We start from the raw sequence: 71,108 nt of genomic DNA, 5'->3' as shown, positions 1-71,108 counted from the left end.
AGAAGGCTGGTTATCTTATCTAATATTTTTTTCATATCGATAAGAACCACAGGAGTTTAGGAATAAGAACGACAAGAGTTTAGGATTCATTTCTTGCAAGCTGTTTAATATGATGATTCTACAAAAGTTTTGACTTCTTATCTGCTTTTTTTTTATTTGATGATTTAACTTGATGTCATTAGAGTCCTTTGACTAACAAGAACTGCTTCAAAAATGCTCGGATAGTTGGGCAATACATACTATTGTGATGTTTATGAAACTGAGACAGGCTGGAGGATCGGTTGGGCTTGTGCTACACCAAACATAGCATCTGCAATCAGAAACATTCACGTAAGGATTACAGATTCGGCTCCCTCACCTTTTCAGGAAGCTGCACTAACTGCCTTGACGAGCTCCCCATCCTACTTTACATCCTTACGAAGAGTGAGCATCTCAAATCAACTTTCTATCAATTGATACTCTTAATGGATATATACATATATATATATATATATATATAAAAGTAAAACCCATCATTAGGGATGCCTCTAGGTTTGAGATTGCAAATGCAGGACTGTCCACAGTAACCGTTAGATTAGTATCCAATGGTTACAATCCATTCTTGAACGTTGTTGAACAATTTAAAATAGTACCAAACAGTATTATACACTGCAATTCAGCACAGTATCTATATAAATAATAACCGTTAGATCATTATCGAGCAATGTCTATAAGTAAATAACTTTAGTAAACGGTGCATCTGCATACACATGGAGACGATTTAAACCCATATATATATTTTAATTGAGCAATGAACGGCTCAGCTTTGCATGTTGTTAAAGGAATATGAGGCAAGGAGAGATCACATTGTGGCCATATTGTCCAAGCTTGGCTTTGAAATTCAGTGCAAACCTCAGGGTTCAGTATTCGTGTTTGCAGTGATTCCCAAGAACTGGTTACACTCCGACGTATGCATTTCTTCGTTATTCAAATTATAATATTTAATGCTTCTGAAAATCAAATTGGTCGTGTGTGGTGGAAAAAAAAGTTGAATACTGTTATATCTTAATTGACATGAAGCTTTGCAGGTTGATTTTGTTAGAGCCTTGATTCAAAAAGCCGGTGTGGCAGCAGTGCCCGGCTGCGGGTTCTTCCATTTGGATTCTAATGGTGAGATCTATCGAAATAGATACATTAGGTTTGCTTTCTGCAAGAGCGAAGCGACGCTGGCTGCTGCTGCTCGAAAAATGCAAGATATTGCCAATAGTGATGGATCGCTGCAGCTCGATTAGAAGCAAAGTAAGATTTTACTGTTTCATTGTTATTTCCAAAGACTTGTTTTTTTTTCCGCTTAATTAATTAAGACTAAAATCTCGACAAATAAATTGCCATAGTTCAACACGCTATATATTTTGGAAGTAACAAGATTTGATGGAAAAAGTTATTGATCAAGTCGGGTATTTGATCGATGATTTTAATTTTTTATTTTCATTACCTGAAATTTTCTGCAATTTGCACTCTTGCAACTTCATTTGAATGCAATGCATTGTTTGTGTGGGAGCCTCACAACATGGATTATGAACATTATTAATGAATCAAAATGAATACCTCATTAATTAAAAAAAAAAAATCACTTGCCACCCATCTGTTTTAATATCATCACATTATTATTTTTAATTTGATTTTGTTTGCTATCTTTTAAATATAATTTAAATGATATGTTTTTACTCTTCTTCTTTTAAATAAAAGGCTATTTTTTTATATAAAAATATACCATCTTATATTAATACCCAACACATATACCAATCAAAACTTGTAACTCAAAAATTTTTTTAAAAAATCTCTCAATTAAATCTAAAATATCAATATAATTCACAACCCTTTACAAAATCAATTAAATCTCTCTACAAAAACCCTCCAAAATTTGAACAAAGTAAAACAAAAAACATAACAAAAGAATGTGAGGCAAGACACAATAGAAATAAGAAAATTAAAAATAAAATAAAGAAGAAAAAAAAAATATCAAGAGATGCTTCTAAGAAGCATCTCATTGTATTGAATGAAAGAGACTTGACGTTGGAACTTCATCTCTTGATAAATTTTATTAATAAACACTTCAGCCTGGTTATCTATCCCTTCTAATTCTTCTTCTTCTTCATTAACATCATCATCATCATCATTCTTATGATGATCATAAGAAATGGAATTAATAACATTATTATCATGTACTCCATAGAAGAAGAAGACAGCATCATCATCATCATCATCATGATGTTGATCATGAACATGATCAGGAAAACCAATGCATGGAAAGCGAGGCAGGTGAAGCTTGAAACGAAATGAAGGAGTTTCATCAAATGAGAACTCAAGTTCAAAGTAATTAATGAATGCTCTTCTTATGATGATTAGTAATATTAATGTTTTTGAAAGCAAGCTTGAGAGAAAGAAGAAGACTTTGTTTGAATGCACCACCTTTTCTAACCCATATTAATGCTATACGTATTATTAATCTCCATGCACGTCCTCTCATTGTTGTTGTCTTCTTCTTCTTCATCATCATCATCTTCATCTTCTCACCCATGACCCATCTCTTCTTAATCAAATCTATATATATAAAGAGAAAGAGAAATCTAATAAGCTAAAGAGAGTTGAAGGTTTTGATGAGGCTTAAGAGAAAGAGAAGAGTATTGTGTTGATGGTGAGAGTGGTGGCATTGTTATGTATATATATATATATAACTAAGAAAGAAAGAGTGAACTCGGATTGGTTGGAATTTGGAAAGGAAGAGGAGTGTGGGAGAAAAGAATGAGTTGGTGAACAAGCACGCTTTGTTTAATGACGCGTTGTTTGTTTTGTCTCTCTTTTTTTTTAAAAAAAAAAACTTGTTTGTATAGATTACCCAAAATGCCCTTGCTTTTTAGTTTCTCTCACTTGCCGGGTACAATAACGTAAATGAAATAAATTTTTTTTATGACAACAACAACAACAACTTAATATAATATAATATACAATATCTTCTCAAATTTCGAAATGACCAAACAACCCTTGATTGTTTTTCAACTCTCCTGTGAGTACTTTATTATTATTATTATTATTATTATTATTATAAATTATAATTCTACTTTATATTCTCTATTTTTTTTGTAGAGCTTGTCTCTATGGTTAAACTATTGAAGAGTATAATATTTATACCACATCATCAAACCATTACTTTTATCTATCAAAGAATCTTCCATAATAGTTATGTAATGGTACGTGATCTATAATCATTTTACTCATCATTTCAGTTATACACAATATGCATTTCATAGTAAATATCTAACAAAACTATTTTATTATTTAATGAAAACAATTAGTTAATATATTCAAAAATATATGTTTTAAATTTCATTATTAAAAAAATTATACAAATTTTTATAAAATAATATTTTGAGATTTTTGAAAATTATTTTAATTTGAAGTTTTTGAAGATGAGGAGGGTATTTTTATCCATTCCATTCCAGAGTAGAAAATCGAAAGAAGTGGAGAGTGGAGAACAATATACTGTAATTTGTTAGCAGCAATCCCTCTCAATGGTCTTGGAGCTCCCACCTTTCATACATTCAGTGAACCAAATTAAATACAGCTATTAAAGATGCTCTGATTACAAATATTATATACTTAATCTTAATTCTATCCCCCCAAAATTCACTGTTTTGAAAACTTCGTTCTGGGAAAGACATTTGACGATTTATAATTGGGTAAATAATGTTGAACATAAGTTAATTAATAACACTACCAACACCACCTAATCCTCCTTCTCACCGTCCCTTCGCCAAACCCTACCCTATCCCTAGCTGGTGCCGTGTTATGATCCTCGCGACAGAGTTAGTCTCACGACATCACATCAGAATCGGTATAAGAGCTATGAGTTAGCTCTATAATACCATTAACATAAACACAGATACATAGTTAAGCTAGGATCTCCCAAAACATGCAAGTGGGGAACCTTACAAGCTTACAATACACCACAGGAAATTACCCTACATGTACAGCTGAACTATCAACTGTTGTCCACCAAAACAAGATAAACCACAAAATTAAAGTGAGAAGCTAATTAACCCAGAGTCTTCCAGCCAAGGAACCACATACCCCAGTTGCTGCTCCCGTCAAACTGGTTCAGATTCCGCATGAACCCCTCCTTCTTGCCCTTCATCCCATTTATATATATACCCATGAGCCATATATGCCCCATTATGGAAATCCTTGTACCTCTGATTACTTTTCCTTTGTCTAGCACCCACGTGTTGATCTTTTATGCTTTCAGATTTATCTTCTCGTGATTGGTGCCCCACTTCCCACCAGAGTGATTTGTCTCCTAAATCTTGTTTTGACTTCTCTGGAGACATTTCATCTTCATTCCTCAGTGCTTGATTTCCTTGATCTTCTGTTAACTGGCCATTATTCTTAGACTTCGATCTCCCTCACCTTATATGGAAATATAACATGCCATTGCCGGCACGATCCTCTTTTCGAGATCTCCTCCTCTCAACCCCTCTACTTTCTCTCTTCAAACTCTTCCTCCTTGATCTTCTTTTCAATGATTTCAGACATAGCAACGGGGACGTTCTTTGAGATTCTGACTTTTCTGATGAGCCGATCAAAGATTGATGATATAATATTAGGAACATTATTTTGCATTAATTTGTCCCGCTAGACCATTTTAGGTTTTGCAAATAAAGTAAAACCAAACCATAACGATTATCCGTTCAATCACAACCGTCTATTTTACACTTTCATGATTAGCCTGTTGAAGTATCCAGCACCTATTTCTCTACTCCTGTGGATCAGTTTACCAACAATTCGAGAGGGCTTTATCAATGAAATTAATTTTTCTAACCCTACCCCTCAATAACGCTGCCGCCTCCACCCCTACTCTCTCAAATGTGCCACCGATCCCGCTGCTTGAATAATGTTCCCCTTTTGCTTCATATGTAGCTGTGTCTAGCTATCACTAGTTTTGTAACATAATTGACAAGAGATTTTTGCTTGGATTTTGTTTGGATTTTGTTTTCCTTTGCTACCGACAAAATCCAAATCATCATTTATATATTATGATAACATATTAATATCCTAGGGTTTTTTTTGGATATGGGCCGAGATTAAGCCACAATTATTGACCCTTATCTGCTAGAATCGTACATTTATGTTAAATTCATTAAACTTTACAACCTCAGAAAGTAGATTTTTGTGTGATTTATCTTTGACTTTTCACACCCTTTATACTAGGGGAAAAAAATTAAAAAAAGAAAAACATAAGATTTTTGTAAGACAAGTAATATAGAAATCTTTAATATCCTAGGTTTTTTGGATATGGGTTGAGATTAAGCCACAATTGTTGACCCTTATCTGCTAGAATCGTACATTTATGTAAAATTCATTAAACTTTACAACCTGTAAAGTAGATTTTGTGTGATTTATCTTTGACTTTTCACACCCTTATATAGGGGAAAAAAATTTAAAAAAACATAAGATTTCTGTAAGACAAGTAATATAGAAATCTTCTATGTAACATTATATTTAGAAATGTATAACATATTAAAGCATAAACAATAATTGATAAAAGAAAAAGTGTTTTCATTAATAGTTATTAAGAAATCTCCAATATATTTTTCTCACTTTGTCTGTTCCTAGCTATGTCTAGCTATCTCTAGCAGTATAAAATAATTGATAAAAGATCTTTGCTTAGATACATACATATATATATATGAGGATTCGTAATCTAAGTACGACCATCGATTTCAAACCTAAGGACATCCACCGTAGCTGTTGAATGGCAACCTAACAACACCTACATTACTCTAGAAAACCCTAATTCAATTTTTTCCCAAACTATATAGCTGTTTCTAGCAGTATGAAATAATTGACAAGAGATCTTTGCTTAGATACATATATATATATATATATATATATATGAGGATTCATAATCTAAGTACGACCATCGATTCCAAATTTAAGGACATCCACAGTAGTTATTGTATAGCAACCTAACAACACCTACATTACTCTAGAAAACCCTAATTCAATTGTTTTTCCAAACTATATATATATACATATATGATTGCATAAAACTATATATAGAGAGATAAGATTCAAAACAATCTTGCAACAATTAACATTGCATATCTATGGACATATCTGACTTACAATGCATCAACCTACCCCGTCACCAAAGAAGACGACCTAGAGGATCAACGGGCTACTTCGGAGTACGAAGGAGACCATCAAGGGACGTTATGCAGCAGAGATTATAAACCCTCATACTAGAAAGAGACATTGGTTAGGTACATTTGATACAACAGAGGAAGCAGCATTGGCTTATGACATGGCATCAATTACCTTTAGTGGTATCGATAGAGCTCAAACTAATTTTTCCTATGAGTTTCCTACTATGCCTTCTCCACCTCCTCCACTACCACCTCCGCCACCTCCTCCACTATCACCTCCGCCACCTCCTCCACTACCACCTCCGGTACCTCCTCCTTCGGAGGAGGAGAAGGAATATTATTCTGAGTATGACTTTGAGATTAATAATCATGACGATGATTGGATCAATATTACCACCATTTTACAGAGTTTTTGCCAATCAAATGCATTTTCTTCATCTTTTATACTATAACAAATATGATATTCATGACTTGCAATGTTGTATTGCAGAATAAAAATTATGTTCTTAAGAATAATAAGATAACTGAGATAAGTTTTGTTATGAATAAAATAGGCTTTTAATTTATATTTTTTTGTTAGAAGATGAATATAGATTAATCATTAAGACCTTTGTGAAAGTGATCAAAGACTTAGATATATATATATATATATGTATGTGTGTATGTGTGTAGTGTGTGTGTTAGCACAAGTTGCATTAATTCTCAAATAGATTATTAACTATCATATTCTTTCATATATACTCAATGAATATATGTAATTTAATCAATTAAGAAATTCAGATAGGAAAAATATAAGCACAATAATGTAACAATTAATGATTGTATACTATAATGTCTATTATAAAAAATATAAAATGCATTTCTACCATAAAAACATATTCATCAACCATATGATAGTAGTATAATATATTACCTTTTACACAGATGGATTCATCTATTATGTTTTTCGCCTTTGTTGATTCCAGGTAGTAATTTATCTAGCACCTATCATTTGCTATTGCATATTCTCATCTCTGCTTCAAGAACATTAGCTTAGCATATACACATCTATATATTGATTTTTTTCCTTTGTTATATTAATAGAAACTTCAACAAATTTCTACTTCAAGAATATATTACATATAACATTCATTAAAAAAGGTACATCTATTATACAAGATTACAAATACAGAAAACAATAACAGAAAAAAACTAAACAATATAAATATATTTTTTTGTTAGAATATGAATATAGATTAATCATTAAGACCTTTGTGAAAGTGATCAAAGACTTAGATATAATATATATATGTGTGTGTGTGTGTGTGTGTGTGTGTGTGTGTAAGCACAAGTTGCATTAATTCTCAAATGGGTTATTAACTATCATATCCTTTCATATATACTCAATGAATATATGTAATTTAATCAATAAAGAAATTCAGATAGGAAAAATATAAGCACAATAATGTAACAATTAATGATTGTATACTATAATGTCTATTAAAAAAATATAAAATGCATTTATACCATAAAAACATATTCATCAACCATATGATAGTAGTATAATATATTATATTTTACACAGATGGATTCATCTATTATGTTTTTCCCCTCTGTTGATTCTAGATAAGGATTTATCCAGCACCTATCATTTGCTATTGCATATTCCCATCGCTGCATGAAGAATATTAGCTTAACATATACACATCTATATATTGATTTTTTCCTTTGTTATATTAATAGAAACTTAAGGATTTATCCAGCACCTATCATTTGCTATTGCATATTCCCATCTCTTATTGAAGAACATTAGCTTAGCATATACACATCTATATATTGAATTTTTTCCTTTGTTATATTAATAGAAACTTCAACAAATTTCTACTTCAAGAATATATTACATATAACATTCATTAAAAAAAAGTACATCTATAATACAAGATTACAAATACAGAAAACTATAACAGAAAAAGAACTAAACAATATAAATATTACATAAGTTCAGAAAGCAAATTAAATTCATATTTCCATCTACAAGCTGAACTGCAAAACTCTCTCACTAATCCATTTTCACCTAACCATCCATTGCAAATAATATCATTGACATTTCGACCACAAAACTCTTTACCACACTCCCATACCTCTTTTTCCATCCATTTGCCTTCTACACTCCATACTATCTCTCTAAAAAACTCTGCTATAACATATCGACAACTATTGATTATAGGATTACCAGATCTTTTGCTATCTATTGCTTCTGAAACATTACCTATTTTTCCATAAGAAACTAAATTCAATATTGTTATATCAGAATTACGTGTTATATGATCTTTATACAAAAAAATCCCCGCTGCATATCCTGCAGGAAAATAACCTTTACACACTGCATTATGTAAATATTGCATGCCTGAATCCATTTTCAATTTTATAACTTCTACCTGCAAACCAATTTTAAAAATTAGTCCCTCATATTAATACTATAATTTATCTAACATTAATAAATATTGTAATAATAAATTTTACCATGCCAAGTTTCAAACAAGCTTCTAGATTTCCACTTGATGCACAATTCCGAAGAAAAGTAATATATTCTTCCATGCTAAGATACCATAAATTATCTATCCGCATCATCTGTCCAACTCTACGGCTTTTGGATGCTTGATAAAAACCCTTGCAACTAGGAAAAAAATTATGTTATTATTTAAACAAATAATTTTTATTTCTATTATATAAATGAATAAAATTACCAGCGACGCAAAAGTTTAAGATCATGAAGAGAATTAGAAGATGTTGAAACTATACATATGAGAATCTCTTCAACCATATCTCGAGGAAGTTTTCCCAAAATATCACTACAATAATGATCTGCCATGCTAAGCCAAACAAAAACATAATAATCACATAATCAGAACAGATAAAAAATAAGCAAAGGAAAAAACTAATGCAAGAAGTACAAGAAAATACATATAACAAAAGATGAACACCTATATGCTGAAAAGAAAACTTATTGCAACAAAATTATTACTGCTTAATCTTTCTTATGACGTTAGAAATAATAATGATAATGATGATAACGATAGTATTGATGATGAGTCTTACTGTACTGCTAGAGATGATGTTGATGATACTTAATCTTGCTACGCTGGAAGCCACAACACTACAGGCAAAAGAAAATTGCAAAACCGATGTCAAACTTGATAGAAAAAGAAGCCTTATGAAGTAGTGTTACCCTAAAATACGTTGCTTTCCATTAAGACCTCATCTAATCTCCCCCAATTCCTCAAATAAAGGACAATAATGAAATAGAGAAGAAGATGAAATAGAGAAAGTAATGTGTTAGGGTTAAGAGCATGATTATTGTTGGGAAAAAAATAATTATCCTATAAAAGATGGACAAATGTCCATCCCTAAAACAAGTTTAGAAGTTTCTCAATATATCATAATAATGATGAAATGGTCAAAGAGAACAACTAGGTCCTATGCCTTGGTCTTTATTTTTCCATATCAGTGCTATGATGATAACTCTAAAATCACCTCCCTGGTCATCATACAATCTACGAAGGAATAGACTACTTTGCTCCATTACCAATGTCTTAGAGTATGTTTCTTTATTTAGTCTATATATTTCTCTTTTTCCCTACATTTTGAAATATATATGCATATTAATATATATATATATATATTGCATGATGTAGATATACATAGATATGTGCATGTGATATACATCTCTCTCTCTCCATCTATATGTAGTATACATGGATAGATGCATGTATATATATGCATGTAGGTATACATAGATTTATATACACTGCATGTTGTAGGTATATATAGATATATGCATATACATACGTACATAAAGTATACATCTCCTTTTTCCATGCATATATGCATGCATGTCTATTGATTCTCATACACATGCAAATACTAACTTAATTTCATATATATACATTAAATACATGAATTTTTTAGATTTATGTTTATGGGAATAATATATGTTTTGAAAATATATGATAAGCATTTGTTACTAAAGCACTCACTCCCTTTCTCTCTCCATCTCTCTATATATAACCAATTTAAAAAAGAAAATAAATAAATAAACATAATTAGATCACCTTAAAACCCAACTACCACATTGTAAAAATCTCTATCTTACCTCTGCTTCACATGCTACTTTATTATTTTCTAACAAATTACTACCCAGGTTTTAAGATAATAAACTTTAACAAAACATATGAAAAATTCATTATTTGATTTATTAACATTTAACACATTACTTAAAAAATATATATGTTATTATAATCTTTTACTACTTATACTCCCTCTCTATATGTCTATCTATTTATCTAACTATCTACTTATCTATCTATCTATATATATTTTCAATCTAAATCTTTTTTTTTTTAAAATATAACTATCTCTTTCTTTAATTTTTTATTGGTTGTTCTAAAAATTATCAATTTGTTATACACATTGTAATATGTATAGTTAAAACCTCATAAATTCCTAAAAAAATGTTGAAAGTATTTATTATGATGGTGACATATATAAATATTTAATAAATTATGTTATAAATATAATATATGATTATTATATATATATATATCACTACTACAAACTCCTGATTTAACAACATTTATTATTTTCTAAAAATACACTCTCATTTTCATTTATAAAAAATCATCTTAATAAAATCGAAATTACCTAATTCATTGAAATAAATAACAAAAATAAAAGCTACAAATATATATATATATATATTATAAAAGTAGAGAAACAACCAATGTATTAAATAAAGAAAGTACAACATAAGCTAATAATAAAAAAACACTTAAAAGATAAAAACCTAAAACAATTAAAAAGACCAAACAAAAGATATTACAATCACAAAAAACAATACGCTTACCATAAACATCCACAGAAAAGCAAAAGAAAACAAATTAAAACAAAAACATTAACTAAATCTACATCTTGATAGGAAATGCCATCAAAAGAAGGAAGTGCATACGGTCCTTGATAGAGACATCTAAGAAGCGTTGATCCAAGTTGTTATCTGCATAAATCCAAGCAATAACAATATAAATAATTTTATTAATACTTCACAAAAACACACTCTGAAAAAAAAAAAGAAATACAAAAAGGATTACACCATTGAAACTTTAGCACTTAAACCATATGTATAACAAGTTTGAATATCTTTGTATGAACTATATACTAAAGTTTGAATAGAAATATATATATATATATATATATATATAACAAAACAATAAAAACTACAAGAACATAGAGTGTTAGAGAGAGAAAAAGAGATAAAATAATGATGATATAGGCAGAGAGCACAATTAAAACAATATGGAATGATTCTTTCACCATTATTGATTAATTATACTCTCTCTCTCTCTCTCTCTCTCTCTCTCTCTCTCTCTCTCTCTCTCCTGTCATCTTCTTAATCTTCATCTTTATCATCTCTTCATCATACTATCACTATACATACTCTCTCTATGCATTATACCAACCTTACAAAATAATTAGTTAGCTTTAGATGCATGCAACTTTCAAACAATCTATCAAGGAGGGAAAATATAAAACAATAAAATATATAATCAACTTATAGTAATATCTAACCATACATTATATAAATTATGTTAATTATAATTATGAAATAGGAAAAATATAACAAACCACTAAGAGCCAAATAGCACAAGCTTCTTTCAACATAGGAATAAGCTTGCCAGTGACATGAATGGCTATGAGCCGATCCAAACCCCCAACCAATTTTCCCCCAATAAATATCATTGGAAACAACGGTGCAGCCAAAATCTTATCATCTCCCCTTACAGTCCTTCCAAGGTTACGCATGAGTGTCATCCTCACTACAAACTCTTCACTAACTTCATGCATTGTTGGATAAGCTTTCAATTATTCAAACAATCTCTGAGCAACGTAATTCATGTGACAACCTCTGCTACCTACAATCACCACCATACTTCCCTCGATAATTGGTATCAAACCTTCCTCTTTGATTGCTACCATCAGTAATTGCTCCATCACAATCTCTTACTCTCAAAGAGTCTCAAAAGTAACATAGCCTGTTCTTCCCACCATATTCATTATATAATATAATATTAAATCATTTATATATATAAAATAAATTATTTATATCATAAATATACACTAACATTACCTATGTGTTATTTGTATTTATTCCCTTCACCCATAAAATTATTGAAAATACATAAAATACTAATCTTAACAAAATCTTACATATGTAAAGACAATTAACAAATTAAATCCTCCAAAATATTTTTTAGATAATAATAAAAAAATATACAGAAATGTACAAATATTTATTATATCATGAAAAATTTTAAAAATAATATATCATATATAATAATATTAATAATATCAATAATAACAATCACATAACAATTATTCAAAAAAACACAATTCAGATTATTTCACTATCATAATATTATCTCACTCATATATCCTACCTCTGTCATCCACATCTTTTTAAACGGTTTATAATTAAAAAGAAAACATCTTATAAAAATAAATAAATTAAGAAAATCTAAACCTGAATCTTAATTCCTCTCGAAAGAATCAATGCCGCATTTAAAGAAAACATCCTATCAACTGATACGAATCAAGCTAAGCGATTCTACACCTAGGGTTAAAACTATATAATATATATTATACTATAATAATAATATTATCTCAGTTAGGCATTGTACTGCTTTCGTCCACATATAAACAAAAAGATATGATTAAAATCTATTTTTAATAGGAAAAACAAATCCTGTCAAAAGATACAGATCAAACTAGCAAAAGTTAACCCTATAGCCTAGGAAAGAGATTCGACAAAGGAAGGAGAGAGAGAAGGTGAAAGATCCAGCCGTTGATTACAGTGGCTAGGGTTTGAAAAAAAAAGAGCTCTTTAAATCATAACAACACATTTCTCTTCCAACCAGAACAGAACAAATGTCCATCAAACAAAAGCTTAAAAAATATATATATGGGTGATGAGATGAAGATTGAAAGATCATCTAAGCCTAGGAAACCAATTTGTCGGTGAACAAGAAGAAAAAAGAGGGAAAAAAAGTAAGAGATCAAGCCATTGATTGCGGTGGTTAGGATTGGAGTAAAAAAAAAAAAATCTCTCTCAATCAGAGCATGACATGTGGCGTTCATCTATAGCAGAACAAATGCCCATCAAACTAAAACTTGAAGAATAGAAAATTATAATAATAGTCTATCTTTGCTTAATTTAAATCATTATATCAACTTAAACATAGTATATGCCTTAAGTATAAAAAAATACTAAAGCATAAAAAATACATAGTCATTTTTATCAAGCTTAGCATTTTTTAATTAACTACTATAATGTTTGTCAATCTTCAGCTATTAATCATTTGTTTTTATCTTCTAAAAAACTTTATATTGTTTCAATTATGTTAATAATTGACATAACACAACAAGCTAAGACCTTTAATAATGCATAGGTATTAATTTATTACCGATAAAACTAAACAATATCCTCCACATATAATGGATGATATCCATTGAAATTGTTAGTGTTTCAACCCAACCAAAGAAAAACTAAAAAAGAAAATGGAGGAAGAAAAGAAAAGCACAGCATCCAAGTTCAAATCAATCTGTGTTTTTTGTGGTAGTATGCAGGAAAGAAAAAAAGTTACCAAGATGCTGCTATAAATCTTGGCCAAGAACTGGTTTGGTTTCTATCTATATAGTTATTTTGTCATTTATCTTACAAATCTCCTCCTTCTTTTTCCCCTTTTCAATTTTTTTCGTAAAATATAAGTAAATTCTTAAACACCGATGAAATATTTTACTAAATGTTACCATTGTCAGGTATTGAAAAACATTGATTTGGTATATGGAGGAGGAAGCATTGGACTAATGGGTTTGATTTCTCATACTGTATTTGATGGTGGTAGAAATGTTATAGGGTATGGATCTCTTTTTCCCAAACATTTTCCAAAAAAAATATATATCTTCATTTATTGAATGAAAATTTGCTAAAGTTACTAACGAAATTTTTTATCCGTGTATTTAGTGTCATTCCAAAAGCTCTAATTGGTAGAGAGGTATGACAATAAATTGTTTCATTTTTCTCCCATTCTTTCTGATGTGTATAATTTTTCCCCTAGCCCTTTAATGAGAAACATATTCCTGCATTTGTCCACATATGTGAAACCATATTCTACAATACTATATTTGTATGTAATTTTTCATTTTTCCCATTTGAGTTTCAGATCACTGATGTAACTATCGGAGAAGTAAAACCGGTTATAGACATGCACCATAGGAAAGCAGAGATGGGCAATAATGCTGATGCCTTTGATTGCTTTGCCAGAGTTAGTATATAAATTGCATTTATTTTCACTTAATATTACATATAATGAAAACTCATTGCTTTTTATTTTTGTATATCGAATATATATTAATGCTTGCAATTCAAACTTTCAATGAGAAATATAATGAAAAAAATATACTTTCCTCATGTGGATCACTGAAAATACGCATAAATTAGCTACTATGAAATTTGTATTATATATCCATTTGCAAAACTTACTAATAGTTAACATAGAACACTGATCTACCATTGAAAAAAATTAACATTTTTAAAATACTTTAATTTTGTTACCACTCTTTTATCACTCATTATACTTAAAATTCACATATTCTCTAATTGATTATTATATCTACTTTCTTCCAATAGACAACTGTAAATGCAAAAAAATAAAAAAATTACTCATTTAAGTATATTGTTTTAATATTCAGGAGGTTATGGAACTCTTGAAGAGCTTTTTGAAGTCATTAGCTGGGCACAATTAGGCATACATAACAAACCGGTAATTTGATCTCAATGCTTTATATGCACACATGAAATTATAAAAAGATGATACATAACTTATACTTTGTTCCAGATTGGTTTGTTAAATGTTGACGGATATTATAACTCGCTACTTTCATTCATCGACAAAGTTCTAGAAGAAGGGTTCATCGACCTAGCTGCACGGCATATCATCATCTCTTCTTCAAATGCAAAGGAATTAATTGAAAAACTTGAAGTAATAATTATAAAATTTTGAATACTATTTACAACATGTTTCTTTTCAATAATTATTATTGATTATATATTTTAAATTATTATTACAGGAATATTCTCCACATTCATCTCCCGAAATCCCATCTTTAGGCACTCTGATTGATCTCAACACTCCTGTAGCCATGGATGACAACGATGAACACTCCACTGTCCCTGATACACATCCATAATACAACCACACATGGGATGAAGTTATTCCACATTTTTTTCCACTTTTCTATTCACTTTTTTTTAGTTGAAGATGAGAACTTGAAAAATTTTTTTGTTCCTATAACTAAATATCTCCTGCTATAATCTCTCTTTTGCATATTCAATTTGTCCATCTGCCATTTGTCTTCATGGTTCCTATAATTATTAAAAAAAACCTACATACGATGGCCCATCTTAAAGCATTTTTTTTATTTCTCCTTTCTTAGTCAAAGGACCAATGAGAAACCCATCCTAAAGGCCTCTTTAATATCATCTTTAATGACAACATTGCTTTTAAATTAATATTTATGTGATGATTAGTTGTAACAAATTCTCTTGAATGATGAAGTGTCTATATATATATTAGACGAGTATCTTATTTCAAATTTTTACAACAAAGAAGTAAAAAAACCAAGTATAAGGCTTAATACTTAAAATTATTTTTCCCTTCAAAACATTGAAATGAAATTATTTTCATTATTCAATAAACAATATAACATATTCCAGAAATATATTTCTCAACCTTTCACATCTTGCAAATATACTTCTCATACTGAAAACGATTTACAAAAAAAATGACATTAACAATTTTTTTTCCAAAATTTATATTATCTTTGCAATCTCCTTTTTAGATATAATTAACCCGCAACGTTAGCGCGGGTACATAAATCTAGTTTATGTTATTACTGATGAAAGATAGAATGGCCAAATTGATGATAATAATAATGATTAACAAGATTATAATGTTTAGGTTGTTCTTGCATTCTAAACTATTTGATAATAATCTATACAAATAGATACCTTCAGAGACTAAGAGGTTGTTTGGTTTCGTGAGTGCATCACGTAAAACTAGAGCATCATGTGCTAAATCTTTCCATCCAGCAAGAACATATGTAAAATGTAAGTTAAAATCAACAATAGTAAGAATATTTTATGTGAGATATAATTTTCGCCCACAAAATGCTACAACTTCAGATGCTGGAACAGAAAGCATGAATATGGGTTCCATCTAAAGCTCCAATACAATCCTATCATTAACAAATTATACTAAGAACTGGTTATAGGATAATAAATCTATTTGAGTAAAAAGTTATCTAATACCTTGAAATAAGGATATAGTATAGATCTCGATGCTATATAAGCTGGAGTTTGTGTATTAGGTGGAAGCACATATTCACCATGCAATGACCGATTGTGTATAGAATATGATTGAAATACCTGCTAACAGTTTCATTTGATATGAGGAAGTTGTGTGCGATGACACGGTTATGTTGATTATGTCCTATGGTGTGTAGGAATATCAATATTTGCTCTTCGATGATGATGTGCAATGTGTCTCTTAGTAGATTTTTTCGTCTCATTATCGAGCAAAGATTGAAGAATGTTGATTTATTCCTACGGACCATGTTGATACTAACTGTGTCATTTCCATCAATTAGTCTCGATAAATATTTTTCTCTAATCTCCGATCGAGCACGAGAAGGTTCTCTACAAATTTTATGATGTTTACTACGCAAAAGTAATGTGACTGCAAAAGCTGTAGCAAGAATTGTAATGCGGGTAGCATTAAAGTTATCCTCTCTATATATCATGTCCATCCATCTACAAGTTGTAAAAATACAAAAAAAGAAAAAATACAGTTCAAGATATTGTTTGTTTTAAATTGAGATCCATAAAGCAAAAATGGCATGGATGAGTAATCTCAAATTGATTGTTTGTGCAGATTAAATTAATATATAAAACATTATCAAATTCACAATTATATGTATTGATTATTGTAAACAAAATCATGATGAAATTTCATTTTACATGTATCTAACACATTGTCCAAATCAAGCTATTCACATTTCTGGTTAATGACAAATCACAAATGCCGCATTAGAGTAACATAAATTTCAAAGTGGGCATCAATGCATCATGACAAGAGAATCAAGGGTAGGGTATTATTTAATCATTATTACAGGACATCATGATTATATTTCATATAAATAAAGCCCATATATAAAAACCATCTATCTGAGTAAAGAGATCAATATGAGTTTTCCCCTTGCACAAGACTACTTTATCTTGAACACCAACATTGCGAAGAGCTTTTGTAAAAGTTTCACTGACAGAAAAAATAACATTAGTGCTCACAACACCATTCATCATTTGCACAAACCAATTTGTCATCAACAACTTGCTTAAACATTTATCTCCATTAACTTAAATCACAGAGGAAAGTCTAAAAAATGATTTAAAGAATAATTATTAAGAAATACTGTGTTTTAAGCTTCAGTACAGTCCAAGTACATTATGAGATATTGAAAATATCCTCGATAATCATCTTTATGTTCAACCACATCATTCATTTAAAGCTATTAACATTCCAGAATTAAAAGACATCAAGCAGCATTAGTGCCAATGGAACATACCAAATTGCAGACTGGAACTTGGTAGAAATAAAGCATTCATATCAAGTACATTATATAATAAATGTTCTTTTATGTGGACTTTTAGAATTAATGTTAAAGTTACTAAAGAATTACAATATCAGGAATTTAACTCAGACTCTTTAAGTTAAACTGTTAGAGTTATGTTATAGTTTATATTTGATTAATGGGCCATATTGGGCCCATACCACAAAACCCTAATATTTCTCTATATATACCCTTGTACCCTTTTATTAATGAAATATAAAAACTATTTTTTTCCTATCTTCACATGGTACCAAAGCACTGGGTTAAACCCTAGCCGCCACCCAAAACCCTAGCCCCCGCCACCTCTACCGCCAACCGCCGCTCATCTCTCACAGTTCTCGTTGGTCTATGGGCACCTGGTGATGTTCCTCAGGCCTCACCAGTGATGCCCTTGTCTTGTTGCTGAAGGATTTGTCTCTTCGTCATCATGTCTTCGTCTCATGATTCTTTAGTTAAGAATCTCCATTGTACCTCGCCAAAGTTAGATGGGAGGAACTATAATTTTTGGGCATAGAGTTTTGAGCAGTTCCTTATGGCTTATAAGAAATTGTCGTACCTCACGGCAGATCCGCCGGACTCTAAGAAGGCAAAGTATGCTGATTGGCTTGCTGAGATGCTGCAGTTCGCTCATGGTTGACCGGTAGTATGGAGCCGGATATTACCCGAAGTGTGGTGATGTTGACTACTGCAAAGACAATTTGGGAGATGTGCAGATTGACATATGGAAATGAAAATAATATCTCTCATGTTTTTGAGTTGTATGAGCAACTGTTTACAGCTTATCAAGGCGATCGTACAGCCCTTCAGTTCTTCACTTACATCTGTAGCCTGTTGGATGAGCTAGATATTTACTAACCATTGGTTCTTGATCTGGCCATTCTTCGTCATTACCAGAATGAAGTTGCAATCATTGCATATCTCTCCAGGCTCCCTCTTGAGGTGCAAAACCAGGTGAAGGGTTCTATTATGAGTTCTGAGAGAATGCCTGATCTTGCTGTTGTTTATGCTCGCGTGCTTCAATTGTCTTCTACATCCACATCTCCATCACCTATTATATCCTCTAATCAGTCTGCTTTCCTAGCTTCTCATTGTGGTCGAGGAGCTGGCCGTGGTGATTCTCGGAATAGGTTTGTGTGTACTTTTTGTTGACGGACAGGGCACACTGAGGATCGCTGTGGGATAAGCATGGTCTCCCGGCAGTGGCCAATGCTAGTACCGAGATGGTCGATCCGTCACACACTTCCAGTGTTGAATAGTTTGTCACTATCTCTCAGGCTAACTTTGCATGGTTCCAGCAGCTACAGGGCATAATGTCTCACGCCACAGTCTCTTCTCCTATTTCCTCAGGTAATGCCTTTCTCGCTTCTTGGGACAGTTCCTGGATAATTGGCTCTGGGGCCTCCTCTCACATGACAGGTACAAAAACTTTTTTCCAAAATCTTTCTCCGTCTGTTTTTCGTTCGTGGCAATTGCTGATGGACGATCGTGCTTAGTATCCGGAGAGGGAGTTGTCCAGGCTTCCTCTCAGCTTAGACTAAATAATGTTCTTTTCGTACCTGAATTTTCTGTCAACTTGCTATCCATTTCTATGATCACCAAACATTTGAATTGTAGTGTAACTTTTTTTCCTTTTCACTGTATTTTTCAGGATCTACAAACGGGGAAGAGGATTGGTTTGGGGCATAATTGTGGTGACAGCGTATATATGTTGGTACATGATGATATTCCTCATGGTTTGGCAGCATCTGTTTCTGACTCCGAGTCATCACTCATATGGCACTGTAGATTGGGTCATATTTCTCTTAGTCGTCTTCAACAAACTTTGCCTTGGATTAGGGTCACGTCATTTCAATGTGAGTCGTGTCAGTTGGGTAAACATCATCGTGCTACCTTTAAACGTTCTACTCTAGTGTCTAGTCAGTCATTATTTTAGTTCATTGTGATGTTTGGGGACCTTCTAAGGTAGTGTCATGGGTATATTTGTTAAAAGACCGTCGGTCTATTGCTGATGTCCTTAAAACATTCATTTTGGAAATAAAAAATCAGTTTTCCACTGTTCTCAAATGTCTTCACACCGATAATGCTTTAGAATTAGTATCTTCTGCTATAAATTCTTTGTGTGCGTCCTTTGGGATTAGTCATCAAACCACCTATCCACACATCTTTCAACAAAATGGGGTTTGCTAAAAGAAAGGATCGTCACATCTTGGATGTTGTGCGCACTCTCTTGGTAGAGCGTAATGTTCCTATGTATTTGTGGTATGATGCTATCTTAACTGCAGTCTATCTTATTAATCATATGCCTTCTGTACCTCTAAGGGGAGAGGTTCCTTTACGTCGTCTTCTACCTGATATCGAGTTATTTCACTTGTCCCCTCGTGTTTTCGGTTGTGTTGGTTTTGTTTAGGATTTAACTCTGGTTTGGACAAGTTGCACCCGCGTACGCTTTAATGTGTCTTTGTTGGATATTCCTGCACCCATCGTGGATACTGGTTGTTTCACCCGACTAGTTGGAAGTATTATGTGTCTATGGATGTCATATTTTTTGAGTCTAAATCAATTTTTTTCTGACTCAATTTCTCACGATATGTTGACTATGCCATCTGATATTGTTCTCCCCATCCTTGTTTCGGTCCCTCCACCTATGCCTATGCCTAGTGTGACGCTTCCTCTAATGGATACAGATAATGGCCGTTTTAGACATGTTTATCATCACTGCCAACGTGTACCACCGCCAGCTCTGCCTCCTCCGGTTCTCTCCCCCGACCATGCAGATCCATCTTTTGATCTTCCCATTGCCTTTCTCAAAGGTATTTGTTCTTGTACTAAACATCCCATCTCACTTTTTGTTTCTTATGATAATCTTCACCCATCCTTTCGCTCCATTTGCTCTTTCCTTATCTGTTGAGTCAATTCCCAGGAACTACCAGAATGCGCGTTTGTTTCCACAATGGCAGACGACAATAGATGAGGAAATGGAAGCCTTGAGATCTTGTGGTGCATGGGAGCTTGTGCCTCGCCCTGCTGATGCCAGCGTCGTCACTTACCGATGGGTTTTCTCTCTCAAGCACAAAAGCGGATACAGTTGATCGCTATAAAGCCCAGTTGGTGGCCCGTGGTTTTACTCAGCCTTATGGTGTCGATTATGCTGAGACTTTTCACCAGTTGCTCGTCTGAATTCCATTCGCATTCTACTGTCGGTAGCTATGAATCAATCATGGGCACTCTGTCAACTTGATGTGAATAATGCCTTTCTCTATGGAGACTTAGTTGAGACAGTATTTATAGAGCAACCTCCGGGGTATGTTGCTGAGGGGAAGAATCTTGTCTACCAGCTCAAGAAAGCGATCTATGGTCTGAAACAAAGTCCTCATGCATGGTTTGAAAAATTTAGTGTAATTGCAGTTGCAGATGGTTTTCGCAGGTGTAATGTGGATCACTCTGTGTTCTATAAGAACACTTCATCTAGTTGTGTTGTACTTGCGGTATATGTCGATGACATCTTGTTGACAGGTAGCGATCGTCAGGGCATTTAGAGAACTAAGGAGCATTTAATGAAGTATTTCGTTACACAAGACATGGGACGACCCAGATACTTTCTTGGTATTGAGTTTTCATATGCCAAAGGAAAGATGACACTCTTACAACGGAAGTATGTGTTGTATTTACTTGAGGAGACTGGTTTATTGGGTTGTAAAGCATAGAGTACACCTATTGAGCAGTCACCATCCTTCTGGGAGACATCTTCCCCATTTCTCAAAGATCCTGGTCGATACAAATGCCTGATTTACAAGCTTATTTATCTGATAGTTACTCGTCCTGATATATGTTATGCAGTTGGACTCCTGAGTCAGTTTATGCATGAGCCATGAGAAGTTCACTGGCAGGGTACTCTGAGGGTTCTAGCATATGTTAAAGGAGCTCCCGAAAGGTCTTCTCTACAAGAATCATGGTCACCTGGACGTTGCAGCCTATTCTGACTCGGGTTATGCTGGCGATAGAGGAGACAGAAAGTCTACATCGGGCATCTATACGTATGTCGGTGGAAACTTGGTTACTTGGCGAAGCAAGAAACAGAATGTGATTTCGAGATTGAGTGCAGAAGTAGAGTACATATCGATGGCATAGACAGCTTGTGAGATGGTTTGGGTGCAGTCTTTTCTATCTGAGTTGAGATTCCCTATCACAATAACTATACAGATGTTGTGTGATAACCAGTCCGTCATCTTCATTACAAATAATCCAATGTTCCATGAGCGTACCAAGCATGTGGAGGTTGATTGTCACTATGTTCGTGATATGGTACTGAAGGGAGTAAATGTTAAAGTCTTTAGTAATCTATGTAACAAGCTGGGCATGCTCGATATATATGCTCCAGCTTGAGGGGGAGTGTTAGAGTTATGTTATAGTTTATATTTGATTAATGGACCATATTGGGCCCATACCACAAAACTCTAATATTCCTATATATATACCCTTGTACTCTTTTATTAATGATATATAAAAACTATTTTTCCTATCTTCACATAAACCATTTCCAACCGCATCACATCAGTCAAATAATCAAGATGTTTGAATTAGAGAATAATGAAGGAAAAGATCTCTACTTACATCCCCTTTAATATAAAGGTTGTTGATGACAATTCAAGCGGTCCCAATCAATAGCCTTGCCAACTTTGCCAGCAGCATTATACTCATGTCATTAGTGTTCCACTCAAATCCAAGCCCCATAACTTGCTGTCACGATCAATATACATGGCTAATTTTATGTTGCACAAATAATTGTACAATGAAGATCATAGCATTTTGCAAGGAAAAGGTATTTCTAAGAACCATGGCAGATGTATAACAGTCAAAAAAAGTACATAATGGTCACAAGAAAAAACTATAGTAATCATTATCACTGAGAACTTCATTAACCATCAAAAGGATCTAGCAAGCTCAAAGCGATATTGTTTTTAAAAAAGAAGATATTGATCAGATATGAGGATGGTGAGATACATTACAAAGAATACAGTACTCTCTCATTTGAGAGTTGGATATTCAGTTTGTGCCGAACATCATATCAAAATTCAGTATTGGAGGTTTATGGATGAGATGTTAGGATGCTCTAGGTGGAGTAAATACAGAATAATTGTGTGAGGTAACTGAAAAAAATTTTTCAAAATAATGAAAAATAACATTAAAAAAATCAGAAGCAGAGATGCAGATCCAGTTTTGACTTGGCAAAAATGAGAAAATATTCCAAATCAAAAGCATGAGATAAAACAAAACAAACCATTCAAATATTTTGGGAAGACCTGGAAATTGGCAAGGACTATGTTGCGTCGGTGTCGGGATTGTGTTGGCATCAAAGAGAAGGATTGCAACCAAAGTGTTGGTTTTGGAGAAGCAAAGATGGTGACGGAGCTATAATGGCGTCAGATCTGCATCGATGTCAGAGTTGCGTCAGCGTTAGAGAGAGGGGTTGCAACCAGATCTAGAAATTGGGCTGTGCTGGCGTCGTAGCTATGTCGGTGTCGGAGAAAAGGGTTACAAGCAGATCTGGAAATTGGTAAGGACTGAGCTGCATCGGCGTCGGGGTTGCATCTATATCCGGGATGCGTTGGTATCGGAGATGCGTTGGCGTCAGGGTTGCTACATCTGTGTTGGAGAGAATAATTGCAACCAACGCTGAAAATCTGAAAGTTTTACTCACCTTAGCCTATCTTCGGCAAAGAAATCGTGAATCCCTCAACGTGCTCATCATGTGAGGGATTTCAACAAAAGCAAAATTAGGGGATTTAAGAATCCCTTGAAAAACAAATTACCTTCAAACAAACACGTGAAATTAAAATCCCAAGAATTTGGAGTTACATGGATATCCAAATTCCATGTAACAAACAAACCCTTAGTGAGAAATCTAACCCTTTGGTGATGGGCTACACCTTGTTTTCGTGAAGTTTGAGCTTAATAAATATACTTCGTTGATTTGACCCAAAAAAAAAAAATGGTTGAGGTAAAAAAAAATTGTTCACCAAATTTTTTTATTGTACTATTGTTTTGTTTATCTCACTTGGTTCATAACACTGTTTAAAAAATACGGTTTACAAAATAATGTTAATTATTAGATTTTGAAACATTCATAAAATAAATTATCTATGAACATTTTCAGAGAATCGGCCCTCTCGTAAATAAACATACTCTTTTGAATAGAATATAATTGCAGCTTTATAAAATTCTTCTATGCATAATATAAACTTTGATAGGGGTATATATGCAAACTTTTTAATTAAAAAAAAATTTTTAATTTCGGATTCGGATCCAGTGGAAAGAATCCGACCCGTTAAGGGTCTAACGAATGATATCCGTTATCCACGAAGAGAGAGAGAGAGCGCTTTGTTTCTTGTTGCTTTCTGGTGGTCCGAACCCCAAAGAGAAGAGGGGAGATGAGTGCGGTGTGGATCAATCCTATGGGATCCTTCCATTTTCGATCTAGGGTTCATGGATTCAATGCCCTTCATTCGAGAGCAGCTTCAAATCGGCTTCTTTGCTTCTCCTTGGTTAAGGCTGCGACGGAAGATGGATTCGTTGTTGTGGAAGATGACATTCATGCGCTTCTGGAGGTCAGTGATGGATTTCCAGTTTGATTTTTTTGTTTTTTTTAAATTGTTTTAAGCTGTCAAAATTGGTTTTTGTTTAATGACTTGTTTCTAATTGAGTGCTATGATTTTGTTGGCTGGGTCTAATTGGAACATGAGGGTGAAGTTTTGCTATGCAATGTGGTGATGAAAAAAAATGTTTTTGAATGGTGTTGAGTAAATTCTCTTCAGATCAAAATTGATTTTTTATTAATTTGTCTTTCGAATTGAGTGCTATGCTCTTGTTTGCTAGTTCTAATTGGAAAATTGAGGTTGAAGTTTGGTAATTTTCAGTAGAGTTTCACTATTGAGTTTTAAATTCTATCATATGCAATGTGGTGATGAAAAGGATTGTTGAAAGGTGGTTGAGTAAATTATGTTCAGATCAAATGATTTTGTTTCACCACCAATGGTTGGAGAATGTTGGTATCTAGATAGCATAAGTAGCTACATATATATATATATATATATATTAAAAAATTTTGTCGGTGTTTAATCTTTTGTTAGATGCTTCTACTTGCTGCCTTGTTGGCAATCCACACACTTCAAGGGAACTTGAATTCTATGGCCTGTCATTGTAGTTAGTGACATGGTAAGTTAATCTCACTGAGGAGTGGATAATGAGTTGTGTAGTGGAAGAATAAAGCAACGAAATATTATTCTTCTTTCTGCTTTTGTTTTGTTTTAAGTAAACCCGGTGGCATTTATTTATTTATTTACTTATTTTTCTCTTCTTCTATTCTTTTCCTTTCTATGGCTCGTGAAATTAATGATTAGGATTCATGTTTTGCAGATTTTTACCCGAGGGATTTGCAAGAAAACCTACGAAATGAACCTAGAAAAGATCAACTCTTAGAGGTGACTGCTATAACATATTCTAATATTTGTGAGTTTGTGATCATAAAGCATGGAAATGAATAGATGCAGCCTACTTTATCAATGTCATACTTATTAATTGTTTATTTCATGGACAGGTGGTACTGGACTTGGGTCGTCTTCCTGAAGCACGCTTCCTTGGTGAATCTGGTGGTCAGTATCTGAGGAATACTGAGGTGAATTTTCTAACCAGTATTTGCTTTAATTGACACATGCACTTCTGCATGTTGTTATTATTGTTACAAGGTTTGCAGCATCTAGTGATCCCTTGCAATTTTATTGAACTTCTCATTTTCATAGACTTGACCTGACCTGACGTGTTGGATTGCATGCCATCTGGTAATTGTTTTTGTTGAATGAGTATATTTTTAGAGAATAGTAATTATTGTGAAATATTCCCTTTCACAAATCTTTCAGATATCATTGAGGGAGTTAGAACAAGCACAGAAAGCTGTTGGCGAATTTGGAGGAGACAACCGAGCAGGCATCGAGGGTACTCTACATAGAATCTCTGCGATAAGGAGTAGGAAAGGTCTAATTGTTGGGTTAACATGTCGAGTTGGTAGAGCAGTTACTGGTCATGTTGAAATGGTCCGCGACCTTTTACAATACAAAGAGAGCATCTTATTTCTAGGAAGGTACATCAGTCTTACTCTCAAGCTCAAGCTCAGTGTGGACTGAACTATGGGGATGAAGATAGATCAGAAGTTAGAAGTTATTACTAGTTATATATGTTAGGTGCCGATTAGCTCTGCTCTAGACTTTAAGTCATTCTAGCAATCATATTGCATGTCATGTGGGTTTGATATGTGTGTCACTTATTTGTTATTTTTTCAGACCTGGAGTTGGAAAAACCACTGTAATGCGTGAGATTGCCCGTGTCTTGGCTGACGAACTTCACCGGCGAGTGGTATGCTTGAAGTTGCTGTGCTTGTTTATGGTGTCAATTCTTGATGATACCTTGCCTTGTTCATCAGTGCTTGATGATTAGCATAGGTGATTGTGGACACAAGCAATGAGATTGGAGGGGATGGGGACGTTCCCCATGCCGCAATTGGTGGTGCTAGGAGAATGCAAGTGCCTCAACCGTCCATGCAGCACAGAGTCATGATTGAAGCCGTCGAGAACCATATGCCTGAGGTGGTCATTGTGGATGAAATTGGAACAGAAGCAGAGGCGCTTGCTTGTCGCTCGATTGCAGAGAGAGGAGTTATGCTTATTGGCACAGCCCATGGAGAAAGAATGGGAAACATCATAAAGAACCCCACACTCTCTGATCTGGTATTCTTTCCAATAACTTGAAATTGTTATGCACCTATTCTTTTTTAAGTTGCTCTGTTGCAGTTTTCAATAATTCTTTGCCTTTACATTTGTACATATGCCTCTTGTTGGACTTGTAGCTGAGCTGACATATGAAACATTCTGAAGATTCAACAGGCTTTTCAGCTGGTGGCTTAAGCATTAGGATGAACACTGCTAAAATCCCTGCATATGATGCTTGGAATCATCAGTTGATTAATTAGCCTGGGGTCATCTTGATCCATCTTCTAACTCATGATATGTAGTCATTTGCTTAATCTAGTCTAGTCATGGCCATTGTCCGACAATTTTTCGCACTTGCTCCTTGACATATAGGAGAGCATATAGTTGTCTTTATCTAATTTCTCTTTCGGTTCAATTTAAGGTTGGAGGAATAGAAACAGTTACTCTTGGGGACGAAGAAGCTCGAGCTAGACGCAGTCAGAAAAGCATTCTTGAGAGGAAGGCCCCTCCAACATTTCCTTTCCTTATCGAAATGAGAGAACGAAATTATTGGGTCACTCATCGTGTAAGTTGTCATATCATTTTCATGCCAAAAAAAAGAAACTTGTTCTGCAATTCAACATTAGAGTTTCTTATGGTATTATTTTTTGAGCTGCTCCACTTTGTCCAATCTTTGAAAATTGAAATGCAATTTTTTGTTTGTGCAGACAGAAAGAAGTGTAGACATGTTGCTGCATGGAAAAAAGCCATTGGTTGAGGTAATGATTTTTGTTCCATAAGCTCAATGTACATAAACAACATAATTTTGGTTGTTGAAATTTGCTAAATATGAAAACATTATTACAAAAGACTTGCATAATCTCTTGCATTGTAGGTGAGGAAGAGGGATGACCAATTTAAGGTAGTAATTGAAAGATGGACAACATACGATGAAGATGGAATCTAAATTGTCTTCACCAAGAACATACTATGGAAATTTAATGGTTAAATCTTGGTGGAAATGATCAATTTTTTATCATATTCATGATCCATTGAAAGATGAAATGATGTGATGAGATCAAACTGGTTGTACGTATTGCTTGATTGTTTTGCACATTTGTTTTATATTACTTCATAGTTGTTATATATGTGAAATTGGAAATTTACACAGATGTTTGTGGATCTTACTCTTCTTCTAATTATTTCAGTGAATTGAAGTTTAGATGTTGTATTTTGTGCAAATTGACTGAATTTTGCAAACAAAACAAGCTTGTTCATTTGTTAATTTTTTTTTAAATTTTTTAAATTTTTTTTTTTGGGGGTTAGTAAATCCAATTGAGGGACATGCTATTTGTTATAATAATATAAATAGTTTTTGATTTTTTTAAATCCTTTTTGTGTGTTCTGGAAGCTAAAAAAAAAATTTAATATTATGAGTTATGAAAATATACATGAACGTTATCTTATTTGGTATGTTTTTTTGTATCTACATTTATACTTCTGGATTTTATATGATCTTTTACTTTATAGGAATTTTGATTTTTTATTATTTATATTTTGCATTAATGCTAATATGATCAATTTAATTGAATCCATGCCTCTGTCCATTGTAGAGAAACCATTTTTTACAATTTGATTGAAATATAATGTATATATATATATGTACACGTATATATATCTAGATTTGTTGGTGTTTAGTTGGAATCAGAATAAGTTTGGTGAGTATTTTAAAGTTTGAATTTAATTTTATAGTCAAAATCTTATGAGTTTGGATCATGTTTGGAGTTGAAATCTTAACTAAAATAAGTAGATTCTTTTTTAATTAATGATTTATGATGTATATATATATATATAATAAAGTCAATATAATAAATTACTAAAAAAAAAGATAAATTTCATAATAGACGGTTTTCCGGACAAGGTTTTAAAGATATTTTTCATATAAAGTAAATAAATCATAAAATTAATTCAGTTCATCAACAGTGGGAAAAAAATTATCCCAACAAAAAAATCCTTCCAAATTAGAAACAAAATATAAGTCTATGATCCAAATACTAACCGGATTCAATCTTTAATCCTATAATAATTCAAAGATAACACTAATATTTTTCTCTAACTTGTTAATAGATAAGATCAAATCCACTAATTATCTCATTCCTAATCAACATCAAAGTCCAATTAAACTAACTTATAAATACACACCCCCTCCCCTTCACTGCTCTTCACTCAAACACTTGTTTTTCTTCTTCTTTCCTCCCATTGGTAGTTAATTAACTCTTGGTTTGCAATGGCATCAAACATGGTTGTGTCTTTCGGTGAGATGCTCATCGACTTCGTGCCGGACATCGCCGGAGTTTCATTGGCAGAGTCACCGGGGTTCATCAAAGCTCCCGGAGGAGCTCCGGCCAATGTGGCTGTTGCCATCACTAAGCATGGAGGAAACTCTGCTTTCGTTGGCAAGGTAATAAATATATATAACATTAACTATTTATTTATTTATTTTTGAATCTTTTAAATATCTTCTACGACTTTTTTTTATGCATATTAATTAATTAAATTTTTATGATATCTTGTTTAATTAATCATATATATATATATATATATATATATGAATCTTGATTTCAGTTTGGTGATGATGAGTTTGGACACATGCTCGTTGACATACTGAAGAAAAACTCAGTGAACGTGGATGGAGTATTGTTTGATGAGCATGCAAGAACAGCGCTTGCGTTTGTGACACTGCGCAGTGATGGTGAACGTGAATTCATGTTTTACAGAAACCCAAGTGCTGATATGCTATTGACTGAGGCTGAGCTTAACATGAGCCTGATCAAGAATGCCAAAATCTTCCATTATGGTTCTATCAGTTTGATCACAGAGCCGTGCCGATCAGCTCACATGGCGGCGATGAAGGCCGCCAGGGATGCCGGAGCTCTTCTCTCTTATGATCCAAATGTGAGGCTTCCTTTGTGGCCTTCTGAACAGGCTGCCCGTGAAGGCATCATGAGTATTTGGAAACATGCTGATTTCATTAAAGTAAGTATATATATATATTTTTTGTTATCATGATCAATATATAGATAGATAGATATATCACTTTTGTTTGATATATTTATATTAATGGTATTGTTGTTTTGAAATTGATCAGGTGAGTGATGATGAGGTTGCTTTCTTAACACAAGGAGATCCTTACAATGAGGATGTTGTTCTTTCACTCTGGTATGAAGGTCTTAAGCTGCTTCTTGTTACTGATGGAGAGAAGGGTTGCAGATACTTCACTAAGGTTCATGAATTAATAATCTACTTAATTAATTATCATTTGTATATCTCATATATATTATAATGTATATATATACATAATATAGAAGGTAATTATTCAAATAAATTGATTTGTTTTGGATTATTTCAGAATTTTAAAGGCAAGGTTGGAGGGTACTCAGTGAAGACAGTGGATACAACTGGAGCTGGTGATGCTTTTGTTGGAGCTTTCTTGTTCTCTGTTGCTAAGGATGGTGCTTCTCTCTTCCAGGTACATTTATTAATATATATATATATAATATTCACTTCATAGCTTTTTATTTTTTTACAAAAAGAAACAAAACAAAACAAAACATAAATAATAATGCAATTAATTAATGCAGGACGAGGGGAAGTTGAAAGAGGTACTTAAGTTTGCAAATGCATGCGGAGCTATAGCTACAACAAAGAAAGGAGCTATCCCTGCACTCCCAACCACTTCCATGGCTTTGGAACTCATCTCTACTTCAAACTAGACCAATAGACATTATTATGCTGGACAATTAGTTCTGCTTTTTCTTTTTTTCCCCTTCTTTTTACTAGCTAGAACATTTATGTAGAGTTTTTCTTAATTTCTTTCTTTTTATTTTAAGTTGTGTTGGAACTCATCTCTATTTAAATGCTTCAGACTTTTGTTAAATATGAAAGTAAATTGAATTAACAAGTACTTTACATATTCATTATGACAACCTGAGAAAATTTACAGTGATGAGATAATTATTTACATATATATATATATATATAAACTAGATGCTCATTGCTGCTCTAGATGGGAGCTCTGGTTCCCCTTCTACTTCTTCTGATCCTTCACCCTGCATTCAATTTCAACAATTCAACATCAATTTTCATATACATCGCAAGAATTTATCATGTATTTCAAGCTCCAAATTTGGGTTGCACCATTGATGCACAAATTATACAATGTAAACCTCAGAGCAGATCCCTACGGAATCAATTTCATGATAGTTACTCAAGGATTGCCTCTATTTAATAACTTCTATAGTAAAAAGCATAAATTTTTTTGAAGTAATTAGCAATCTATCCTTAGATTATATAATAAAAAATAATAAAATTTATAAACTCATGGCTAAGAAAGAGCCACGTCCGAGACCACCGGATCAAAATTCTGTAAACATACCTGTGATGGTTTTTGCTTATTTTCGGAGAGGTAGCAATCCAATGCACCATCTCCTCGAAGAATTTTAGCTCCAAGGCCTGGCCTATCAATGGAGCCAACTGCCTCCTCATCGACCACCACCGCATCTACCTGTTCATCTCCTGTTTTTACATCTGGAATCTGAAATCAAGTGCAACCACAAGTTAATCTCCAAAATGAATGACACAATAAACATGACAAACTGAGCTCGCAAGCTCTCCAAAATGTAGTATAAATTTATGAATTATACCTCATACATAGCTTCAGTGAGTATGCTCTCCAAAATGGTTCGCAAACCTCTTGCACCAGTATTCTTAGCCATTGCTTTCTTTGCGATCAACCGAAGTGCAGTATCAGTAAAATGTAGCTTAACCTGAAATTTGATGTGAGACAAGCATTGTGAAGTCAATTGAAAAAATAATGTATACCTTATTTAACAAGGTAATGAAGGAAAGACACTCACATTGTTCATGCTAAATAATTTCTTGAATTGTTTGCCAAGAGCATTCTTTGGCTCTAATAGGACCTGAACAAGTTACAATATTCCAATTATTGCAGACAACCATCTCAAACACCAATTATTGAAATGCTAACTATCTTTTTTTGAAAATCAACTAGTAAGATTTACTAACTTGAGAATTACCTGAACAAGCTGTTTCTCATCCAGAGCTGACAAACTGACCAATATCGGAAAGCGTCCAATAAATTCAGGAATAAGACCATATGCTATAAGATCTCCACTTTCAACCTAGACCAAGAGCAAAAATTCCAAGTCAAGAATTTTTTTGGTTGCAGAGGGAATTAGAAAATTTATTTTGTTAACAAACAGTTCAAGATGGAGTACCGCATTTTGTAAAAAATATCAAAAGCATAAAGTATTTTCAAGCATGAGCCTGATCGTTTCTTGATGCTTACTGATTCCAATAATGAGGATGTTACTACAGCATTTGTTAACCCACCAGTTCTCATGTTCGCACGTACTGGAGCTCCAAAACCAATAGACGAATCCTGACGTCTGTGAAAATAGACAAATTAACCCTCCTTTTCAGTCCCATGGTAAGCAACAGAGGTTCCAAAACCAATTTGCCAAATTGTTTCACAAAACATTACCTCTCTGAAATTGTTTTTTCCAATTCCACAAAAGCACCACCACAGATGAACAAAATGTCTTTTGTATCTATCTGCACACCACCACTTGGATAAATAAATAAAATTGTTGGAGCAAACAAGATCATACATCTAAAATATAAACCAAACAACTCTAAAATATACGTCAAATACAAGTAAGAATACAACTCATGGCCTGTCGTTCAAGAAAATCAATGCCAACCAATAAATAAAAAGTAGAATAAAAAAAATCCCTTCCTTTGTTGTATGGGAGTTTATTCTTCATCGAAGAACATGTGAAAAGCCCAAAGCAAAAGAATCTAATAGCATTCATCAAAATCATTAAAGTTATTCACAATGCCCAGAAGTAAATGAAACATAAACCTGATAAGGGATGAGCATAATTCATAAAACAGCACAGTAGAGGTATGGTGCATACTACAACACATCTTTGTTGAAAAAATTTCTTTTGTAATTCCTTACATAAGGTCTCGGAAAATATGGAATCGCCACCTACATAAGCAAATTGTTGATAAAACTCCAAAATGGCATAAGAGAGAAAGTAAACAGGTATTCTAGAATCACATGCGGACTAAATGAAAGCATATATTGTAGGTGTTCAAGGTTTTGTAGAATTGCATAAAAAGCATTCGTCAACAAACATAAAATACAGCCCAATAAATATGTAGCAAGCTCTCACAATAGAGACACTTGGTTGGATGTGAAAGCCCATCACCAAGAATTTAACAGCATAGGAAACAATGGCAATGATCTACCAATGAAATGACAGGAATCAAACTGCCATTTATTAATTATCTATATATATAATAGCACAAAAATACTATAAAATTTGAGAACTTAATGATCAGATACCTGAATATTGTCACCCCGAGGATGCTTCCGAGCACCTTTCTCTGGTACATTAACTATCTGAATAAGGAATAAACATTAGCACTTCCATAAAAGGTTTAGACTTCAAAGTCGGTTTTAGGAAATGAAACCTCCTGTGACAGATATCACAGGAAAACAAAAGGTAAAACTGAAAGAATACAACTCACAGTTCCTTCTAGCATCTTCAAAAGAGCTTGCTGAACGCCTTCACCAGATACGTCTCTACTCATATTTAGGTTCTCAGCCTGTCCAGTAAAACATGGATAAATATTGTTTCCTCAAAAGCAACTACATCCATGTTTGGCAAGTTAAGAGCTCTGGGAACATGATTACAATTAAAAACATACTTTGTTCAGCCTTTGTCAATTAGATAATTTCAAATGCTTAAATGCACCTGAGCAAACAAAGCAATAGATGGCAGACCTTCTTTGTGATTTTATCAACTTCATCAATGTACACCATGCCTTGCTGTGCTGCCTGTACATTGAAGTCTGCAACCTAATAAATGTTGTGAAAACGGCAGCATTACTACAGAAAATATCAAAGACATATTGAATATAAAGGTGGAAGAATGAATACTTCAATAGAATTTGCCGACATACCGAAAGCAACTTGTACAATATTGATTCAACATCTTCCCCAACATAACCTGCCTGAAAATATCTGTTTTAACTCTTAACAGTATAAAGTGACAAAAAGCAAAACATTCACAATGACATGCATTGAGAAGAAGCAAGACTGGAAAGCTTTCTGTTGAGATAGTAGACAACTAGAAAACAGATTTTCGTTCTGCATATACTCCAAAACAACCATTCAGCATCTTCTCTCTTTTCATTCAGCCTACTAAATACCAAAAGGGTAATAACTAGAGATCACAGACCAAAAAGGTGGATTCTGTGGTTTACTTAATAACTAATTAGTCAATACAACACTATTCACATGGCAATGACTACCCCCAAGGCACAAAATTTCTCCAAATCATAGGATAGAAATCATCACTGCAGCATATTGATTCTCTTCAATTCACTATTGATTCAGCGATTGCCAATCTAACTCATCAAACAAATAAATGTATCATGGTGCTTGTGATTTGTGATTCTTTTATTAGTGGTTATCTGTCTTGCATTTTCCAGATCATGTTTTATGTCATTACAAAGCCAGTAATGTGGAAAAGATATACTATTGAACATTGTAAATGGATACTGTCTATAGAGTTGGGTTTGGGGATCCTTTTTAAATTTTAGAGAAAAAAGAGTTTTACTACACACAACAGAAGGTATCATAGAGAAAAATACCTACCTGTGTTAGCGTTGTCGCATCCGCAATAACAAATGGCACATTAACAAATCGAGCTAAAGTTTTGGCAAGTAAAGTTTTCCCTGTCCTTACAAAGAATAACACAGTTTGCTCATGTCAGACCATCAAATTCATAGAATTCAAGAAAAACTTTCTCAAATACAACGTAGTCAGCAACTATATTCTGATATTTAAATTTACAATATAACAAATTACCTGAACCAGTTGGACCCAACAACAGAACATTGCTTTTCTCAAGCTCCACCTCACTGTCATTGTTTTTCGACTCGCCCTTCTCAGAATCTGGTTCAAACCTAGAAGTAAATAAACGTATTTACTTAAAAATACATTTTAGAGTAATTCAAAGGCATCCATATAAAATCACATGCAAAGTCAAATTTAAAATGGGGAAAGGTCTCACAGAACAGAACATGCGGTAATGAACAAATTTGCAAAAAAACTTACCCTTTCTGTAACAAAGAATGATAGATTCTCTTGTAGTGATTGTAAACAGCCACAGATAGCACCTGAAAATTGTATTGACAAAACCAAATGAAACAAATGATAGGTTTCACACATTTCCAAAGGCCTTAAAAAGGTTACAGACCAGGATGGATCGGAAAAACATTTGATAGCCATCAAATGCAGGAGTAAGGACAACTAATAGTAGGAATTTTATAGAAAACTCAATCCATTATCTGTCATCTACTTCAATTCCAATAATAGACTGCGAAATAATAAAAGATCACTACTTTGTCAGAAATTCAGTAAACTTCTAAAGACTTGAAAGAGAAAACCATAAAAATGCCACCTTTTTAGCTCGCTCTTGCCCAATTACAAACTTATCGAGGCCCTTGCAAATCTCCTTAGGCGTAGGCAAATTGTTCCCCAAATTAGCACCACCCCAGCCCTCCTCCCCAAATCCACCTCCACCTCCACCTCCACCGCCCACGCCAACAGGCCCCGTCGCTCGAACCACGTTCATCCCCGGTGGAAAAGGCGGTCCGGGAGGAGCGTGCACCGCCAGCCCACCACCGTCCGGCAACGGATTCCCAGGCATCGGGGGCCAATTCTCCGGGGGCTCCCCATCATACGACTGCCTCAACGTCTCCCAAAACGAGGTCCCGATCCGATTGTCCTGCCCGCTCTCATCACCACGACTACGAACCCTGCCAATCTCCACAAAGGTGCCCTGCAGGGGCACAAGCTTGTGCGGCCTGAAGTAGAAAGCGCTGCGGCAAACCGGGCAGAGGTTCAGCGCCTGGTAACCTCCTCGATCTCCACCGCCCCCTATGGAGGTGGGCTGGCGGTTCAAGAACAGCACATCCATAAACTTGGAGCATCGAGGGCAGTGCACCTCCGCACGGATCGTCCTCCTTTGGTACTCATCCGAGCTCCCACCGTCCCATCTGCGGCGTTCCTGCTGGTACCGATGGGGGACGGAGACCAGCACGTGAGCGTGAGTGAGAGGAACGACCTGCGAGAGCCCACGCGCCGGTGGGACGCCGGCGGCCGCCCATGCTGCCCGTCCGGCGACGTCGCGCAGCTTGCGCCATCGGATAACCCCAGACATGATAAAACCGAGAACCGGTGCTCGGGATCTGGATGCTGAGAAAGTCTTAACTGATTAGTAAGCTATATTATAATTACATTTAAGCCCCTGCCATATTTAAATTTACTTCAAAGTCCTTTATTATAAAACAAAACAAATACCATGCGGACATCTTTAATGTTTTCGTGACATTGAAATCATGTGTAGAGTCCACATCTTTTACGGGCCTTTTGTCGAGTGATCTTTCTAAATCCTATTTTTTTTTTTTTAAAAAAAAGGCTACAAGCACCAGAACCCCAGGGATATGAACGTGTGGGGAGCAAGGCTCAACGCCGACCCACATACCCTCACCTTGCGCAAGGCATGAGGTTCGATCCCGGGACCTCCCCAAAACAAACGCTCTATACAAAGAACCTGATACCAATTGACTCTAAATCCTAATCTCACCTATCTCTTTCACTCTTTCTTATTTTTCATTATCTATGAATGTCTACATATAACCATAAAAAAAGTTTAATGTTGTATGTATACCAACCTCTAAAATATCTAATACAATAAAAATTATTAAATATTATTAGGCTACACAATTTTTACTCTTTATTTTCTATTTTAAAATAAAACAATAAAATATGAAATCTAGATAATAGTTTTAAAAAATTGGGTTTAGATAGTGGTGTCAACCGAGCCGTACCGGCCCGAGCATGACACGGCCCGACATGAGTTGGATCATACCAGGCTAGGGATTCAACAGCCCATAGGCCATGCCGCACGCGGCCCAACTCGGCCCGTGCTAGCCTATGCACATGGGCCAGCACGTGGTTTGGCCTAGGGCCGTGCCAGCCCAAGCACACAAGACCTGTTTTAGGTTGTGCCAAGCACGGGCCATAACGGTAACTAGCTTATTTTGATCACATTATTATTTTTTTAATTTATTCTTTTCTTTTACTATGTTAAAAAGTTAATTGTAACCTTCTTAACAACTATAAACGGCTAGTTTATGAGGGTATTTTAGGAAATAAAAAATTTTTAAAAAAACCTATAAATACCCCTACATGCAAACAATTTTTCCTACACCAAAGTACATTATCTTCTCTCAATCTAATTCTCAAGCATTCAAGATCTTGGCTTCTCAATTTTCAAGTTCAAGAGTGAAGATTGCAAATCCAAGCTTAAAATTCTTCATCAAAATTTTCTCAACCACAATCGAAGGACAAGCGGTAGTTAATCAATTTTTTAAATCAACTTTGGGAACTCTTGTTTTTAATAATAAAAATGCAAGAACAGAAATTGCAAAATTTATTATTCAAAATGAGCAACCTTTTAATCTTGCCAAGATCCCGCTTTTATAAAAGTGCTTTTTCGTGGTTTTAATCCTAATTTTAAATCAGTTTCAAGAAATACCATGAGAAAATATTGTCTTATTATTTATGATGATTATAAACAAAAATTAATTTCCAAATTATCTAAGGTAGTGTTTGTTTCAATAACTCCAAATCCCTTATCTTTTTAAAATCCGGTGTTTGTTTTGATGTATTTCACTTTTCATGTGCTTTTGAAATCCCATCATTGAGAGATTTTGGTTTACGGTCAAAATGACCGTAAAACCAAATTCCGGGAGTTCAAAACCAGTATATATGCATATGTATATATACATATATATATACAAAAATCTATACATATACATATACATATATACACATATACATATACACATACATATACATACATATATACATAAATATATACATATACACATATACATATACACACACATATATATACACATACACATATACATATATACACATATATGTATATACACATATACATATACATATATACACATATACATATATACATATATGTCTACACATACATATACATATATATATATATATACATAAATCTATACATATACACATACACATATACATATATACACATATATGTATGCACATACATATACATACATATATTTATATATACATACATGTATGTATATACATTCCCTAGATATACCTATATATAGTATGTTTACATATATAAATACACATATATATGTATATATATAAATATATATGTATATATACACAAATATATACATATACATATACATATATGTATATGTGTATATATATATATGTATATACTGCATATACGCGAGCATATATCCATACACTTATACACATGTTTTCCAATTCAGATTTACAAATCCTTCCAAACAAACATAAAATCTTATAATACAGAATTCCAGTTTACATCCAACCAAACACAAGATTTGATCTGACTCAGTATTTTGAAAGCTAAGTATTTCCAGTTACATTGTAACTAGAAATCCACTGCATTTAGAATTACATCCAACCAAACGCTACCTAATAGTTTTTTAAAAATTTCTCTTACTTCCGATATTTGGACATCTCAATTTAAAATTATCTCTATGTTATCGCTCATCATATAGATAATAATTGGGTTTTGCAAAAACGTATTTTTATTTTTATTTTTTTAATTAGAACAACTGGCATACCGCAAGCATTATTGCTAGCAATATTACTCGTACTCTTAATGAATATAGTATTTTGAATTCTATATTTTCAATTACTTTGGATACTGCATCGGATATTTAAATTAGAGGAGGGCATGGATATTTTTAAATACTTCCAAAAATTATAATTATCTATTTAAATTATATAAAATAATAATTTTCATTAATTTTTAAACCTTCACATAAGCCATGTCACAGACTAGTTTAGTCCATGCGGACAGTGCCACACTTGATCGTCGTCTCTGTTGATTAAATTAGTTTCTCTAACAAGGTAGGCAAACACCAATTTGAACAAGAAAACAAGAAATCAAAGAATTGGAAAGAATAAGAAAAAGTTCAAGAACTTTTACTAAACAATCTAACCTTTACAAGGGTGGATTCTGGTCCGTTTGGTTAGAGGGAATGTTAATATGGGGATGGGAAAGGGGATGGGGATAGAAATAGGGAAGGAGGATTGGGGATGAGAACAAAAATAATGTTTGGTTGGAGAAAATGGAAATAAAAATAGGAGAGGGTATATGGGAAAATTTTAATAAAATTATTTTTGTACCTTTGAATATTTTTATTAAATAATATATCTTAATTGTAATAGAAATAATTATTAAATGGCTCCAATTTCTATAAACAATCTTTAAATGAGTTATTGATGTATTCATTTTTTAAATATTTTTTAAATTTATACATTTCAATTGAACCGAATACAATTTAATTATTTTTATTTAAAATAAACAAATATCCAAATTTAATAATTTAAATCACTAAAATTTTAATAAATCTAATATTTCAAAAATAAATATAAACTACAATGAGATTTTTAATTTCTATCAAAAACATTATTCAAAAATTTAAAAAATATCAACTTGACCTCTCCTCATTTTAAAAATCACAAGAACATTCCTAACAAACTTGAGATATTATGCACCAATAAAAAAACACATTATAGGAATGCCCCAATTAAAAAAAAACATAAAATCCACATGAAAGTTGACAGATTACATGAAAGTTCAAAATGTTGAGTTTGGCATAACATGATGGATCCATTACATATCCAAGCATTAAAACAAGGAACATAACACCATTATATATAATTTGTAAAGCATTCAACGTTGATTTGAAATGAAAGTCTAGTAATATGCATAGTTCATACACTAGGCGGTAGACATCCCAATCTTGCTAGAAGTACATGACAAAATGGTAGTTTCATGATGCCTGGTAACTCAATAAAAGTTTTGAGTTCATCTTCATGTTTATGGCAAAACCTGCAAGATAAATATCACTTCATGAATATAGAGACCTTCAACCAATGGAAGTATCTGAGGTAGCAATTTCCTCTTTTCTTCATGCTCTTCACGATTAGCATCCTTTTTAGCAGCTGCTTCGGCCATTGACCTAAATTCCGGTCCAACTGTTTCACCAAAGTTGTGGAAATTTTCATTCAGTGTGTCCATGGAAGGGTCCCGACCAATACTTTTTCGTTCTTGGTAGGATTTGGCAGTACTAGTACCTTCTGAAGCCACAGGTGATTTATGTGATGCAGGTTCTTGCATAGGCATGGAAAACTCATCAATTAGTAACTAAGAGAAACCATGTCCTCATCCAAACTAATGTTTCCCTGTGCATATTGTTCTATATCATCTCCAATGTCACCCTGTGCAGTTCCTTGTGCTCTATCTCCTGTGAACACTGGAGTAAGATCATTAAAAAATGAAAAACATGTCCCATAAAGACCAGCTGCTTCTTTATGGTTCTACATTGCATCAAATAAGAAAAGGAGTGATATAAGTTAAATATATCCATTAAATTATCAAGTAACCACAAAATGTAGTGATACGTACTTTAACATATTCATCATATGCGCTTTTCTCACACTCAATAGTGCTACTTTCATAGTTCCAAACAAATCCACTAATTTGTAAGATATCACTTATTACAGTAGTCTATTTCCTTAACAGCTTCACCCGAGACTCGATATTAGGTGAAGCTTTTATCATGCTTTGTGGAAAGTTTTTCTTTTATCATTTTTTCTAATTGAACGAGGCAGCCAATGAGAATCTATTCTCCGCCCGTCACATTGGATTTGTTGATAGCTCTACTAAAGCATCAATAAGTGTCGTATCTGTTGTCCAATAGTGTTTTGCTTTGTACTCTGCATCCTACTGGTGAATATGAATCCATACTAAATAAATAAAAAAACCATCAGTCAATTTTAAATCAAGACAGAAAAGTTTTTGAAAAGACCACAATTCAAGGAATATGTAGATGCATGCTCAGGAAACATGGAAAAATAGCCATTTCAAAAGGGTTACATTGTTTGAGAAAAATCATATCACTAATTAATAATGAATTGTCATAAATAATGTTAAGAATTGCTTCACTAAAGAATGAGAAAGAAATAATTATGAAAGTAATTCTAACAATACAAGGAAAACTAGTATTTAGACATCTAAGAGGTGCATGGGTGTTCACAGGGTAAAAAAATAGAGAAGCTGAAATATAAAGAAAGATTCAGGATATCAAATCTAAAAATTAATTAGTTGAAACTAAGAAGAAGCAGCTCGCACAAGATTTACAACAACATTAGACACATTACAAATGCTATTGTTAATGATCAAAAGGAAACCATGGTATTCGATTCTGGATTTTAGTTTCACAATCACAAGTTTCCTAGTCAAATTGTGCAGCAAAGGTTTTGGATTTGCAGGAATAGTCTGACCATATATAGACTTTTGATGTAGATAAACTAAAAACATTACCTGCAAAATATATACTTTGTGGACAAGTAACTAACCACACATAGGTTTTATTTTATTTTTAATCTGGTGGACTAATGGCCCATGTTTACATGCACCACAAAAACTGATAAGTCAAGGTCCAAATTGACACACATATCCTATTTATCATAGGATGTTTTCCTTCTTTAATGCATAGGAAGCTGATAAAATAAAATAAATACATCACTGAAAAAAAATAAAATTTTAAAATAAAATACCCAATGAACTTCCTCCATTATGCCTTTGAAATTTATTTAGTGCAGAAATGCAAATTGATGCCAAACTAAAAAGATAGAATCATGACAAACCCTCTTAAATTCAACACCAGCTAATCCATCAACGATAACTTTTGTTTTGCTTTCAAAAGATAACCCAAATATATTGTCATAATCATAGATCACTCTACTTTAGTGAGTTGGTTATTCGATCCAATCTGCATATCTAAATCAAAGAGTGGTCTTGAACCTAAATTTCATGATTCCCCTGAGATTTTACCCTAACATACTTTTGAGAATTCACATAACACCAGGAAATTTACAAATCCTATACAAAATTTAAAAAAAGGTGATGAACACATATACATAAAAGAGAATCAAATAACATACATGCACATCATAATAGGATAAGGAAAGCGTTTTCACATATCATCCTTCAAATATGACTACAAAGAGAGAACATATTCGGTTCTACCAAAAAAAAAATTGAGATAAACACATGTTCTCAACACCAACATTAAAATATTTAGTTACAAAAAATAAACTTTGATAAAAAAGTGAAGTACATATATAGAAACACTTATACGCCTCACAAACTATTACTTAATTAGTTTGATCTTCAACTATTAAACATATTTATAGCCATGTCAACTCTAAATTGGGTCCACTCATCTTTTGGATCAACAACTGTAATATTCTTAGTATCATCTTGCATATCCTCCTCCGAATTTAGAAGTTCAAGTTCATTTTCTACACGATCTTCAGTCATCTCTTTTCTAATAAAGTTATGCAAACAAGCAACATCCATTAATGATACGTCGCTAGGTTGCTATATTATAAAAACTTAGGCTCGATAGAATTTTCAGTGAATTTTGAGATGACCGAAGGTCCTCTCAATTACATTCCTAGCACTTGTATGTTTCATATTAAAGAACTCTTGAGGTGTATGTGGTTGGTGTCCATCATCCCAAGAACTCAAATGATACTATTGTCCTCGAAAAGGCACATGAAATCCAGGGTAATTTGCATATCTAGTATTCACCAAATAGTAAAATCCTAACAAACAAACAATTCTTTTTAGAAATTAATTTTAAGGACTAACTATTAGCATCTAAAGAACAATGTGATTATAATTTATTTATCATTTGGAACCTTTAATCCGTTGTGCTTTGTTATCACATCCCTAAGAACTCGACCATCATGAGCTGAACCCTCCCAGCCAGACAAGACATATATAAATTGCATATCTTGACTACAGACACTGAGTACATTAATAGTTATTTCAAATTTTCTTGATCGATATCTTGCTCGATCGTCTTTTGGCACATTCACTCTAATATGAGTTCCATCCAATGCTTCAAGGTAATTCTATATTAAAAAATAAAATAAAATTTTACTATAAAAAAATAATTATGATTTATTTAAAAAATAATGGACTTGAATAATACCTTAAACCACTTCCAAGTAAGATCAGTTGAATTTTCTAGGATGGGTTCAATTTTTTTAATAGGACACTATGGCAGAGTATGATTAACTTCAAGACTACATGAAAATGTCTGCTAACTGTCTCACCATATATGATGAAATCAAATTTGATTATCCTATTTTTTATATGATGCGCTAGAATGTTCAGAAACATCGCAATCATTTCTTCAACCATGACATTTTTTCGTGCCTTGTAGCCCACCAGTCGTACTTAGTAGTTGACATAATCGTTGAAAACTATGTCGATCCATGCATAGTTTATCAATGCATTTTACATCACTTTCATAAATTACGTGTTGGAGATAGTCAAGTTGTTTGCATCACTTAGTAGATGTTGAGTCAATCCCATGTCCAATCATTCTATTTCTAAGAGTACGGTGCTTTATCGCACATGCCATGATTATAACGTTCACTACAAAAAAGTAGCACATATACATTACATATAGTTGAAGCTCTTCCAACCTGTCCATTTCATTGTTGTCCATTTCTAAAATAAAATTTAACAATGCATTAAATTGGGCAAGCATAAACACTATGTGTAAAAGCTAACAGAGTTAAACATTGGTTTGAAATGAAATATCCATTGCGTAGAGATTGCAAAAACATATATAAATCATACTCACAAGCATCTAGAAATAACAGTTTATATATTCATTATTGACACCAATGCACCATCAAATATTTTACCAGGGCCAGTCACACAACAACTGTTAAGTGCTAATTTTACTCAGTCCTGAAGAAAAGTTGTATTTTATAGTCACATGAGTCAGCCTTAATTATTAACAAAATCACACAGTGGTCTAAATAGAACTAAAAAGAAACTTGACTATTGATTTATGAGCAAGTCAACAAGCTTTACTTGGAGAAAAAAAGTAAGTGCAAGCAATCCTATTACATGTATGTTTATGCTATCAACAAAATCATAAAGGAGTAACATGTACAAGTCATATTTCCATGTTGTGGTTATCCAGGCAATAAAAGTTTTTAGATTATAACATGAAAAACAAAATCATGATGGATATCATTAGGTTCCTCAGTCCAAGAAATGGGATGATATCAACCACTCTCATGCCAAAATTTTCCCCAAATTAGGTATCGTAAACCAAGTTTAGTGACAATCAATCCATGATAGATAAAAATCGGTATAATCACCAAAATAGTCCCTGTACTTTTCTCTCTCTTTCCCTTTTGGTCACTCTACTCAGAAATGCTCCCGACTAGTCCCTTTACTTTTGAAAATATGCCCACTTAGTTATAAATGCTCCCAATTAGTCCCTCTACTTTTAAAAAATGAGCCGATTTAGTCCCTCTAGTTGGGCCATTTTTAAAAGTAGAGAGACTAGTTGGGAGCATTTCTAACTAAGTGGGCACATTTTCAAAAGTAGAGGGACTAGTCAGGAATATTTCTGAGTAGAGAGACCAAAAGAGAAGAGAGAGAAAAGTAGAGGGACCAATTAGGGTATTATACCATAAAAAATCAAATGAGATTTAAGGCAGGATCAAAATCAAGAGATACATATCAAGAAACAATCAAGTCACTAGCTAATCTACAATAAAGCAATAATATTTCTAAGAGGAGTTAGTTAATAACTTAATATAATATAAGAATATAATCCAAGAAAAAAATTATAAATTAAAACCTTATCCAACCCATCCCCCTAAAGCAAATAACCAAGAAAACAATCAAACTAATTGCATAAACAATGAGAATAACAAGGTTGATATAAATAAAACAACCATACTAATAAAACAAAAAAATATTCCCAAAAGCAAATACTTTTAGAAAGAGTTGCAGATATATGAACAGAATCAAGAAACACAGGGATACAAGTCTAGCGGTTACAAATATACGAAGCTAAGTTAACATCAATTAGACCTCCAAGAATTCCATTCTTTCACTAAATTCTTTAAAAAAAAATTAGCAGAATCAAAAAACCAAGGGGAAAAGAACCAATACCTTGGGGATGGGTGGTGTTCCAAAGAGATGAGAAGAGGGAGGTGAAAGGAGATTGAAGGGTGAAACCCTACAATTGATCAATTTGATTATTAAAATATTAGAAAGAGCTGCAGAACATGAAGAAGATCCATGTCCAAGCACTACAAGAGATGCAAATCTCAACTAACCAGGAAGACTAGCTTGATCCTCGACAGTGGTGACGGTGGCAGCGGTGGTGGCAGTGTAATGACAAGTGGTGATAGCGACAACAGTAGGTGGCGATGATTAATGGGGCAACAGGGTTATTCAATAAAGAAGCAAGGTCAGATGAGAGAGAGGGAATTGATATATATATATATATATAGCATGTCATTTTTTAATTTGTAAGGAGTAAAAACGTTATTAGCTTATCTAGGTATGATCAATCCCCCCAAAATGAGGTGGATGCTCAATCCCTTCCCATGCCCTTTGGTGCATGCCCAAACATGGGAATGCACATGCCACAAGGATTGATCTCTAATCCTTAGGGATCAATCCTTGCATCCAAACTGATTGTAAAGGTTTTTGTAACCCTCCACCTAATGAATGGATGACAATTATCAACTCAATCAAATGTCATACATTGGCTCCCCACCAAGTCCTCAACCAACTTCAACTTCCCTAACTAACTTCCCCAACTCCCCCAACTAATTTTCCGACTTATTCCAACCTTCTCAACAATTATATATTCGAGTAAAGGTCGGTATTGTTGGAAAATATTGAAAAATTAAATAACATTATCAAAGGCATGCGGAAGCAAGAATAAATTTGCAATATGATCTAATTGTTTTAATGAACACCCTAATTTAATTGAAAGATCTAGAAAATTACCTCTAGATGTTCCAAAACCTTTCCTTTAATGTACCGAATTTGTCCTCGGATTGTTGTAGTTCTTTTAGTGTAGAACGAAAGTCCCACGCCTTTAGATCACATGCCGTAATTGAGAAACATTCTCCTCTACTTCTCCAAATAATGTCTAGGGTTAGAGAGGAAAAGAGATTGGGGATTTTCTCACCAGAGAATTAATTGATTCTCTAGGGTTAGAGAGAAGTTATATTTATAGAAACTTTATAAAACATGATAAACATAATTCAATTATGAAATATAAAACTTCAACACATGATAAATATTATCATATGAAGTTCAATTAGAAAATATATATATATATATATATTAAAGTAGGAAATTCTCATGCCATATGTCAAGCTCTTATTAAAAGTTTTCCCTCTAAATCATATTATATTATAACAATATTAAAATATTGATAAAATTATATATACAATAATATATGAATTAAATTGTTTGATTTTGTAATTTTAAACATTTAAATAATTATCTCATCCTTTTAAAATATGAAAATAGATTAATTTAATGAGGTACTAAAACTTTAAACAGTAAATTTTTAATTTAAAAATTATTTATAATTCAAAAAGTTGGTGATTGTTTCAAATTTTGGTGAAACTTTGACTAATCTAATACTAATCAAACACAAACTATTTTTAATGTCATACTAAAACTTTTAAAGCAAATTATAACTTAAAAAATATTTATAATTCAAAAATATTATTAATAGTTTTAAAATTTGATGAAACTTTGATTCACCTAATATCAATCAAATACATACTAGAAACTTTAATAATAAATAAAAACAAAACTAGACGAGACATTATTGTACCGGTGGAGCACGTGTTTTGATACTCATAATCTAATTGATTGTCTTATTTAATCTAAATATTCTATATTAATATATTATCATATATATATGCAATATTTTATTCTTCACTCTTTTATATAAACAATAATTTAAATCATTATTTGGCAATGTATTTGTGAGAAATTCTATCCTGCATCTCTTTCAATTTTTTAAAAACAAAATATTGCATTAAAATATTACCATGGATGATATATCTAAGAGTGAAAGACGAAAAACAAGAATAATGATTAGTTCTCAAAACATCAAAGATTGGATTGTTTATCTCAAGTTAAGTTTATTTTTTAATTATTTTTTTATTGTATAAATAAGATATATTTAAAAGTATTATACATTACAAAGTTACTTTTTTTTTTCAATTGTTTTTATTGTATAAATAAAATTTAGTGAATGAAAAGCATTATACAAGCATCATAGATTGATATCTTTTGGTTAGGAATATTGCTTCATAATGCAACACCTTTAAATTTTTAATAACAATTCTAGAAATCATCAACATCTTAATAAATTTTGATATAAAATACCTAAGTATGAACTTTAATTAATTGTAGATTATAAGAGCGGCAGTATTGTAAAATCATGACAATATTTGTAATTTAGTTATAAATTAATTACAAATTATTAGAAGAACTACATTGCTAAACCATAAAAGTATTTGAAATTTAGTACTATATTAATTATGAATTATTGAAGGGACTATATTACAAAACCATAAAGATATTTAAAGTTTAATCCTAAATTAATTATGATTTATTAAAGAGAACCAATTATAAATAATGTGCAGTACAAAACTTTAATTAAAAAAGTTGTAAACTTGCATGGTTCAATGATACACTACTTTTCTGGGAAGCATAGAATAAATAATGAATGATTGTTGAAGGTTTTTAATCCAACTTTAAATGCTTCATCTCATGCACATGTTATTGAATAGTTACTAGGAAATAATATCATTTACAACAATGGTGAGTTCATTTTTATTGTATCATCACTATTGTTATTTATTAATTATTTAAGTTAGACCCATAGTAATTGTTTAAAAAATGTTTATAGTTGCAGATTTGCCAAAGATTAATATGCAATCAATTACTTTCGATGAGTTATAATTTCAAAAAATAAAAAAATTTAAAAAATAATTTATTAGTTGATAAATTTTGTATTTTTTTAATCAAGCCTTTTCATTCCTTTGTAATGCTATAGATAATCAAAATTTCTCATAATCGGATATTGTGGGATGTGATGATCACGATTATGATGGTACAATTATCATTATTTAAAATACAAGTTGTCATAAACATAAGTGCTTTTATGATTTTCATATTGACTAATTGTTTTACTTTTTCTTTATAGGAGAAGATTTAGAATGCAATGACCTTTTTAGTGAAAGATATGTTTTTGGAAATATTGATGATTATTTTATAAAGTGAAATTTTAATAGTATTTGACCTTTATAATTTTTGTGCATACTATTGGGATATTGGAGATTGTTATTGTAAATGTGAATTTTGTGGTGCTTTATTCTAGTATGATGACAGGGTTGGAAAGTATTACAATGCATCAAAACCAAAATTCTCTTTATGTTGTATGTAAGGGAAAGTATAGCTTCCAGTTATGCAAAACCCTCCCAAGGTTCTTAATGATTTATTATACAGTACAAATGATAAAACCAGACACTTTCTTGAAAATATTCGATCATACAACATGATGTTTTCTTTTACATCTATGGGGGATAAGATTGATTCAAGTGCAATTCAAGGGAAAGGGACACCTGTGTTCAAGCTACATGGTCAAAATTATTGCAGGATCGGAAGTTTATTACCACCAGAAGGCTCTCCACCAAAGTTTGCTTAATTATATATTTATGGCATTGATAATGAAGTATCAAATAGAATACAAATTACAGGTAAATATTATTCATTGGATTTTTTAAAATGTATATACTCATGAATCTAACTACTTATGCTAACAATATTATATATTTTTATATGTAAAGGTGCAAATTCTGGTATTAACAAGCTCTATGTTGAGATTGTTGCTGACTTGAAGATGATGCTAGATGAGTACAATGTTTTAGTAAAGTCATTTAGAATGGTAAGAGACACAATTCGCCAAAATGTCTCCCCAAATATAAAGCTTAGACTTATTGGAAGGAGAGAACAAAATGAAATGAGGTACAATTTACCAACTGTATCTGAAGTTACATCATTAATTGTTAGTGGCTTTGAAACATCTGCTGCTAATAGAGACATTATAGTTAAAACTCAAAATGGAGATTTGCAATGAATTAATGAATTAAATGCTTCATAATTTGGGACTCCAATACCCTTTACTTTTTCCATATAGGCAAAATGGCTATCAAGAGCATATCCCCTTTAAAGAATCAAACATAACTTATGTTGCTCAAAGGAAAAATATAAGCATGAGAGAGTTCTTTGCCTACAGATTACAAGAAAGAGAACATGAGTTACCAAATATCTTATTCTTAAGAAAATTATTCTAGAAATTTTTAGTTGATGACTATACAATGGTTGAATCCTCGCATTTTCATATATACGTACTCATCAAAAGGATTTAAGGTTTGAGATGTATAGGGGTCTGACAGAAGAAATCTTAAGAGGAGAAACAAACTCTTCTTCACAAGAAAACTTGTGATTTTGTCTTCTTCATTCACAGGTGGGGCCCAGTATATGATCAAAAATTGTCAAGATGCAAGCGATATGTAAGTGGGCTGGATACCCTAACCTTTTCATTACATTTACATGTAATCCAAAATGGCCAGAGGTTGTGTGTTTTGTAGAAAGTTGAGGTTTAAAACCTAAGGATAGGCCATACATACTTTGTAGAATATTCAAGGTTAAGTCATATCATTTGAATGATCTCAGACAAAACGAGATATTTGGAAAGAGTCAAAGAAGGTAATATTATTTATATCTAATGATAATATTGTATAAATGAAATTCTTTAAATAATACATTGGCTATTATAAATCTAATCTCAAATTTTGTTGTTGTAGTAATATATATTGATGAGTTCTAAAAGCGTGGGTTGCCATATGCACACATACTACCTTTTTATATCAAGAAGATAAGTTTCCAACAAATGAAGATATTGACAAGATCATTTCAGCTGAAATTATTGATAAAGCAAGTGATCCAAATTACTATATTACTGTTAAAAATTTGATGATGCAGGCCCATGTGGTAGTTTAAGGAAAAATTCTCCATGTATGGTGGATCAAAAATGTACAAAACAATTTTCTAAGAGACATATAAAGTGCACCACTGTCGATAAAGATGGACATCCAATTTATAGAAGGAGAGACAATGGAAGGATAATTAAAAAGAATGGGATTGACTTGGATAATAGATATGTAATTCCACATAACCCTTACTTGCTTTTGAAGTATGGTGCTCATATAAATGTCGCGTGGTGCAACCAATTTAGGTCAATTAAGTATCTTTTCAAATATATCAACAAAGGATATTGTTAGGCTCGGACGACATGGATTGACATTATGTGATAAGCCAAGATGTGACATGGCAAAGGAAGATGATGTGGCAATGATGACTTGGCAAAAAAGAGAAGTGACTAGGATGATGATGTGGCCAAAGCTTGGTGACATGACATGAGAAGATATGAGGGTTAGAAGATCATGATAAGAGACCATGTTTAGAAGAAGTTCCTCTCAATGGTTCATGTGATGATTAACTAATTTTGGAAAGTACAAGTTAGAAAGATCTCTTCAAGAGGGTAAGTTTTATCTTAGGTATGATTGTATCTATCCTTGGTAAGATCCCGAGATGATAAATCATATCTTTGGTAAAACTCCTTTTAGGAAAGATCTATTTTAAAGAGAGAGGAATATTATATTGTTGGCAAGAATAAAAAGATCATAAAGATTGCAAGGACAAACTTAGTTTGGTGTGAAGTTATTTGAAGACACAAACTAAGATAGGCAAGGATAAGCCAATGTGATTATCAAGACCATATTTAGCAACACAATTGGAAGGAAGATCTAAGAGCTAAGTATGGGCGGAGCTATTCAAGGAGACAAATCATGTATGAAGGTTTGATTGAAGATTTTTTGAAGATTGAAGATTACTTAAAGATTTAATTAAAGATTTGAAGATCCAAGCATGGATGATTGGAGATCATGCTTGAAGATATTAAAAGTTAAACTTGGATGAGATGAGCTCAAGTTTAATAACAATATTTCCATGATTCAAATGAAGATCACATGGGAAAACCAAACTTGGACTAAGTTTGGAAAGAAGATCGGGAGATCTTTGATGACCATATTTGGTGAGATGGTTGCGTGTGCCTTGGTAGGCGCATCCCTCAGGAGAGGGGACCTGTTGAAGTGACATGAGAAAGGAAGCAAATGCAGGTAGGAGGAGCTCAAGACGAGTCAAATCCCATGAAGCAGAATGAAGGAACCCGGAGAGTTGAAGGTGTTTCAAGTTCGAGTGTAACTGGCTAAAACTCAGTCATGTTCAATAAGGTGGCTAGTGTTATAACCGGGTGTTGCAACATTTAACTTTGGAAGATATCAAAGTTAGGAAGCTGCTGAGAATTCTAAATGAGGAAGGATCTAATGGACGTAGGTGCATCTATATAAGATTTTCTGCTTCAAGATTTAAGATGAGCAAGAAGTGAGAGACCCTTGGGTGAGGGTTGAGGAGAGTGGGTATTGGACAATCTTAAGAGGGTATTCTTTGTCTTGAAAGAGTAAGGGTGTGTTGTACTCTTTGTTCTATCACCTTTTTTAGTGGATTATTTCTCCGGGCTTGTCCCCCCAGATGTAGACAAGGTTGTACCGAACTGGGTAACCAACCTGTGTCTTCTTTCTTTTACTTGAGTGTATGTGTGCTTTATATTCTTGTGAGATTGAGTGACTCCCTTAAACACACTAACCCACCGGAACTATCAGACATGATCTCGTCATTGTGACTTTTTATCAAAATGTTAATGATGATAATACACAAAAACATGTGGATGAGATAAATATGTATTATGATTGTAGATATATCTCACCATGTGAGGCAACTTGGAGGCTTTTTAGTTTTGGTATTCACTACAGAGACCCTCCACTTAAATGATTAAGTTTTCATCTTCTCAATGAGCAAAATATCATATTTTTATATACTGATCCAATTGATGTTATCATGAATCAACCTACTGTAAACAAGTCAATGTTTTTAGCGTGGATGGAAGCTAATAAAAAATATATTGAAGCAAGGGAGTTAACTTATGCCGAATCTCTTACTAGATTTGTATGGAAGCAATCACAAAGAGAGTGGCAGCTAAGGAAGCATAGATTTTTTGTTGGAAGAATATTTTTTGTCCCTCTGGGAAGAGGTGAAAGTTATTATTTGAGAATTTTTCTTAACATAATTAGAGTTCCAAGAAGTTATGTAGAAATAATGACTATAAATGATGTTCAATATAATTCATTTATGGATGCTTGCTATGCTCTTGGTTTGTTAGATGATGATAAATAATATGTTGATGGAATAGCTGAAGCAAGTCATTGGGGATCGGCATACTATTTGAGAAATCTATTTGAAATTTATTATCATCAAATTCTTTGTCAAGACCTGAATTTGTTTGGAAAGAAAGTTGGCGATATTTATCAAATGATATACTTTATAGGCAACACAACATGTTACATCACAAAGGTATTATATTGTTAAATATGTTTCTTAATTAATAATAATGATAATTATGATTATATATTTATTTTCCTCCATTTTGTAGATTTGCAACTAAATGATAAAGAGATAAATAAATTAGACTCTTCTAGAGATTGAAAAGGTCTTACGGAGTAGTGGAAAAAGTCTTCGTGATTTTTCAACAATTGTTTTTCCTAAAATTACCAATGTTTCTATTTACCAAAATAGGCTTATACAGGATGAGCTACAATATGATAGGATTACTTTGGCTAAAGACCACAATATAGTTGCATCAAATTTGACAACTAAGCAAAAAAAGGTTTATGGATATGGAAGTATAGAAAAAACCTTTATGTGGAAAACTTTATCAGCATCATTAAGATCAAAAGGAGATATTGTATTAACTATAGCATCAAGTGGTATAGCATCTCTTCTTTAACCAGGAGGTAGAATAGCTCATTCTAGATTTCCTATTTCAAATGAAGATTCAATTCATAATATTAAACAAGGAAGCCACTCGCTGAGTTAATTGTTAAAACTAAACTTATCATTTAGGATGAGGCACCTATGATAAGCAGATATTGTTTTGAAGCTTTGGACAAGACAATGAGAGATATTTTAAGATTTCGCAATCCGTTGAGTTTGGAACAACTTTTTGGAGGTAAAATTATTATGTTTGGAGGAGATTTTAGACAGATTTTGCATGTCATTCCAAGAGGAAGTAGGTAAGATATTGTGCTTGCAACTATCAACTCTTCATATTTATGGAGATATTGTAAGGTTTTGAAATTGACAAAAAAACGTGAGGCTTCAAAATCTTAACTCAGATGTTGACTCTACTGAATTACAAATTTTTTTCATATTAGATATCAAGTATTGGAGATGGAACAATTGGGGGTCCAAATGATGGTCATGCAACCATTGTTCAAGGGCATAAAGTTTTCATTCGACTAATGATTTTAACTCGAAGTTGTATCATATGCTATGACTATTAACAAGAGTCAAGGTCAATCTCTTTAGCATATTGGGCTCTATTTAAAGAAACCAGTTTTCTGTCATGGGCAACTTTATATTGTAGTCTCTAGAGTTATGAATAGTAAAGGATTGAAGATAGTAATATGTGGTAAAGATGGAGAGCCAACCAATTCAACTACAAATGTTGTCTTCAAAAAAGCTTTCCAAAGTTTGGATTAGATACATGTTTTTAAAAACAATTTGAGTGGCAATCTTTAATGAAATATTATTTATCTAGTAGTTTATTACTTAATTAATAATGTTCAATTACCTCTCAAAAATTATTATTATTATCATTCATTACCATTGTCTCCCGTGCATAGCATGGGTATAACACTAGTAAGTCCTAATGTGACTACAATCACTTGTCTTAAAATTCTTATAATTTTGATTAATTATTCGACCCCATCAAATTTTAATCAAAATTTAAACTTAAGACAAAAACCCTATACCCATTTACAATTTCACTCATCCCATGAAGTGAAATTATAAATTGATAATTTTACCCCTACACTAAAAACGAGATTGATTCTTAATCCCTTTAAGCGTGACTCCCTAGGTTTGTTTTGATTGGCAATGGGAGAATACCAAAGAATGTGGGTGACACCTAGCCAGCCTATGGCCCCATGTCGTAGTCCAATTGAACATGAATGAGTAGATCATTATGAACCTTTCCGATTATGATTATGATATGTGTATAAACCTTTCATTCTTGTATCTCAACCAAGTGAGAGCCATGGTAATTGTCAAACTCACCAAATTCGAATCTATACAAATAATCATAGTAGAGTAATATTACTAAACTATCGTTCGTGTCTCATACGATTAGTTTGACTGCCTTGGCCAATGTCTTCTAATCTCACAGGCTTATAATCACATAGGTTACTAACATTTACTTCTAATAGAACAAATTCCTTCTTGGTGATCACTCACAACTGCTACTTGCCCAACACAGCTGCACTTTGAGATTGGCCCTACCAAAAGGTAAACTGAGCCTAACGACTCTAGTAATAGACTAGACGTCACAAGCACATTATGATCATGATACCTTAGGTGTAAGATCTACTCATATGATCATGACTAATAATTTCAATTATTGACTTTGAAAGAGTAAAACACATGTTATTTGATTGTTACGAGTCATGTTCGAATACACCAATCCTAGTGATGTATTTATGACATATACTCTAACTATGTAATAGTGTTCAACTAGCACTCTTTGTCAAAGTATATGTCATACAAATACTTATGAACCTTTAACGGCCTATTAAAGATTCTCCGATTTGCAAACTATTTAAGTGTATAAGTACCAAACCCTTCTGTGCCCTCCTTTTTTACCCCATAAAGAGTAGAAAATTTAACTTAATACATATGGACTATGATGTTCAAACTAGTTAAAAATGACATCACAAGATTTATTTAAACATCAAAGATAAATGCCTACTAATAATAATAAGAATGTGTAATACAAATATCTTCGTTGGCATTTGAGGGTATAATCCTAAGTATCACCCTCCTCGAGCATGAAGGATTGGCGGGATGTGCCATCCTCGCCCACTTATCTTGGCGTGATACCCTCATCGAGTGCTCCTTGTAGGCCTTCATATTTCCCTTATTATTCCATAGCGTGAGCTCATGCTTCCAAGATGCCTCATTGTCTGATTGTCCCTTCCATCGCACAAAATACTCAGTGTATCTCGGTAGGCTTGATGCTCAAGTATCTCCACTATTTTCATGCTCATGTGAGGTAGTGATAGTAATTGGAGCCCTGTTGGGACTCCCTCATTTTTGGGCCTTTCTTATCTTCATGAGAGGGTTTAAGCAAGCTCATTGCATTAGCAAAGGGGATCAGCACAACATTCAGGCTGTCATGAAGCTCATGCCAAGCATGATTGAGCAGTCATCCATTGGAACAACCAAGAAGTTAATTCAACCCCTCTATTCCCGAAGACATACTTCTACACCTTGAGCTAACCCAAAGATAGATCACATCTCAAAGTTCACGACCCTATGCTACCCTAGTTATATATGTATATATATATAAGGGATGCCCAATCTCTCAATTATTTCACCTCTAGAAAGTTGTTGGAAGTGTCGGTATCGATCAAGGCTTTTACTACTTGGCATCTTAACTTATCTCCAAGCATGAAATATACCTTTCTTTCAAGCTTAGCTCTAACTTGACCTTGATGGCATCCAAGATTTGCAAAAATCTCATCTTTCTTTCTTTACATTGCTCATTTTGCTTGTTGTTTTTCTTCTACTAAGGTAGTGAGCTTACTCTTTTCTAGGCACTCTCTTAGTAAGTGTAGCCCCTCACAAAAGAAATATTTGATTTGCTATCAGTCTTCGTCTTTGTTTTCCTTAGCCTTCTTATGGCGCTCTTTATTCTTCTTAAATTTCCACTCTTTGCTTAGATTGTCATGTCCTAACCCATAGTCGAGCATGTAACAATCACTGCGATAACTTAAGTAGGCATATACAGCCCCTTAACTCAAGATACCACAAGGCATACGATATCTTAAATATAAATATGTACAATCACACACTTACACAAAAGAGTAAAAAATTATTTAAAAGCATTATAAATCAAAATGTTGATAGAAGAGTCATACAAAATAATAAAAGTAGCATATTAGCTAATAGATCCATTATAACACAAGTTCTAATAAAAACAATTGGCAGACCTAAAAAATGGTTCAAAAGAAACATAAAAAACTGGTGACAGCATAGCACAAACCTCCTATTACGCAACAAGGTAAGAGTCACCACCTAAAACATGCATGGATACTAGAGTAGATGAGTAGCAATGAATGAATAATATAGATTCTAATATGTAATAAAGATATCAAACACATTAAAAGTCCCAAGTTTGTAAATTTCAATAATAAAACATTAATAATACGATGTTAAGCACAATAAGTAAAACACTAATGTAAAAGTTTAGCATATAAGAAAATCAGTGCTTGTATATCAAAATTAATAAAAGGACTTACTAGAAATTATCCACACACCTAGTTGTGCCAGGACTAAGCTTAGGACCGCCAAGACTATTTATCACATTTTTATAAAAGAGACTTGAGCTCTCCTTGGTATTGGCCTCTGAGCTACCCCGTGTAGTGAGTGATAGTATTCCAGACCCGAGTGGGATTACCATCCCATCCCACTCCCAAACAAGCTCTCCATGCATCCTCTGAATGGGCGTAAAATCAGCTAGTCAACCATGCCATCTCTCACAAGATTAGACCATGGAGACCACCACTACAACTGTCAAGTCAATGACTAGCACACTAAACACAAATGCATGCAAACCTCTATTTTTTTTCAAAATAGCAATCCAGCACATATATCATATTCATTAATCTTTCTCTAATAAATTAAAAAATGATTATTACAAGTTATATAGTACAAATAACTTTAAGAAGATACTATCGTAAAACTAATAGTAAAACCCATTCTAAAAACAAGTTATAAACTTCTAGTGGAACTATGCAATAACAATTTTCCACTCACAATGCTAGATAAGCAAGTTGAAGAACTTGGGCACATCTACTCCTCTATGGGTTTCTTTCCCTTAGCTGATGTTTCACTTCCTCCAGCAAATTATCTTAATAAGATTTTAACCATAGAAGCATGAATGATATGCGATTTCTAATCTATATGTGAGGTGTAAATGATTTGGGCTCGATTTGGATCGAAAAATGATTTCTAACTACTTCAAACTAACTTCAATCGGAGTCTAACCATTCCAAAATTAAAAACTTAGATAACTTTGAAGAATTTTAAATTTACTATAGTAATCTACCATACGAAGCCCTAAACTATAGTATCATGCATGCTATAGTAACTATGACTAAAATGGCTCCCATATTACTGTAATTGTGGTGATTTTCAAGAAACCAAGGCTTCAAACCATGGTTGTGGTTTGCAACCACACCAAGTTTTATAATAAATAACATTGAGATGGGTTACCACAAGCTAACCATGGGCCATGATTCTCTTCCAATAAAAATGCCTGCCAATTCTCCTCTTTGTTACTTCTACTCCTGAATGCCCACTTGCAAAACTGGTGTGAAACTCTTGTAAAATCAGTTGTCTCACTGACTCATCTTTTCCCACAACAATCATGTTTTTCCTTTTCAACTGGCCTTATTCCCAGTGATAATGTTGCCTTGTACACTAATTTTGTTGCAGTTAGGTTACTAAAGTGCTAATTTAGGATCCTCAAACCAACTCTTCTATATCTTCTCCCATAATTTAGAATGAACAACAGAAATTGCTTCAATTGTGGGTCTTCTAGACAGAGCACCATAACCCATCAATCTCAAATTTCTATCCCAAATCTCAAATTTGGTCTTGCTACAGAAAATTTTACTCCAACCACAAATCTCAAATTTTACCCCAAAAAAAAATATTCTTATAATATTCTTTTCATATATTATTTTATTATTATTTAATGAAGATATTTGAAATTAATCATTTTAACAATAAATTAATTAAACATTAATTAGAATTTATAAATAATTTATTAAAAATATAACTTAAAAAATTGTACAACTATATTTTTTAATTTATTATTTAATTTATTTAAAATTTAAAATTTGAATTAACTTAGATGATGATAGTGGTGGAAACTCTTCCCAACGTCCAGTCGGTGTGAAAAAGGCTAAATTGAAAAAAAAAAAATCAAACTGATCTTATATCTGTAATGGGCAAATTGCAAAAAGATAACCGACAACTTATGGAGATATTAAAAAAGAAAAATGCAGATAAAATGACTATGAAAGAGTTTAAAGAAGAAAATAAGATATTAACTACAGACTTGAGCATCATCACTGATCCAAATATTCGTGCTTATATTCAATCTGAACAAGCACGAATTATGCAAAAAAGAGAACATTCTCAACAACCACCTTCTTCATCATCAAATCCATTTGGAAGCTATTTCGATAATATAGGCGGAAGTGCTAGTGATTTACCAGAATATTAGTTTTAATTTAATTAGTTTTTACATTGTATTAGCTTTTATTAAGGTTATTTTCAATAAAATTTTAACTATTCTTGTTTTATAAATTTATTATATATTAATAATTATCAATTTTAGTTATTAATTAAATAATAATTATTATTGATTATTAATTAATTACACATAAATTAATATTATAAATAACTACTTATAATTATATTAATGGAATAATAATTTTATATTTTCCATTACAATAATAAAAAATATAAAAATATAATTAAAAATAAAAAAATAATGTGGGACCCCAAATTTGGGGTTGCAATAGTGTGACCCCAAATTTGGGGTTACACTATTGCAAAACCCAAATTTGGGGTAAGATTTGGGTGTGGGTTGGAGTACTCTACACCCAAATCTCACCCCAAATTTGGGATTTGGGTGTTGGATTGGAGATGCTCTTAGCCATCCATTTTTGTTGACTAGGAGTGGAAATTCTCTATTGTAGCAAGAATTTTAAACTTTGGTGATCAGTTTTCACCTTGAAATGCCCTCCCAATAAATAAGGCCTCCATTTCTCTACATCCAACACCATGGCTAACATCTCTTTTTCATATACTGAAAATGCCTTGTGTTTATCAGATAAAGCAATGCTCAGGAATGCCACAGGTTTACCTTTTTGCATCAATACTGCACCTAACCCCTCATCACTAACATATGTCTCAACAACAAATTCAGTAGAGAAATCTGGTAGTGCCAATACATGACCTGAACACATGATTTTCTTCAGTTTATAAAAGGCTTCAGTGCTAGCATCACTCCAATTAAAGCAATTCTTCTTTAGGAGTTCTGTTAATGGCTTGGACAAAATTCCATAACCTTTAATGAATCTTCGCTTGTAACTTGCTAACCCCAAGAATCCTCTCAACTATTTAATATTACTAGGTGTAGGCCATTTCAAAATTGCTTCCACCTTGAAATTATCCATCTTTGCTCCTTGTTTGCTAATCACATATCCCAGATAATCAATTCTTCTTACTGCAAAGTGCATTTACTCCTTTTTGCATATAGCTAATTAGCCTGCAATATAGCAAACACCATCTTCAATTGCTTCAAGTGAAACTCCCAATAAGTGCTATACACCAAAATGTCATCAAAGAAAACTAAAATGAATTTTTTGAGGAATGGCTTGAATATTTCATTCATAAGGACCTAGAAGATAGATGGGGTATTGGTAAGTTTAAAAGGCATCACCAAGAACTCATAGTGCCCCTCATAAATCTTAAATGTTTTTTTGCTCACATTATCCTCATGCATTCTAATTTGATGATATCCCGATATGAGATCCAGTTTTGAAAAGAATTCAACCCCATTTAATTCATCAAGAAGTTCTTCAATCATAGGATTTGGAAACTTATCTTTGATTGTTTTATCATTAAGAGCTCTATAATCTATGCACATTCTCTAGCTTAACGTTTCTTTTTACCAACACCACTAGAGCTGAAAAATGGGCTAGTACTGGGTCTTATAATTCCCCTTACTCAGAATTTCTTTCACCAACTCCTCAATTACATCCTTCTGAATAGTGGGTTACCTATAAGGTCTAACACTTATAGGATATGTACCATCCTTAAGAATTATTTCTGTGGTCATGGACTCTAGCTGGAGGAAGAACATTTGATTCCTAAAATACATCTTCATTCCCTTCCAAGATTTCTGCTAACTATTTTTGTTGTATTTCATCTAATATCAATCATGAGTTATCAATACTTCTCTATCCTTGAGCAAAACAATTTGTCACTTTCAATGAACACAACTAAATTTTGCGCATCTCAGGTGGTAACTGCAGAGCTTTAATCAAGGATTTCCCCTACATTAGATGTAGCCTTGGTTGCGGAGACCCTCTCTACACAATTTTCTTGTTATTCACCATAAACTCCATTTTTAGTTCACTGAAATTCCAGTTGATGGATCCTAACAACACCATCCACTAAATTCCTAGAACCATCTGCCATCTGTCCACTTGCAATTTTCACCTCAGCCTAGCACAGATTTTATCACATAGGATTTTATCATCATTTGCCACCACTATTGTGATAGGTGGGCTTTTAGATAAATCATAACCCAATTGTTCTGCAATAAAGGTGTCAATGAAATTGTGTGTGCTACCTGAATCAATAAGAATATGAACTTTTTGGCTTTTAATGGATCCACTCACCCTCATGGTGTTGTAATCTGCCAAAGTGTAATTCTTGCCAAGGCATTGAGTGAAATAATGGGTGAAGCCTCATCTCCACTACTATCTTCCTCTTTACCTGGGCCCTCTTTATTAATTACTTCTTCTTCTCCCTCAAACTAGTAATCAATTAGCTCAATTCTGCATAACTATTTTGATCTCACAGTTATGTCCTATTGTATACTTATCATCACACCAATAGCAAAGCCCTTTTCTCCTCTTTTCTTCTATCTCCTTGCTAGATAGCTGTCTAAAAGATTTCTTATCCGCACTCCTATTCACTCCACCTACATTCCTTTCCATATTCATCTCACCCCATCAGAAATAGAGTTTTGGTGTAGAAAGTAATGTTGTTGTATTCATCGATCACTGCACAAATCTGCCCTTCTTCCTAGCATTTTCCACCGCAGCTTCTTGCAGCTTAGCCAAGCCCACAATTTCCTATAAAATCATAGGCCTGAACATTCTTGTTGCCCCGTATGTCATTCTTCAGCCCGCTCAGGAAAAAACTCACAATATACCCATCAAATAATGAAACTTTGTTCAATAATTGATCAAACTTATCCAGATAAGTTTGAACTGTCCCCAATTGAGTTAAGTTCTTTACCTCGAACATGGGGTCATAGTGTAATTCATTACCAAATCTAACATTTAATGCTTTCACATAATCTCCCCAACTCACCAATTCTCCTTATGCCCTACACTTGATGAAGTTTTGATGCCACTGTAGTGCACGATTCTCAAAATGTAATGAAGCAATCCTCACCTTCATATTATCAGGAGTTTCATCAAACTTAAAGTACTAGTATCATTTGTATAGCCACTCATGCAAATATACTCCATTGAACTTAGGAAACTCCAATCGAGTGAGTTTTGGTTGCATTGATTTCAGATATGTTAATTCCTTCTCAAATCTGATAGTATCGACAACATTATCTATAGAACTAACATGATTCACAGAAGAAGGGGCATTCATTGGCTAAAAATTCAACAACATTGTATGAACCTCACTCATATCCTTGACTTGTTGATCCTTTAGCTCTTGGATAGCATGATTCTAGAGATCCTTCAACTCTTGGATGGCTTTACTATGCGTTTTATCTTGTTTCTTAGTCTACTCCTTCAATAGAGATTTCAGATTCTCTTCAACCTTTTTCAACTCCTAATTTTTAGTTTCCATGAATGAGGAACTAGATCTATAGCCACTTTCACTGCGATCGCCTCTCTGATACCAATTGATGCAGTCTTCCTACATATCAACTCAATTACTACTCAATTGACATGCAATTTCACAAGAAAACAACACTACAAACAAATTCAACTCCAAAAGCAAAAAAATAAAAATAAATAAGACTAGTTCTCATGAGATTCAACAAAGAGGGGGATCCGGGAACAGTTCCTAGAGATCCAGAACCCTAGTGTGAAAGACGATCAAACAACAGATAGGGTAATCCGAGGATGGTTCCTCGGGATTCAGAACCCTAGAGCAAAAGTTACCCAAACACACAAAGAAAAGAGAAATAGAAGAAGATTGTTTTAGATCTGTTTTTTCATCCCTCCATTGAAGGTTCTCTCGGTTTTTATATCTTCAGCCTACCACATCAGATGCCAACTTAGCTTCCATTCAATCTCCACTCACTACTGCCCAACCTACCACGTCAGCTACTGACTCTCTTATTTATTTAATAGTCTCCATCACGTTCTGATCTCTTTGATCTGTCTGTAAAGCTCGTGGATCTTGTAGGTGCTCTAGATCACTACCCAATTGCTTCTTTTCTAGTGATTTCTATCTTTTTCCTTTGATTTTTATCTTTTCTTTGAAGATTGGTGTGAGTTTGATAAGCTGAGTCGTAGATCGATTGGTTTGTATGGATGGGCGGTTTGTTTTGAGTTATTTATGGAACAAATTTGGATTTATTGTATGGATTTTGATGGATTTTGTTGTTCATGAACTCCAAAATCTAGCTTGTATGATGAATTCTAATGGTTTTTCTTGGTAACTTGGTTAGGGTCTTGGGGAAATGGGAGGATGATAATCTGTGATTATCAACCTTTAAATATTACCAAGAAACTTGGTAATCTCATTATCACCAAAATAGGTGGCTATCTTGGGTTACCAAGTGGGTGGTAATCTAAAATTTTTTTGAACAAATATGCCTTTTATTTAAAAATAATAATTTTCAAAGAATGCAAACTATACAAAAAATTAATTTTGATAATATTATTTTGGAAATATCTTTAACTTCCAAAATTTAATGTTTTTGTATTATAATTTAATTTTTCCATATAAAAAATTTTATTTTATCTTAACTTTCTATTTGCTCAAAATTTTAGATATAAATGTATTTTGAGTAAAATGTACAAAAATTAATCTTTGATGTTATAATTTAATAATTTTGATCCCAAATTTTTTTTATTTTACATTTAAACTTGCTCAAAATTATATATACAATGGTAATTTGGGAATTTTGAACATTAGCAATTTTGATTACCATGTAATATATGAGTTTTTAACCAAACATAGTTATTATAAATTACTACAACATTCCCGCGCATATAGCATTCTCGATCTCAATATCACTGTAATACCATTACGTGATAATATATCATAACACGAACCAAATGATCCCTAAGATTTTGTCGCCTTACTCTCTATGCTAAAAAAAGCTTATATTAATCGATAAACACTTTTTTTAAAATATGATTGTTTGGAAATGTTGGTTATAAACACAAAAGAAAAAGTTTACTTTTATATTTGTTTTTTATAACAACACATGCCATGCATGATGCTTTTTTTCAATACCGTCCAAAAGCTTTAAAAAAACCAGTGAATAGTTATAAACCAAAAAATACTTTTTAGGAAATAGAATAAAATTGCCATTGTCCCCTCCAATGCGTGAAAGCCTCAATCTCTTGAAATGTACTTGTTTTTTGTATCAAAACCCTCACAATTATCATAATTTCATCAAAATAGAACACAATGGTCCATTTATGCTTTCTACATTAACACTCATCAATTATGTACGTTTCGGAGGGGTAGGTGTTTGTAAAATAAAACACTCAATCTCACAAGAAATTAAAACACACACAAACAATCATGCAAGAGAAAGAAGACACACAAGTTGATTACACAGTTCGACACAGCCTTGCCTACATCTGGGGGCAAAGCCCGGAGAAATAATCCACTAAAAGAGGTAAGGAATGAAGAGTACAAACACACTCTCACACTCACGCAATAACAAAGAAAACCCCTCTTAAGATTGCCCGATGCCCACTCTCCTCAACCCACACATCTTAGAGTCTCTCGCGGGTGGCTCATCCTAAATCTTCAAGCAGGATATCTTATATAGATGCACCTACATCTCAATAGATCTTCCTCTTTTAGACTTCTCTACGGCTTTCCTAACTTGGATATCTTCCAAAGTTAGATATTGCAACACCCGGTTGCAACCAAACTTGCAACACTGCCCACCTTGCTAAACCTGACTGAATTCTAGCCCAGTTGCATCCAAACTTGCAACACCTTCAACCCTCCCAGTTCATTTAGTTCTCTTCGTAGCAGTTGACTCATCTCGAGCTCCTCCTACCTTCAACCACTTCCTTCCTCATGTCATTTCAATAAGACCCTCTCCTAAGGATCGCACCCACTAAGGCGCAAACAACCATCTCACCAAAGATGGTCACCAAAGATCTCCCGATCTTATTTCCAAACTTTGTCTAAGTTTGGTCTTCAATTATGATCTTCAATTGGTCCATCAATATATTGTCACTAAACTTGATCTCCTCTTATCCAAATTTAGTCTCTAATATCTTCCAAACATGATCTTCACTTATCCTAGCTGGGGTCTTCAAATCTTTAATCAAATCTCACTATATATGATTTGTATTCTTGAATAACTCCGCCCGTAATTAGCCTTCATACCAAATTATGCTCCAAGCAATCTTCATGATGATCTTGTCAATCAATTAATTATTCCTCTCTTTTAGAAATAGATATCTCATAAAAGCAGTTTACCAAAGATATGATTCATCATCCCAGATCTTACTAAAGAAAGATAAAATCATACATAAGATAAAACTTACTCTTTAAGGAGAGATCCTTTTAACTTGATGCTATTTTCAAATATTGTTATTCTTCATGTAACCCAATGAGAGGAATTTCTATTAAACATAATCTTCCATCATGATCTTCTAGTTCTCTTGTCTTCATTGGCCATGTAACCATGCACTTGCCACATCATCATCTTTGTCACCTTGTCACCATTTCCATGTCATCTCCCTTTGTCATGTCATCTCTCTTGGCTTGTCACATAATGCAAATCCAAGTCACTAGACCTAACAAAATTGATTAGAATTTTTAATTTTGTATAAATAAAAGAGTAGCATTTATAATTTTAAATTGAACCTTTTTAAATATGTCATAAACATAAAAGATGAGGTTTATAATTTTTAAATTAAAAGCTTTATGCAATACATCCAAATTGTGCAAATATTGTTTTTTTTAATAAATTGTGCAAATATTGTAGTTTTATAGAATGAATTTGAAAAGACAGAATAAAACTTAAAAATTATAATTATGCAAAATAAAAAATAAAATGGAATGTAATACCAATTATTGAAAAATGCAATTTCATACTTTAGAATTATCTCAAATAATACTTTTAGTAGTAACTTCATAATTCAGAAATATTTCCTCATCCATAAGACCAAATAGATGTAATAAATTATCAAGTTTTTAAATAAACATCCACTGAAACTAGCAAGAATTATTTTACTCATATAACCAGGAGTGACATCTATGATATTGAAAAATATAAATCAAGCACTTTTTTAAATACATCTGTAATAATATATAATGAGTGATATATTTCCAAAATATATGATTGAGATTAAAATTCACAAAAATAAAATAAGCTACATTATTAAAAATGTAAATAAAGTGACACTTGCAATGCTCTGATAACCGCTTGAGGGTTTGCATACATGTGTAATTCCATATGGCTTAAAAATTATAGAAACGAAATCAATTTAATCAAAAGGATAAAGTGATCACAATTGATTTTCTGAAACAAACTAAAACCAATCTGATCAGAAAATAAAATTTGGGTTCTATGATATATCAAATAGCTCGGTGAAAAACTTTTACGAGTGCAGACACAAGAAAAATTTAACCAATATAGTTACTAATGGCACCAAGACAAATAAGCAAATACTTTTGAAATTAATTATTTTCTTTAAAATAGAATTGCTATAAAATTAAAAAATCAATCCAATAAAATAGAAGAACATAGGCAACCAGATAGACATATAAATTCCAACATTAACATCACCATTTCCATAATTCATATTAAATGCAACAAAACGGATGACCTTGGTTACCACTGTAATTCATATCAAAACACTTTTAACATTTTTAGAAAAGAGTAATAGCAATACATATACTTGCATGCCATGCAAATTTTACAAAATGGTCCATTAGTATTGAGCATCACTCTATCCATCCAAAAAGTTGATGGTCTCACTAATATAACCTTCTTCCTAATAATTTACCACCATGTGTAGCATGATGTCCAACAAATCTGAGATTAAAAAGCAAATTAATTAGAACATGCATAAATAAAGCAATGAAAAACTTTCTCACTATTCATTTTCAGAATCTTTTCTGCGCTTTCAGCAAAGGGCTTGTGTGTTTCCCCCCCAACTTTTACAAATTCCACCAAATACATGGTCAATATTTCACACCTCCAGCACCTCTTTTTTCTCTGTTTACATGAAAATAAATCTCATTTATTGTTCTATAAAATGTAACCAAATAAATAGGTAAGCATATGAGACTATACTTGTTTCGTTGATAAGCTCCAATTTTGCTTGCTGACTCGATTTTTGAAGATTGCTCCATCACCAGCGAAGGAATCAACACTAACGAGGGGTCAATTTGAGGATTTGGCACACTGGGAGGAAACAAGTGACCTATAGTAAGAACTAGGTTGGACTGGAACCGAACTTTAGGCCGGTCCGGTTCCATCCCCAAAACCCGTCCATATACCAGATGAATGGCCGGTTCATCAGGTTTTCACTTTTCAGATTTCACTAAGTTTTCAACCCTAAAAACCTAAAATGAATTGAAGAACAAAGAGAACATGAGAACTCCCATGACCGAGATCGACTCACCAACATCTCTCAGACTCTCCCTCCTATCAACGATCAAGGCATCATTGTGTCAACCGGCAAAGTGGCAATTACCGGCCATCCTCTCCCTTCCCGGATCTGCTTTAATCCCTCTATTTTTGTGAAGAAAGGTCCATCTTTCTATCGCTCTGAAGACTAAATAGAAACGGGTATGAATCGTATGAGTATGATACTAAGATCTTAATTTTCTTGTCCTCCGCCACCTCCTCCTTAGCCACACCGTCAGGGTTTGAATTATCAAGCCTCTTTGAGAGAACAAAATACAATCTCTGTCTATAGTCTTGAGGCTTCTTGACTTCTTTTATAATTTATACTCGAATTCCCTGCTAATGGCTGCCCAGTCAGCGCTATCAAGTTGTTTTCGGTGCCCAATTAATTAAGTAGTTTTCGTTGTAGCTAAGTGTGTTCATCCTAGAATCATTTTATACTCTACTTAATTCTTTGTTTAGTTAGACATAACAAACAAGTAATTCCCTGCTAATCGTTTTATAAACCTACTTGATAAGATTAAGTAGTTAAATATAAGCCATAAATTTGATCAGTTGCTGCTAATTAAAAATCAGATAAGTAACACATAGCATTCAAAAATCTAAAACCTGAAATGTTGCAAATTTATGTTGTTATCATTAATTTAAGAAGCTTTGGAATTAAGATAAAAGAAAAACCAAGTTGGCTTTTGATTCCCCAAAAAGTAAAGTTTAAAAAAAAAGGAAAAAAAGAACAGATATGTAAATGAAACACCATCTCTATTCCACTCTTTCTCTATCACTTTTTGTCTTTCAGTGATTTGCTTCTCTCGAAGTCTCTATATGTATTTTGAAATCGAGATCAAAGTGATTATTTATATATATATATATATAGTTGGAGAGAAGTTATATACTCATGAATGTTGTTTAGAATTAGTGGCATCACAAGTATTTTGAATTTTTACAGCAATTTTTTTTTTATGAAAATTATCAGAATTTACTCTTTAATTGTTATTTAAAGTTTGTTATAACTCGTTATTTTAGTTAATGTATTATACTTTACATAAGTTTCATTAAATTTTTTTTTAGTAATGACTGGTATTGATGTATTATACATTTATAATCTAATGAGTGGTTTAGAATCATTAGATTTTGTTTTTAAATCATTAATTAACAAATAATTTGTAGAAATATTGTTGATTATATTAAGCTATTAATTAATTTTTTTGTAGTCAATGGAGACAAATAATGTGCAATCATCCACCTCAAGTGGTAATGTTCATTCTAAGACCGATCCGGCATGGGAGCACTTCACTTTATCTATTAATGATAAAGGAGCAAAGGTTTACCATTGCCTCTATTGTGGAAAAAAATATCAAGGTGGCGGAATTTATAGAATGAAAGAGCATTTAGCCAAGGAAAAGTGACAACATATTTCCTTGCGGGAAAGTCCCTCTTGATGTTCGTGCATGCATCAAAGAATATATTACTAACTCCACATCTTCCAAATCAAGAGGGAAGGAATTAATTAAAGAAGCATATGAAGAAGTAGAAGAGGTTGAAGAATAAAAGATAAATCCTACCAAGAATTTTGGAAATAGGAAAACAAAAGGTTCTTTAGAAAATTTTTATAACATTAAAGCCAACTTCACTATCTCAACCAAGAATAAATAGTGAAATGGTAAGCAAGCAAGCAATTCATAAGGCAAATATGGCATTTGCTAGGTAGTGTTTTGATGCTTGCATTCCTTTTAATGCTATGCTGTCATGCCCTGACCCTAGCCGGGCAAGTGGCAATCGCCACAACAACAAGGAGTGGACCTTACAGCGTCCCACCTCCTAGTCACCGTAAGGCTCAAAAAAACCCTGCTAACATAACTTACTAAAGAAAGATACAAGGTTCACAACAGGACCATCCAGGGTTCCAAATACAACCAAAAAGTACCAATACAGGAATAGTACACAATACTCAAGTCTAGTGGATCCATAAAGTTTACATACACACTGCACACTAACATAAATAAGGGGGAAAAAGTAGGTCACTCTACTGCTTGCCCAACACAACCCAGTCCAATGTCGCAGTTTGAGAAAGAAGAAAGGAGAGTGGTGAGTAACAGGTGTTACCCAGTGAGTGGTGCCAGCATAAATATAATAGAGTAATAAAGTATTTCAAATAGTAGTAACCACAATAATAATAACATATAAAAGTAGCTCCAAGTATTCAACAAGTTAACAGATAACACAATTATTCATAAATGGTACAGGTAAGTAACACTTTCTAACACATTGAGCACCGCTCAAAATACAAATTGGCCTCAAACAATTCCTAAGCTAATTGTGGCCGTGACTAGCTACGAGACCACCAAGGTGTTTTAAGACTTAAATTTCAAAATGATGTCTTCCTTGGTGTTGGCCACTTAGATCCCCGTGTGGTGACCCCAGGTTTCTCACATATAAGAACCCCCTGCCAATGGCTCCGCACATCTCTTGACCAGGGTATACTCATGGTTAACCATGCCGCCTCCTATCAGGCCGGACTGTGGGACCCCATACTGCAGTGTCAGACTAAAGTCTGCTGTCACCATCAAAATCCAAATGCCACAATGCAATTATTTCCAATTCCAACTCAAGGAATCCAACATCCAAATGTCCAAATAAATATATATAGATCAAACCGTATTCCATGTATACATTGAAACATGCTTCTTTCAAAATAAATATGTATAAGTATACTAGAATCATCTTTGCCAAATAACTCCATGCTCAAATATCCATATATATATATATATATATTTATCAAATGAAAAATGATTTATCATCAAACTTATGATATAAAACATGGAAAGAAATACTATAATACTCTTATTAAATCTATACAATTAACTATTAAATCACTCACAAAACCAGTCTTCTCGCCTCGAGATACGCTCACGGGTCAGCAATCTCCTTCCCTTTGGAAAATGCCTCGTCACCTAGAATCAAGCAGGAATCTAAGAACCAAAGAAAACAAGAATGGAAACTAAAATGCATGCGAATGCAATGTTACATATCGAACATGTAACTCTAGGATTTTAGAGGAAAAAAAACATCATTTTGGCCCCAAATGACCTCAAACCGAAGTAAAACTAGTTCCAATGGATTTCAAGTAAGAAGGGCTTCGATTTGGACCAAAACAAATACAAGAAAAGGCCAAGGTTTTGGTGCTACGGTAACTTCGGATTTGCCACATATTGCTATAGTAAAACCGGCCCTTAAACAATGGTTTCTTGAGGATTTACAACACCAAATCATGAAATTTCTTTACAAACATTCACACAAATGAATAACAACGACACTGGCTTCGATTTAAGCCCAAAAACAACTCAAACCAAGATTTATTTCTAAGGTTTCAAAGATTTCAAAAACGATGAAATACAAGAAAAATACGAAGGAAAAATCTTGAATCGAAGCCTTACCAAGCTCAAAAAAATGAGAGGAAGAGAATAGGAGCGTTGATTCGCTGAAAAAGCTCGTCGACGAATTTTTTTTTCAAAAAAAGGGTGTTCGGCCGAATGAAGAAGAAGGAAATGAAAACAAAGAAGAAAAGAAGGAAATGAGAAACAGAGAAGCCACATCGCTTCTTTTATCCTCTTTCAATTTTAAAATTCTTTTTTTTAAGAAATAAGGAAATTACAAAAATGCCCTTAATAATAGAAAATAGAAAGAAATGAGTCCAAAAGACCACTTTTGCCCCTGGTTTTCGACTAGTTTTCACACACAACCTACTGTGCAATCATGCAAAGATGCCACTAGTGCTAAATGACCATTTTACCCCTTAATGCATGCACAAAAAAATTGAAAAAGGCCTGAGGTCAAAAACTAGGACAGGGTATCACATATGCAGACACCTTAATTTTCAACTAATGGTGGATGCTATTAGGGAGTATTGGTGTTAGATATAAAGCTCCTTCTTATAATGACATGCGAGTTAATTTATTGCGGGATTACAAGAAAGAATGACAGTTGCTTATTGATAGCGACAGAAGCCAATGGGCTAATTGTGGATGCACAATTATGGGTGATGGGTGGACGAATCAAAGGCAAAGAACTTTGATTAATTTTTTTGGCGTATTATCCTACAGGAATATCTTTTGTGAAATCTGTTGATGCCTCAGATATTTTAAAATATGCCACCAATTTATGTAATTTATTCATGGAGATTATTGAATGGGTTGGACCGGATAATGTGGTTCATTTCGTAACTGATAATTCAAGCAATTATGTTGCGGCAGGAAGGTTAATACATGAAAAATATGATCATATATATTGGTCTCCTTGTGCTGCACATTGTTTAAATTTGATTTTGAAAAATATTGGAAAAAGAGATCATGTAGCGGAGCTTGTATCAAATGCTTCC

General features: G+C 33.0%; 4 protein-coding genes and 1 pseudogene across 5 annotated transcripts; 4 read left to right on the top strand and 1 right to left on the bottom strand.

The window, feature by feature from the left end:
* Positions 1-36: 36 nt before the first annotated feature.
* LOC120261819 (putative aminotransferase AatC) lies at positions 37-1,431 on the top strand. 2 transcript variants are annotated; one of them, XR_005536644.1, is made up of 3 exons: positions 37-423; positions 822-947; positions 1,068-1,431. XR_005536644.1 is itself a non-coding variant. In XM_039269813.1 (3 exons), exons 2-3 carry the CDS (start codon positions 810-812, stop codon positions 1,269-1,271), a joined length of 342 nt encoding a protein of 113 aa, XP_039125747.1. In that variant the 5' UTR covers positions 37-423; positions 804-809; the 3' UTR covers positions 1,272-1,431. The 2 variants fall into 2 exon arrangements, 1 of the variants encoding a protein (XP_039125747.1); XM_039269813.1 differs by having other exon boundaries at positions 804-947.
* A 12,341-nt stretch (positions 1,432-13,772) lies between these two features.
* On the top strand, positions 13,773-16,696 carry LOC120259886 (annotated as a pseudogene).
* Positions 16,697-20,538: 3,842 nt separating this feature from the next.
* Positions 20,539-27,862, top strand: LOC120259885 (uncharacterized protein ycf45). Its single transcript, XM_039267346.1, has 10 exons — positions 20,539-20,752; positions 21,108-21,455; positions 25,356-25,420; positions 25,537-25,614; positions 25,856-26,076; positions 26,276-26,348; positions 26,435-26,719; positions 27,123-27,266; positions 27,409-27,459; positions 27,576-27,862. The coding sequence occupies exons 1-10, from the start codon at positions 20,539-20,541 to the stop codon at positions 27,645-27,647; spliced, it is 1,551 nt and encodes a 516-aa protein (XP_039123280.1). The 3' UTR covers positions 27,648-27,862.
* A 1,062-nt stretch (positions 27,863-28,924) lies between these two features.
* LOC120261332 (fructokinase-2-like) lies at positions 28,925-30,660 on the top strand. The gene is made up of 5 exons (XM_039269187.1): positions 28,925-29,141; positions 29,306-29,716; positions 29,829-29,963; positions 30,090-30,209; positions 30,322-30,660. The coding sequence occupies exons 1-5, from the start codon at positions 28,968-28,970 to the stop codon at positions 30,451-30,453; spliced, it is 972 nt and encodes a 323-aa protein (XP_039125121.1). The 5' UTR covers positions 28,925-28,967; the 3' UTR covers positions 30,454-30,660.
* Positions 30,608-36,022, bottom strand: LOC120261331 (CLP protease regulatory subunit CLPX1, mitochondrial). Its single transcript, XM_039269186.1, has 15 exons — positions 35,239-36,022; positions 34,893-34,954; positions 34,644-34,741; positions 34,431-34,510; positions 33,734-33,784; positions 33,555-33,629; positions 33,299-33,376; positions 33,114-33,170; positions 32,244-32,314; positions 32,049-32,148; positions 31,777-31,881; positions 31,597-31,659; positions 31,384-31,506; positions 31,116-31,274; positions 30,608-30,789 (listed from the first exon to the last, which is right to left on the bottom strand). The coding sequence occupies exons 1-15, from the start codon at positions 35,998-36,000 to the stop codon at positions 30,724-30,726; spliced, it is 1,950 nt and encodes a 649-aa protein (XP_039125120.1). The 5' UTR covers positions 36,001-36,022; the 3' UTR covers positions 30,608-30,723.
* Positions 36,023-71,108: the final 35,086 nt, after the last annotated feature.

The sequence above is a fragment of the Dioscorea cayenensis genome, chromosome 5, assembly GCF_009730915.1.
Source record: "Dioscorea cayenensis subsp. rotundata cultivar TDr96_F1 chromosome 5, TDr96_F1_v2_PseudoChromosome.rev07_lg8_w22 25.fasta, whole genome shotgun sequence".
Classification (NCBI taxonomy): domain Eukaryota; kingdom Viridiplantae; phylum Streptophyta; class Magnoliopsida; order Dioscoreales; family Dioscoreaceae; genus Dioscorea; species Dioscorea cayenensis.
This window is presented reverse-complemented; position numbering and strand designations above follow the sequence as displayed.

Bases quoted from the DNA above. Each gene is read 5' to 3' on its own strand.
- LOC120261819 (XM_039269813.1), top strand. From the start codon at position 810: ATGTTGTTAAAGGAATATGAGGCAAGGAGAGATCACATTGTGGCCATA. The intron at 948-1,067 runs GTATGCATTTCT...GAAGCTTTGCAG, and splicing joins AGAACTGGTTACACTCCGAC to GTTGATTTTGTTAGAGCCTT.
- LOC120259885 (XM_039267346.1), top strand. From the start codon at position 20,539: ATGCCATCTGATATTGTTCTCCCCATCCTTGTTTCGGTCCCTCCACCT. The intron at 21,456-25,355 runs GTAGCGATCGTC...CATGTTTTGCAG, and splicing joins CGATGACATCTTGTTGACAG to ATTTTTACCCGAGGGATTTG. The intron at 25,615-25,855 runs GTGAATTTTCTA...CAAATCTTTCAG, and splicing joins AGTATCTGAGGAATACTGAG to ATATCATTGAGGGAGTTAGA.
- LOC120261332 (XM_039269187.1), top strand. From the start codon at position 28,968: ATGGCATCAAACATGGTTGTGTCTTTCGGTGAGATGCTCATCGACTTC. The intron at 29,717-29,828 runs GTAAGTATATAT...GAAATTGATCAG, and splicing joins AACATGCTGATTTCATTAAA to GTGAGTGATGATGAGGTTGC. The intron at 30,210-30,321 runs GTACATTTATTA...TAATTAATGCAG, and splicing joins ATGGTGCTTCTCTCTTCCAG to GACGAGGGGAAGTTGAAAGA.
- LOC120261331 (XM_039269186.1), bottom strand. From the start codon at position 36,000: ATGTCTGGGGTTATCCGATGGCGCAAGCTGCGCGACGTCGCCGGACGG. The intron at 34,742-34,892 runs GTAAGTTTTTTT...ATTTACTTCTAG, and splicing joins CATTCTTTGTTACAGAAAGG to GTTTGAACCAGATTCTGAGA. The intron at 32,149-32,243 runs GTAATGTTTTGT...CTATTTTCACAG, and splicing joins GAAAAAACAATTTCAGAGAG to ACGTCAGGATTCGTCTATTG.